Source organism: Scylla paramamosain, chromosome 9 (assembly GCF_035594125.1).
Source record: "Scylla paramamosain isolate STU-SP2022 chromosome 9, ASM3559412v1, whole genome shotgun sequence".
Classification (NCBI taxonomy): Eukaryota; Metazoa; Arthropoda; class Malacostraca; order Decapoda; family Portunidae; genus Scylla; species Scylla paramamosain.
Window position 1 is genome coordinate 24,637,296 of NC_087159.1, and position 72,089 is coordinate 24,709,384.

General features: G+C 37.7%; 2 protein-coding genes across 5 annotated transcripts; both read left to right on the forward strand.

Moving 5' to 3' along the window:
- Positions 1-5,948: 5,948 nt before the first annotated feature.
- Positions 5,949-40,112, forward strand: LOC135103734 (suppressor of fused homolog). 4 transcript variants are annotated; one of them, XM_064010408.1, is made up of 10 exons: positions 5,949-6,267; positions 7,492-7,536; positions 11,652-11,744; positions 14,437-14,615; positions 23,131-23,359; positions 33,668-33,836; positions 34,148-34,305; positions 34,446-34,571; positions 37,309-37,516; positions 38,077-40,112. In XM_064010408.1, the coding sequence occupies exons 1-10, from the start codon at positions 6,104-6,106 to the stop codon at positions 38,146-38,148; spliced, it is 1,443 nt and encodes a 480-aa protein (XP_063866478.1). In that variant the 5' UTR covers positions 5,949-6,103; the 3' UTR covers positions 38,149-40,112. The 4 variants fall into 4 exon arrangements, with proteins under 4 accessions (XP_063866478.1, XP_063866480.1, XP_063866479.1 ...); XM_064010411.1 differs by having other exon boundaries at positions 6,127-6,267; positions 7,388-7,536; XM_064010410.1 differs by lacking the exon at positions 7,492-7,536 and having other exon boundaries at positions 5,955-6,261.
- Positions 40,113-54,472: 14,360 nt separating this feature from the next.
- LOC135103735 (nucleolar protein 56-like) lies at positions 54,473-61,498 on the forward strand. The gene is made up of 8 exons (XM_064010412.1): positions 54,473-54,660; positions 55,780-55,984; positions 56,127-56,278; positions 56,412-56,620; positions 56,846-57,435; positions 57,886-58,071; positions 59,306-59,418; positions 59,671-61,498. Exons 2-8 carry the CDS (start codon positions 55,780-55,782, stop codon positions 59,932-59,934), a joined length of 1,719 nt encoding a protein of 572 aa, XP_063866482.1. The 5' UTR covers positions 54,473-54,660; the 3' UTR covers positions 59,935-61,498.
- The last annotated feature ends 10,591 nt before the right edge of the window (positions 61,499-72,089 follow it).

A 72,089-nucleotide genomic window follows, 5' to 3' on the forward strand; every position in this document is an offset into this window, starting at 1 on the left:
CGAACCCTGAATCATCCAAGATAAAGTTTTTAGCAAAGGTCTGAGCAAAAAGTTCAGTTTTAGAAATAGATGAGATGGCAGTGGCGCCATCAGGTTGAAATGAAGGAGGGAAAGATGAAGAAGAAAAGTTATCGGAGATGTTTTTTGGCTAGGTGCCATAAATCACGAGGGGAATTAGATCTTGAAAGATTTTGACACTTTCTATTACTGAAGGAGTTCTTGACTAGTTGGAGAACAGACTTGGCATGATTCCGTTCATAAATATAAAGTGAATGAGATTCTGGTGATGGAATGCTCAAGTACCCTTTATGTGTCACCTCTCTATCATGTATAGCACGAGAACAAGCTGTGTTAAAGCAAGGTTTGGAAGGTTTAGGTCGAGAGAGAGTGAAGAATGTAGGTTTCCATGCCAGACACTATCACCTCTGTTGTACTCTCAGCACACAGAGACGGGTCTCTGACACAGAAGCAGTAGTCATTCCAAGGAAAATCTGAATAATGCTTCAGGTCCCCCAAATTAGCAGAGGTAAAACGTCAGAGGCGTTTCCACTTTGGGGCATACTAAGGAGGGATTGGAGCGATAGGACAAGATGCAGATATGAAGTTGTGATTGGAGGAGCCCAACAAAGGTAGGGTGATATCATAAGCAGAAGGATTAGAGGTTAAGAAAAGATGAAGAATGTTGGGCGTATCTCCAAGGTCAGGAATACAAGTAAGGTGTTGTTCCAGTTGCTCTAGGTCATGGAGGATAGCAAAGTTAAAGGCTAGTTCGTCAGGATGGTCAGTGAAGGGAGAGGAAAGCCAAAGCTGATGGTGAACATTCGAGTCTCCAAAATGGAGATCTCCGCAAAAGGGAAGAAAGTCAGAATGTGCTCCACTTTGGAAGTTAAATAGTCGGAGAATTTTTTATAGTCAGAAGAGTTAAATGAGAGGTATACAGCACAGATAAATTAAATTTGAGAATGACTCTATAGTTGTAGCCAGAAGGTGAAAAATTCGGAAGATTCAAGAGCGTGAACACGAAAGTAGGTAAAGTCAGCAACATCCAGCTTTGGATTGAAAATGAGGATAAAGAAAGTAGAAGGGAACACAAAAGGGGCTACTGTCAGTTGCCTCAGACACCTGTGTTTCAATGAGGAAAAAAAGATAAGGTTTAGTAGAGGAGAGGTGATGTTCTGCAGATTGGAAATTAGAACTAAGGCTGCGAATGTTGCAGAAGTTAATGAAGAAAAGTTGAGGGGGGGTGTCAAGACACTTAGGGTCAATACCAGAAGAGTAGTCCGCCCAGGGACATTTTTGGTCCCCTCCCCAGATGGGGACCCTGAGGCTGGTGGAGTCGCCATATTTAATTTAGAATTCTGAATGAAGTACGGGAAATTAGGTGCATGCAGTTTTGTGTGAAGGAAGAGAATTGTCTTGAGAGGGCAGGGTGTGACTGCACAAAGGGAAACAAACGTTCAGTGAGGTCACAGTTACATTATTGATAAGTTCACAACACCCCATGATTCTGTGTTTGAGACCTCACTGGGAGTAATTATCGTTTCGGCAGGTGTTTATTGCTTCCTCCTACTTGTATTTTTCCTTCTCAATAACTCCAAAATTGCAAAGGCAGCGAAGTTGGTAAAAAATATAAATAAATAAATAAATAAATAAATAAAATAAAAATAAATAAGATCATAGTCTCTAGAGAAAACAGTTATAAGGCAGATCCAAAACTACCAGAAGTGTCTTATAACCTCCTTCAAAGAATTTCAGCCATAGGCAGAAGGAAATATAGAATCAGGCAGGGAGTTCCAGAGTTTACAAGTAAAAAGGATGAAACATTGAGAATACTAGTTAACTCTTGAATTTGAGAGGTGGATAGAACAGAGGTGAGAGAACGAAAAAATTCTTGTGGAGCTAGAGAAGAGACATACAATTAACAAGGTCAGATCATGGAGAGAGCGATAGAAGGCAGTCAGTTAGAGAAGAAGAGTTGATACGACAGGTTTCATTACAGCGGCAGAAGTGGGTGCTGTGAACTTGTTTCTGAACCAGCTGTAACCTCCCTGACTGTCTCCCTTTGTGTCTCAGAACACAAGAGGGTAGTCACAGCCTGACTTGAAGACAACTCTCTTCCTTCTCACACTACACTACATGTACTACTCTCTCTCTCTCTCTCTCTCTCTCTCTCTCTCTCTCTCTCTCTCTCTCTCTCTCTCTCTCTCTCTCTCTCTCTCTCTCTCTCTCTTTGCATTATATATTATAGAAAACTCAAATTTCTGCTTAATGTTCGGTCTTCATGTTTCAGGGAGAATATCTGGACATAGTTTAGTCTACGTTATTTCATCCTTTTTCTTTTACCAGGAAATAAAGTATGTATTTGTACATCGTTAACTATTCTATATGTATGTTTGTATCTCATTATTGGTGAGTAAACGAAGTGTTCGTAGACCAGCTACACAATTGTTACCGCCAGCAGGCGACGAAGGTTATTTCAGACTCACACGATGACACGAATCATTTATTGTATCCGACTGAATCCGGTTGGATCCGCTTGAATTCGGTCAAAACACAGACAGTTGTTACACTTACGTGTTTGGGTCTTGGGTAATCGTTAAGTAACGCGCAGGTTAGGTGCTCCAGGTAGGTCTATCTACTTCTGTCTCTGCACCGACACACTTCCTCCCTACACGAGTGTCCTCAGCCAAGTGTCCCTATCGTCCTCAGTTACTGCCTGGGTTCCTACCCTGTCCATCGTTATCCATTAGCGACGGCGATAAGGCCGGCCTCATCTTAGCCTCATGTCACAACAAGCATCCTTCATCTCCTTACATCAACACTGCCTCAACACCGACCCTACAAGAAATTCGCTGACTTAGGCCTCGTCTTGGTCTTCGCCCCCTGATCTCCAGGTCCTTTCCTTCCTCATTGACAAACTTGCTTGCACAACAACAACTTCTTTCACCCACTTGGCGGTAACAACAATCAATGCCAATACGTTTGTGCAGCTCATGCGATAATGCAGCAAGAGCTGCTTCAGGAATTTCATTAACTTTTTTTTTTTTTTTTTCCTTTAAAATCTTGATCATGAGACCGCGGAAAGGTTGAAGTCTACGTATATACGTAGATGTACACACGTGCAGTCTTTATACTTCGGGTAAAAGTGTCCAAATCAATCGTGGGCGGGATTTTTTTTTTTTTTTTTTCTTTTTGCCGGACTTTGCTACATTCTCCTAATTATTTATGGGAGCATGTATGCTGCATTAAAAACCAAGCTCACTTCAGCTGATTTATTGTTATTGTACAAGCTGATGTATTTCGTGTGAAGTTTTGATAGTGCGTGACCAAGTGTGGTGACTGTGAATGGTGACTGGCCGCGGCTTGCATGGTGCAGACAAGATGTGTTGAGTTGACTTGTCACCAGCTACTGCCTCCCTGAAAGCTCCTCGAAAAATCCTTAGCTACTGTATATACAGGCTGATGTAAGCAAACACTAATTAGTCGACAGTAATAATTTATAACATAACTAGTAGTTCAATACAGCATAGTCATGTATGTCCTCGGAGTTCCTTGTTCATTATAACACACAACTTTTAAACTTACAGCAGCACACCTCACACCCATGCCCTTACTTTTCATTTCGAGTATTGATAGATATTCGTACATCCATTTTAAGGCACGGTTCATTCCTTAAGAAGAATTTTCCATATTTGTCATCTACTAATCTTCTCTATCATTACAACGTCCACCTCTCAAACTCCCACAGCTACAACCCTATGACAGCACAGATGGTGAAAAGAACTTCTTACTCTCAGTTTATGCAGTCTTTTATTAACTCCATGACTAATTCTCCTTTATTAGACAGAATTTTCCGGCACCTATCTTACATTACGGTTTACCATGTTTATAAATACATAGTATTGACCAATCGTTGAGATCCTTGTCCTGCACGTTGCGTGCATCACGTCTCTGCCAAGTGGGGACACTCAGCTGAGACAGTACCATTATGATTTTTTTTTTTTTTCCTGGAATGACTGTTGCTTTTGTATCAGGAATACTTTTTTTTTCCAGAATGTAACAGAGGTGAGTGTCTTTGACATGGAGATGTATATATGTATATGCAAACATTTTCTCATAATCGTAAAACTCATAAACTTTAGTTAATTTCAGTTTGAACTCCTGTAGTACAAGATAAGAGCTGCGCCTTACAGAGGGGTACCTTAGTTAGCCTTTCAATCTCTTAAAACTCATGACCTTTATATTTCTGCCTGAAATCATGCAGATCTGTCCTTTAACTTATCAAAAATGATTTAATCAATAAGAAATGTATAAATCTTGTCAGTCAATTTTCTCCTCGTGACCCTTAACACCTTGTCAAAAATATTTCCAACAATTCTTCATCTTTCCCTCATCTGTTTCATCTAGATGGATCCATTACCATCTTCTCTATCTTTACGCCTGCACCTTTCCTCCAGACCTTTGCTGACAACCACACACTGGATGATTCTGAGCTTGTTCTCCTTCTTCACCTTTTTCTTCTTCTTTTTTTTTTTTTTTTATGTAGAAAGGACACTGGCCAAGGGCAACAAAAATCCAATAAAGAAATATGCCCACTGAAATGCCAGTCCCATAAAAGGGTCAAAGCAGTGGTAAAAAATTGATGAATAAGTGTCTTGAAACTTCCCTCTTGAAGGAATTCAAGTCATAGGAAGGTGGAAATACAGAAGCAGGCAGGGAGTTCCAGAGTTTACCAGAGAAAGGGATGAATGATTATATTGTGCTTGCTATTGATTTTATTCTTAATGATGTTTTTTTATGACCAGTTTTTAGATACTCCAATGTCATGCCCAACCTTGGAACATCACTGAAAAATTAAAGTGAGATAAACTGTCCATGAGAAGCTTTCGCCGTTTTTCTAACCTTGCAGAACACTCACGGAAATGTAACAGATCATCTCATAAGTCCGAGTGTATTTTGATCAGCGGTACGTGTCCTGACACTTCTCAGACATCTCATGAGAAAAATAATTTTATATTGATGTAGTATTCATGAATTTGTTAGTAGAAACTTTAAAACTGCAATATAATTTACCACTTCGAAAAGTTTTACCAGTATCATATCAGTACCTGAAAGGTAAAGTAAGATGACCGAGATTCATATTAGCATCCTGGTTTGGCGAGTCTATTGATGGATCAAGAGAGAGAGAGAGAGAGAGAGAGAGAGAGAGAGAGAGAGATCTGCATTCGGTAGATATCATGGAAGTTTGAAATAGTTAATCTGGAGTCAGGATGGTCTAGCTGTGTATGTATGTGTCCATATTTTGCATCCGAAATATGAAAAATGGTGTACTCGTAATCAACACCGAAGACAACACTAATCAGATAGCGTACCTCATAATTATAAATCCTTTTAGGAATGTCTCTGAAGGTGAGAACCCGGTATAACTTGACATACTGAAACACCTGTGGAGAAAAAAAAAAAAAAAGGTGTTTGGTTGCTTTGCCTTGGCCAGACTCAAGGCCATCACGCATCACTGCCTGCATTGTTCAAGCGTTTAAATGAGCTGTACTGTACCAAACAATAACAGTAGCTTGCAGTCTACATCATATATTTTCATATTTAACTATGAGACCGATAATGATAAGAAGCACAAAAACACGTTAAATATATAGTCTACTATATACGAGGAACCTTGAGAAGATATATATATAAAAAAAAAAAAAAAAAAAAAGAGAAACCGCTATGTTAATTGACAATATCCTGAGCTGGAGCAGCGTGCGCTGGCAGCGCCGCGTGGGAGATGTCAGGGGCGGTGTGAAGAAAACACCCATTCTGTGGCAACCTGAGACTAGTTCTATATAAAAGGCCACAAAGTTTGTCTGGGAAGCTATATTAAGAATATATAAGCGGTGAAAGATAACATGGCTGTGACACAACAATATATGTAACGCACAAGAATCTGCATCAAAATAGGTTTTAACTGTAAGTTGATAGAATTTCCGATGCTCTTTTGTTAAATGGTGTTAATGCATATTGTTTTTCTCCAGAGAATTGAAGAGTTTGTACTTGCATTTCGCCCGAGGAAGAGAGAATCTGAGCAGAAGGAGGAACACACACCGCGATGGACTGGAGGGAGGGAGAGGGCGCCGCAGGAGGGGGAGCTGAGGGGGCTGAGGAAGGCACTGCTGTGGTCCCCGCGGGTTTGCAGGCGCTACTGGCGAGGTGCAGTGAACTGTACCCCGGCCAGCCCAACCCCCTGCAAGTGACTGCCCTCCTAAAGTACTGGTAATGGAGGTTGGCTTGTCTCACTCCAAATTAACTCTGTAGAAGGTTAATGTTAGGAACTAATCAGTCATATCACAGTTGGTGTCAGCATATCAAGGGAGCCCGATGAGGGGGAGGGATGCAAAGGAAGCTTGGGTAAATTTTTACTGTAGGACCAATGTGCATTTTGAGTACAAAAGTATATTCGTTATCTTTTTTTTTTTTTTATGGACGAGTTTGAGCATAAAACACATCGGAAATCGTTTATTTTGTCTCCTGATGATCTTAAGGACTCTTTGGGAAGCGGACTTTATGGGCGGGGAACACGAAAATGGTCATTTTAGGGTACTTGAGTGGAGAAAATAGCTTGAAAGAAGGTAATCCTAACCGTACATAACCTAACCATACTTAACCTTACCTAACCTAACCCAACTTAACCTAACCTGACCTAATCTAATCTAACCTATGTACATCACCTAACAAAAATTCCTATATCATGGAAACTATTAATTTGCGATGAAAACTTCAATAAACTAAATTTCTCAGTACCCTTGAAGGTAATAAAAAACAGTACACTAAAATGTGGAGAGTTATGGTCCTCTCCTAAAGTAATACTGAAGCTTTTTCAATTATGTCATGATAGTGGTCAATTTAAAGTCATTGTTCTTGTAATAACTATCAAGACACCATTTCCAGCCTATTATGTGTTTTTTTGGAAATAGTCTGGTATTCTAGTGCTCTCTCTCTCTCTCTCTCTCTCTCTCTCTCTCTCTCTCTCTCTCTCTCTCTCTCTCTCTCTCTCTCTCTCTCTCTCTCTCAAACTTTAAATTAATTAGGAGAGTACTACAAAATTTTAGAGAAAAAAAAATCTTGATATATATATATATATATATATATATATATATATATATATATATATATATATATATATATATATATATATATATATATATATATATATATATGTATGTATGTATGTGTGTGTGTGTGTGTGTGTGTGTGTGTGTGTGTGTGTGTGTGTGTGTGTGTGTGTGTGTGTGTATTATCACGACCCTCATACCTGCTTCGCCAACCACTAATCTCTCCAACTAATCATCGGCTTCAAATACCATCTTGACCACACTATGGCGGTATCATAAAGACGAAGCTTTGGAAACACATCTCGACTCATGTCTCAGTCGAGCTAACCAAGCTGACAACTGACTTCCACCTCCACACCTCGTCAGTCTCACTTGCTTCTCGCAGCTGGAACCATCCTCCCTCCTGCTGCCTGGATTCGGGTACATTGACGTGAGTTAGAAGAAGACGTGACGAACATGAACACAAACACTCACTCTTCATTAAGTACACGCCTGAGCTACTTATATTTGTGTTGTATTTTGGGTATATATTTGTTTTCCTTTATTGCTTATTATTTGGTACATGTTACATTCACTTTGTTGCTTATTAACTTGTATATGTTTCGTCACCTTTGGTTTCCTTTATTGCTTGATAGCTTATATATGTTATGTTAACTGTACATACTTACTTGAATCCAAGTGGGATCACTGTGTCCTAGGTAAGTTGCACGCGCTATGCCCACTTCAGGTAGTGGATATTTAGTCTGATAATGATTGTAAGTTTTATTTCATACTCGTTTCACTATCTTATGCTACAAGAAAGGGTACAACACATCCCTAGTCAACCAACTTCTACCCATGCGTGTAACAATGTATATATATATATATATATATATATATATATATATATATATATATATATATATATATATATATATATATATATATATATATATATATATCGAGTAAAGAGTAGATACTATCAAGTGAGCAGTGCATTCACTATGTGGGGCTTCTAGAATATGCTAAGTTTTTTAAAACTTAAACCATTATCTCTTGATGAGCCTAGGTGATGCTGTCATAGGGAAATTAGGTTTGATTATGTTTTGATTAAAAATTATGTTTAAGCTTGAATTTTGTGTGGTATGGTAGCATTTAGCTGGAGGTCTATAAGGCACTGGAAAATCCCATGACAACCAGATTAATTTTATTTGATGTATCTGAATAACAAATAAAGGTTTCATGTTATTTTTTCTTTCAGAATACACAGTGATATTTCTAGTAGTTAGTTCTGTTTACCTTGGAGTTGTAGGACCTGGGAAGGATGACTTAATACCAAATCAGTTCATGATAAAAGTTTTGAATAAGTTACAACTAATTAATTTTAGTGTGCCCGGGGGGATTACCTTAATTCTTGGTAGAAAGCATCGTAATCATCTAGGTGTTACATTCAAAATGTGTGTATCACTTGTGTAATTTCTATTGCATAATAAAAAGAATAAATTCACCCTAAATGTTTACATCTTAAATTTTTGTTCTTCCCTCCTTCAAGTACTAAAAAAAAACTAATTAACTAATTGGCAAGGGAATTTACATCTCTTCTCTCTGTTGCCAATGATGTCAATTAATCTCTCAAGTAATTATTATATAATAGGTACAAAAATGGTTATTTGCATATGAACAAAGTCTTTAAACAACACGGGATCTCAGGACATGATGAACGTACCTGTGGACAGTGATGTCAATCAGTCTCTGATGCCAAGTCTTATGTAGTACATATCACATCAGAAATGGGATCCTTCTGTGAAACTTGAAGACATTATATTGCATTATCTTTAAGAGTTCTGCATCCTCAACTTGCTTTTGAACATTTTCACTAATGGTTCCATGTACTCCCAAAATCTAACATGGTCTGTTAATAAATTTAGAATCCCAATATTAACTCCAAATTTCTCCCTAATTACATAAATTTACCTGTTCTACTTAATCTACAACATCTTGTAATGGAGACTTTTTTTCATATGCCTGGTATAGCAAAACTTGGGAACATATATTTTTCTGTTTTGCCTTGTTTCATCAAGGGATGTATTCATCTGTGCACCCCATCAAAATTCCTCACAAATATATGGATAATTTGTCAACTTCTAGCTTACAATTACCTTTAATATTTGTTTTAAATTCATATTGATTTCAAAAGTATATGCAAAGTTTCATTTATGTATTCAAAAAGAAAGAAAATATTTATATTCAGGATCGTCCCTTTAGTCTATTTTAAATAATTTAACAGGATTGTTATTTGAAGGCTGTTATCTTCTCTATTTTAATTTTTCCTTCCTGTTTAATATTTGTCCCATGACAATGCACTATGATCATAATTGGAGATTATTAAATAGTACTGGATTTAATTCAGAAATGCTCTTTGCCATTCCATTTGGAAGCAGGGTTAAAGGAGTTGTTGACAGTTACCCGCAGCACCTGGAACCTTTGATAATTACCTATCTATGCTTCACTAATATGGATATTTTACATGGATCTAAGCATTCATGTGAAAGTCTGGAAGATAAAAAAAAAATTTAAATAATGTTGGGAAAAATCTAGATGATAATAATATTTAGGAAGTTATCATTCTAGTGTTTGCCACTTGTTTTGTAAGTCAGGAATATAATTTTTGGGTAAAATTGCCATTTCAAGCAATATTTCCATTTTCTTCAGATTTTTACCTGTTCTTAAGAAGCTTTTAGAGATTGGAAAACATGTCCATATCATCTGGGACAACATATCCTCCAAAAAATCATGCTAATTGCCATGTGTCAGTATCTTGGCTACATGGCAGTGAAGGACATTTCTAAACTACATGTAATCAAACATTCAATCATCTAATTGGTGTCCACTGGACATAAAAAGTGTTTTTGATTTATGTTTGTCTTTCCTTGCTGTTCACATCAAATTAACTACCACATAACAATGAAAAGCATTCCAAAACTAAATATAATCAAACCTAACCTAGGTACTCATTCTAAAATCATGCCAACTAAATATAATATAACATGCCTTATTTCATTACATCGTGGCTTTTGTAACACTAAAGATGTGTCAGACACAAGGCCTTGAAAAATATTACATGGCATTGTGAAGAGCCAATATTAGTTGACCATTGCCCTTCTTGGGCCAAAATAATGGTAGAGTTCTTTGTACCATATTTTTGTTTTAATCACTCATTTTGAAAAAAATTTTTGAAAGATTGTAAGTTTTTAAAGATTATATTGCATGCATGAGGTCTGGCCACTGTGTTGATGAGTACATGATGCAAGTGCTTATATGTTTGTTCCATGTGTTGTTTTAATTTAAATTTTGACTGTTAACAGCAGTGGCGCATCCTGCAGGCAGTATATGTCATAAGATATGTTAGGATACTATTGGTCAGTGGTTCCCAACCTTTTTTGTCCTGTTCCATCTTTTCCAGTCACTTTTTCAGCTCTACAATGAAATCAGTTAAGCCAACAAAATTAATAAAGATTTTTTGCAAAAAATAAAATAAAAAATAATAATAATAAAATAATTTAATTAATAAAAATCAATAAATAAATAAGCAGCAATGAATGTAACTTTTCATTGGAAGAAATTGTTACTTTATATTTTTCAATTTGACTTTTGTGGTTGTTTTATTAAGCAGCCCATGAATCCTTGGCTCAGTGGCAGCCTGTGCACACCACAAATCATCTTTTACAGACAGCATTAGGTTGTTTATGATTGCATTTGGACACCAGCAATGTCTGTAGCTATTGTAGAATAATTATGCCATTTAAGAATTCAGTTTTAAAGATTGTGTGTGGTATTATAAGTTTTATTCTGAGCCACATGTCTGAATTCAAGCATAATAAATTTTAAAATTATAAAAATTGCTGTGGACTCCTTGAAATTCTTATGTGGATCCCTGGTTGGGAAACAATGCTATAAGTTCTGGTATGCTAGATTGTCAGCCTAGGTTTCATGATTCTCTGCAAGGCCACAAGATTGATGGTCAGGAAAGAGGCTAGGTTAAATTTATGAAATGCTTCCACGAGAGAAGAATGTCTTAATATGGATTAGAACATCCAAGTCAGACTCTTAGAAGTGTGTTTTCTTTCATTCATTTAGTGTTCAAATATGAAATTTAGGCAACAACTTTATATTTGAGAAACAACAGTAGCCTATCACATGTTTCTTGTGGAGTGGTGGATTTTTCATCAACTATGGTTCATCATCATATAGTAATGGCAGTTTCAAGGCACAACAAAAACTAGAGTATCATAATAATTTATAGTTTTAAGTGCCTCTGGTCTTGGTTGCCACATCCAGTACCATCCCCTTTATCAAAGAAAATGCTTTGAAATGTTTTATTTAGTTCTTTGCATGTAGAAGACACCATAGTTTGTGAGTTTCTTTGTTATATCGTAAGGAAGTGCTTCTCAAGAAGCTATTACTTGTTGACAATGATGTACAGGTATCTCCCATCTGTAATAAAGTAGGTATTCTGATATATCTAAGTGAGTACAACAATAAGAAAATATTTACTCTGCTTTGCAGGTTAGGGGGCCCAGACCCCTTGGACTACATCAGCATGTATGCAAATCCAGGAAATCCTAAACTAAACATCCCTCCTCACTGGCACTATGTCAGGTAAGGAGGCAATTCCTTGTGTATTTTATTATTATTATTATTATTATTATTTTTTTTTTTATCCTCAGTTCCACCTCTTGTAATATAAATGTATGTTCAGTTTTATTTTTCAGAGCACCAGAATCTTAGGGTAATATATATATATATATATATATATATATATATATATATATATATATATATATATATATATATATATATATATATATATATATATATATATATATATACAGGAATTATGTTTTGTTTTTTTTATGTAGGAAGGACACTGGCCAAGGGCAACAAAAATACAATAAAAAAAAAATGCCCACTGAAATGCCAGTCCTATAAAAGGATCACAGCAGTAGTAAAAAATTGATGAATAAGTGTCTTGAAACCTCCCTCTTAAAGGAATTCAAGTCATAGGAAGATCGAAATACAGAAACAGGCAGGGAGTTCCAGAGTTTACCAGAGAAAGGGATGAATGATTGAGAATACTGGTTAACTCTTGCATTAGAGCTGGACAGAATAGGGGTGAGAGAAAGAAGAAAGTCTTGTGCAGCAAGGCCACGGGAGGAGGGGGGGCATGCAGTTAGCAAGATCAGAAGAGTAGTTAGCATGAAAATAGTGGTAGAAGACAGCTAGAGATGCAACATTGCAGCAGTGAGAGAGAGGCTGAAGACAGTCAGTTAGAGAGGAGTTGATGAGACAAAAAGCTCTTGATTCCACCCTGTCTAGAAGAGCAGTATGAGTGGAACCCCCCCAGACATGTGAAGCATACTCCATACATGGATGGATAAGGCCCTTGTACAGAGTTAGCAGCTGAGGGGGTGAGAAAAACTGGCAGAGACATCTCAGAAAGCCTAACTTCATAGAAGCTGTTTTAGCTAGAGATGAGATGTGAAGTTTCCAGTTCAGATTATAAGTAAAGGACAGACCGAGGATGTTCAGTTTAGAAGAGGGGGACAGTTGAGTGTCATTGAAGAAGAGGGGATAGTTGTCTGGAAGGTTGTGTCGAGTTGATAGATGGAGGAATTGAGTTTTTGAGGCATTGAACAATATCAAGTTTGCTCTGCCCCAATCAGAAATTTTAGAAAGATCAGAAGTCAAGCGTTCTGTGGCTTCCCTGCGTGAAATGTTTACCTCCTGAAGGGTTGGACATCTATGAAAAAGACGTGGAAAAGTGCAGGGTGGTATCATCAGCATAGGAGTGGATAGGACAAGAAGTTTGGTTTAGAAGATCATTAATGAATAATAAGAGAGTGGGTGACAGGACAGAACCCTGAGGAACAGCACTGTTAATAGATTTAGGAGAAGAACAGTGACCGTCTACCACAGCAGTAATAGAACGGTCAGAAAGGAAACTTGAGATGAAGTTACAGAGAGAAGGATAGAAGCCATAGGAGGGTAGTTTGGAAATCAAAGCTTTGTGCCAGACTCTATCAAAGGCTTTTTGATATGTCCAAGGCAACAGCAAAAGTTTCACCAAAATCTCTAAAAGAGGATGACCAAGACTTAGTAAGGAAAACCAGATCACCAGTAGAGCGGCCTTGACGGAACCCATACTGGCGATCAGATAGAAGGTTGTGAAGTGATAGATGTTTAAGAATCTTCCTGTTGAGGATAGATTCAAAAACTTTAGATAGGCAGGAAATCAAAGCAGTAGGATGGTAGTTTGAGGGATTAAAACGGTCACCCTTTTTAGGTACAGGTTGAAGGTAGGCAAACTTCCAGCAAGAAGGAAAGGTAGATGTTGGCAGACAGAGCTGAAAGAGTTTGACTAGGCACTTGATCAAGAAAGAGTGATTGTGCATAATGGCATAATGGAAATATATAGGAAGCAATTGTTAAAGTTTATCTGGGATGTGGGTTTGAGGGTTTCTAAAGGAAACTGCTTGCATGTGTTCCATTTAGCTGGTCAGATCAGATACCTACATAACTTCTATAAGTAAAACTTTTGAAAGTTGGAATGTTTACAAAATGTAGCTATATAACTGGTAGTTACAAGTCATCATTATAAGTATTGCAGGGAAGTTTACTGTAGGAATTGAAATAATTAGATTAATTAATGGTGGAAGAATGAGGTGGCTTCTGGAATTAGGTTTTGAATTTTAAGTGTATTAGTTTTATTTGGGGGGATCAAATGGGATTTTTCATTTTATTGTGAAGGAAATATAAGTTAGAATAGTTAGCTTCCCTTCCCCCCTCAGTGGTGATGGGGGGAAGGTCTGGAGAGTGTTTAAGCAAGGACGAGTGAAAACTGCAGGGAAGTAGGGAATGCATTTGGTAATTTGTGTAACATGACCTTTAAAGATAAAGTTATCTTAAAGAGTATTTTTACTTTCATGTTTAAACAAACTTAAGCACAAAGAAACAGAGAATATGAGAACATTAGTAAGTGCAATGAATAATGATAGTGGAATGGATGATAGAGAGAGAGAGAGAGAGAGAGAGAGAGAGAGAGAGAGAGAGAGAGAGAGAGAGAGAGAGAGAGAGAGAGAGAGAGAGATTAAAAAGGAAAAAAGTGTGATAAGAATTTACAGTACTATAATTACAAGAAGGCAAGAGTCCCAAGATAGTACTATATTACTATACTAACTTTAACATATAGGAGTGGGACAATCAGGATTGGAAGTGTAGTTATTTAAAGAGTGCACAAAACTATCAATAAACTTTTGTGATAAACATAACAAATAGTTCCATCATCTTTCAGCTTTGGCTGCTCTGACTTGCATGGTGATGGCAGAGTGCATGAGCAGACAGGGCCTGAGGGTCCCAGTGGGTTTGGATTTGAGCTGACAATGCGGCTCAAGAGAGAGGAAGGAGAGAAGAGTCCCCCAACATGGCCTGCTGCCATCATGCAGGCCCTCGCCAAATATGTCTTTCAATCAGGTTTGGAAACAGTAATTTTTGAGTTTGTTCTGTGCACCTATTTCCTCTCTTTCAATGCTGGTAATCTTTCAAATATTTGGTGGAAATCTATGCCAGTCAGTCTTTCATGTAGTGAAGTTTTTTTTTAAGTGTGAAATTTTTTTTAAGTGTAGAAATTTCTTGATGTAAGGCTTTGGCATTTAAAGAATAGAACTTTTGTCCATCATTATTCTTATGTCACTTATATGATCTTTGCACTGAATATTTGGAAGTTCAAGTATTTATATAAGATATGTATGGTTAAAAAGTTAATGGTTTGTTCTTTAAAATTCTTCATGTAATCAGTAGCAGAATCCTCTTTCCTAATATACATAAGTGTATTTAACACATTAGTGTGGTTTTTGATGACTCAAAACTTCTCAGGGTAGAAAGAGTATATCAAAATTATCCACTTATGTATATTCCTTTGAAGTACAAGTGTTTCACGCTATTGTTTTCTGTTACAACCCATTTTGTCACAAACAGATGAGTGGAACCTCGGTTCTAGAACTTAATTCATTCCTGAATACCGTTCAAAATCCATATGTTCGAAAACCAAAACTATTTTCCCCATAGGAATCAATGTAAAAATGAATTAATCTGTACCCAGACACCAGTCTGCCCTACCTTAGCAGCTTATGACAGACACTCCCACGGCCAAGATGGCTGCTTCACAACATCTCCAGCTCACAAATTATTTATCCAGAAAGGATGTATTGAATGAACTTAGTGACACAGAACTCATCAGAAGATACTGTTTAGACTGTGCAGGTGTGCTCTTTGTCACTGTTCTAGTGAGGGAAGCATTACAGAGGGACACAGAGAGGAGCAACCCACTTACTGCCAAATGAAGGTGATAATAACACCTAGACATCTTGCTGCTGAAAAAAGCTACTGGAAAAATGCAGTTATACATAAGTGATGCCATTCGGGGTCATCAAGAGAGCCACAGGTGGCTCGGCATAACTCCTGAACACTGAAAACTGTTTGCTTGCATCAAGGCTTTTCAAAAGGATCACATTTACTTTATTTCTAAGATAGAATTACTGTTTGTACACTGTGTCTCTCCTCCATATATATATAAAAATGAATTAAATATTTATAGAAACTATAAATTGGTAATAAATGGTAACTTTTGCTGTCTTTTAATATTCAAAATCAAGTAACTTTGTTCTAGAACCAAATTATGGTACTGCAATCAAAGCAATAATGAGTTTGAATATTTTTTTGAAAACTGACTTGTTCGAAAAGAGAGGTGTTTGGTAACTGAGTTCCACTGTATTTAATAGCTAAATAAGTTGTTTACTTTGATATATTGCTACTTTCCATTTATCAGAGCTGCATGCTGATAACTGCCATTACTAGATTTGCTTCTCCTTATTTTTATACTGTATATATTTTGCTTCACATTTTCACTGTTTTCATATAAAAATTTCAGATAAATGTTGATTAATTAGGTATGTTGCTGTTTGATCTTTTTTATTGTATTGCATTTTATGATTTCTGCTTACCACCAAATGAAGGTGATAATAACACCTAGACATCTTGCTGCTGGAAAAAGCTACTGGAAAAATGCAGTTGTGCATCAGTGATGCCATTCAGGGTCATCAAGAGAGCCACAGGTGGCTCCTTTCAACTTCCCTTATTTCCTTATGTTTTTATTTTTTTATGGTGTTGTAGTTAACCCGTATGGTGTCAGGCAACTTCTAGCCTTATGATTTTTTATACCATTGAAGAATTTTTTTTATATAAAACTTTTGTATTAGGCCTAAAAACAATAATATCAATAATGATATTTACAACGGAGTAGAAGATGGGCAGGCCTGGGTCCCCTGTGGCTTGCAGCCCCCTGGAGTTAGCCAATATAGACCTGTTTCCCTCATTACTGTTTTCTGTGTTACCAGGCTGTAGTATCAACATATATCACAACACTCAAGGATTCCTTTCCCTACTGTTACATCACCTAGAAACACCCAACACTCATCCCACCAGCATGCAGCCTGCTTGCCTCCTGCACTACCAGTATTTGTCATCACACAGATATGCTGTGTGCCCATATTAAGCTAGTTATATCATATTCTAATATTAGTATGTACTGCAACACTCATGGAAATCCCTTCCTTATTCCTACACCCATCAACAAACACACAACACTCACTGACCCATGGACATCCAGCCTGTTTACTATCCGCAAAACTGAGGCTCATTATGTTTATGCATAGGCCCATAGTATGCTAGCTTTACTTTGCAGCAGTGTCAACATAGGTATGTTGACACTGCTCATGAACGCCCCTTCTTCCCTATTTCTACACTCACTAGTAAACACCATCAGGCTTATTTACTAACCACAATAACCAAGGCTTGCTATGTTGCCATATAGAGATTCTAGAGTAATTGTTTGGGTGTTTATCATGCTGAGATGTAATAGCTTGCATCCCACCACATGAGCAGCAGCAGAGATTTGTCATCACAAGAAAAAATGAAGAAAAAAAGATACTACATTATTTTGGTTGGAAGTTGTAAAATTTGTGCATATGATGCTGTATGAGTAAAATCATTATTAGGGATAGATGATAGTATTGTAAGAATGGCAGTAAGGAGAAGGTGAGTACAGTGTTGGATAGTGAAAGTTGGATGGGAAGAAATTTTGGTAGGAAAATGAGAGGAAGTTGTGTGAGGGACTAAGAAGCCAGTGTGATAAGGATTTAGTAAAAAGGATTTTTATGTGTTTGTGTAAAAGTATATTGACTACTTCAGAAGCTGAAGTGGAAGGTTATACAAGGTTTGGGGATAGGAGAAAGGCAGGTATGTAGTGGACTGCTGGGATTGAGGAGGCTGTAGATGAGAAGAGGAAAGCATATGAAAGAGTGTTGCAAAAGAATGTACTAAAGAAAATGAAGATGAGATTCTCCATCCAGCCACACTCAAGCACTCTAGGAGGAGGCAGTAGACACCTGCCGAGACAATAATTACTCCCAGTGAGGTCTAAAGCACAGTTCAGGGGGTCCTGTGAACTTATCATTAAATCCAGCTGTGACCTCACTGAACGTTTCCCTTTGTGTCTCACAACACAAGGGGGCAGTCACAGCCTGCCCTCTAAAGACAACTCTCTTCCTCCACACAAAACTACAAGCACCTAATAACACACACACCTTTCACTCAAGAATTTCAAAATTATTATGGCAACCAGCCTCAGAGTCCCCATCTGGGGAGGGGGACCATAAATGTCCCCAGGTCAGACTGCCTTTCTGTCGAAGACCCTAAGTGTCTTGACAGCCCCCTCAACTTTTTCTTCATTAACTTCTGCAACATTCACGGTCTAAGATCTAATTTTCAATCTGTAGAACACCACCTCTCCTCTTCTTTCCCTCACTGAAACTCAGGTGTCTGAGGCAACTGTCAGTAGTCCTTTTTCTGTTCCCTCCTACTTTCTCTATCCTCATTTTCGATCCAAAGCTGGATGTTGCATTTATGTGCGCAATGACTTAACCTGCTGTCGTGCCCATGCTCTTGAATCTTCCGAGTTTTCCACCATCTGGCTACGACTACAGAGTCACTCTCAAACTAAATCTATCTGTGCTGTATAGCTCTCACCAAACTCCTCTGACTATAAGAAATTCTTTGACTACTTAACTTCCAAAGTGGAACACATTCTGACTCTCTTCCCTTTTGCAGAGATCTCCATTCTTGGAGACTTCAATGTTCACCGCCAGCTTTGGCTTTCCTCTCCCTTCACTGACCATCCTGGTGAACTAGCCTTCAACTTTGCTATCCTCCATGACCTAAAGCAGTTGGTGCAACACCCTACTCATATTCCTGACCGTCTTGGAGATACGCCCAACATTCTTGACCTTTTCCTGACCTCTAATCCTTATGCTTATGCTGTCACCCTTTCTTCTCCGTTGGGCTCCTCCGATCACAATCTCATCTCTGTATCTTGTCCTATCACTCCAATCCCTCCTCAGGATCCCCCTAAGCGAAGGTGCCTTTGGCGTTTTGCCTCTGCTAGTTGGGGGGACCTGAGGAGTTATTTTGCTGATTTTCCTTGGAATGACTACTGTTTCCGTGTCAGAGACCCATCTTTGTGTGCTGAGCGCATAACAGAGGTGATAACGTCTGGTATGGAGGTGTACATTCCTCACTCTCTTTCTCGACCTAAACCTTCCAAACATTGGTTTAACACAGCTTGTTCTCGTGCTATACATAATAGAGAGGTGGCCCACAAAAAAGTACCTTCCATCACCAGAATCTCATGCACTTTATATTTCTGCCCAGAACCATGCCAAGTCTGTTTTCCAACTAGCCAAAAACTCCTTCATTAACAGAAAGTGTCAAAACCTTTCAAGATCTAACTCCCCTCATGACTTCTGGCATCTAGCCAAAAATATCTCCAATAACTTTGATTCTTCTTTTTTCCCTCCTTTATTTCAACCAGATGGCACCACTGCTATCACACCTATTTCTAAAGCTGAACTCTTCGCTCAAACCTTTGCTAAAAACTCTACCTTGGACAATTCGGGGCTTGTTCCTCCCTCTCCTCCACCCTCTGACTACTTCATGCTACCTATTAGAATTCTTCACAATGATGTTTTCCATGCCCTCGCTGGCCTAAACCCTCAGAAGGCTTATGGACCTGATGGGGTCCCTCCTATTGTTCTCTAAAACTGTGCCTCCGTGCTTGCACCTTGCCTAGTCAAACTCTTTCAGCTCTTCCTTCTTGCTGGAAGTTTGCCTTCATTCAGCCTGTTCCTAAAAAGGGTGACCGTTCTAATCTCTCAAACTACCGTCCTGTTGCTTTAATTTCCTGCCTATCTAAAGTTTTTGAATCTATCCTCAACAGGAAGATTCTTAAACATCTATCACTTCACAACCTTCTATCTGATCGCCAGTATGGGTTCCGTCAAGGCCGCTCTACTGGTGATCTGGCTTTCCTTACTGAGTCTCTTTTAGAGATTTTGGTGAAACTTTTGCTGTTGTCTTGGACATATCAAAAGCTTTTGATGGAGTCTGGCACAAAGCTTTGATTTCCAAACTAACCTCCTATGGCTTCTATCCTTCTCTATGTAACTTCATCTCAAGTTTCCTTTCTGACCGTTCTATTGCTGCTGTGGTAGACAGTCACTGTTCTTTTTCTATTAACAGTGGTGTTCCTCAGGGTTCTGTCCTGTCACCCACTCTCTTCTTATTATTCATTAATGATCTTCTAAACCAATCTTCTTGTCCTAACCACTCCTACGCTGATTCCACCCTGCACTTTTCCACGTCTTTTCATAGACGTCCAACCCTTCAGGAAGAAAACATTTCATGCAGGAAAGCCACAGAATGCTTGACTTCTGATCTTTCTAAAATTTCTGATTGGGGTAGAGCAAACTTGGTATTGTTCAATGCCTCAAAACCTCAATTCCTCCATCTATCAACTTGACACAACCTTCCAGGGAAATATCCCCTCTTCTTCAATGACACTCAACTGTCCCCCTCTTCTACACTGAACATTCTCGGTCTGTCCTTTACTTATAATCTGAACTGGAAACTTCACATCTCATCTCTAGCTAAAACAGCTTCTATGAAGTTAGGCGTTCTGAGATGTCTCCGCCAGTTTTTCTCACCCCCCAGCTGCTAACTCTGTACAAGGGCCTTATCCGTCCATGTATGGAGTATGCTTCATATGCCTGGGGGGTTTCCACTCATACTGCTCTTCTAGACAGGGTGGAATCAAAAGCTTTTCGTTTCATCAATTCCTCTCCTCTAACTGACTGTCTTCAGCCTCTCTCTCATCGCCGCAATGTTGCAACTCTTGCTGTCTTCTACCACTATTTTCATGCTAGCTGCTCTTCTGATCTTGCTAACTGCATGCCCCCCCTCCTTCCGTGGCCTCGCTGCACGAGACTTTCTTCTTTCTCTCACCCCTATTCTGTCCACCTCTCTAACGCAAGAGTTAACCAGTATTCTCAATCATTCATCCCTTTCTCTGGTAAACTCTGGAACTCCCTGCCTGCTTCTGTATTTCCACCTTCCTATGACTTGAATTCCTTCAAGAGGGAGGTTTCAAGACACTTATCCTTCAATTTTTGACTACTGCTTTGGACCCTTTTTATGGGGCTGGCATTTCAGTGAGCATTTTTTTTTTATCAGATTTTTGTTGCCCTTGGTCATATGAAATTACTTCAACAAAACATATGAAATTACTTCAACAATTGCCCTCATGCACCATAAATTTTAAGAACATTAAGGAGAGTTTCCCTATTAACCTTATCATATGCTTTTCTAGGTCTGTGGAAACTGCATGCAGCTTTTTACCCTTTCATAAATACTTTACTATCATTTCAGGTAGAAAAATCTGATCCATATAGCATTTTCTTCTAAATCCTCCTTATTCCTGCCACAGTCATTTCCATAAACCTTTCAGTGAAGACCCTCTTATAATAAACTTTTACAGGCACAGTAAACGAACTTATCTCCTTATAATTATTATTATTTATTTATTTATTTATTTATTTATATTTTTTTTACGTAGGAGGGACACTGACCAAGAGCAACAAAAATCCAATAAAAAGAAAAAAATCCCACTGAGATGCCAGTCCCAGAAAAGGGTCCAAAGCAGTAGTCAAAAACTGAAGGATAAGTGTCTTGAAACCTCTCTCTTGAAGGAATTCAAGTCATAGGAAGGTGGAAATACAGAAGCAGGCAGGGAGTTCCAAAGTTTACTAGAGAGAGGGATGAATGATCTAGAATACTGGTTAACTCTTGCATTAGAGAGCTGGACAAAATAGGGGTGAGAGAAAGAAGAAAGTTTTGTGCAGTGAGGCCGCAAGAGGAGGGGGAGGCATGCAGTTAGCAAGATCAGAAGAGCAGTTAGCATGAAAATAGCGGTAGAAAACAGCTAGATATTCAACATTGCGGCAATGAGAGAGAGCCTGAAGACAGTCAGTTAGAGGAGAGGAGTTGATGAGATGAGAAGCTTTTGATTCCACCCTGTCTAGAAGAGCAGTATGAGTGGAACCCCCCCCTCTAGACATGTGAAGCATACTCCATACATGGATGGATAAGGCCTTTGTACAAAGTTAGCAGCAGGGAAGGGGGGGGTGAGAAAAACTGGCAGAGATGTCTCAGAATGCCTAACTTCATAGAAGCTGCTTTAGCTAGAGATAGGATGTGAAGTTTCCAGCTCAGATTATATGTAAAGGACAGACCAAGGATGTTCAGTGTAGAAGAGGGGGACAATTGTCATTGAAGAAGAGGAAATAGTTGTCTGGAAGGTTGTGTTGAGTTGATAGATGGAGGAATTGAGTTTTTGAGGCATTGAACTATACCAAGTTTGCTCTGCCCAATCAGAAACTTAAGAAAGATCAGAAGTCAGGTGTTCTGTGGCTTCCCTGCATGAAATGTTTACTTCTTGAAGTGTTGGATGTCTGTAAAAAGACATGGAAAAGTGCAGGGTTGTATCATCAGTGTAGGAGTGGATAGGATGAGAAATTTTGTTTAGAAGGTCATTGATGAATAATAAGAAGAGAGTGGGTGACAGGATAGAACCTTGAGGAACACCACTGTTAATAGATTTAGGAGAACTGTGACTGTCTACCACAGCAGCAATAGAATGGTCAGAAAGAAAACTCGAGATGAAGTTACAGAGAGAAGGATAGAAGCTGTAGGAGGGTAGTTAAGAAATCAAAGCTTTGTGCCAGACTCTATCAAAAGCTTTTGATATATCCAAGGCAACAGCAAAAGTTTCACCAAAATCTCTAAAAGAGTATGACCAAGACTCAGTAAGGAAAGCCAGAAGATCACCAGTAGAGCGGCCTTGACTAAACCCATACTATCGATCAGATAGAAGGTTGTAAAGTGATAGATGTTTAAGAATCTTCCTGTTGAGGATAGATTAAAAAAACTTTAGATAGACAGGAAATTAAAGCAGTAGGATGGTAGTTTGAGGGATTAGAATGGTCACCCTTTTTAGGAACAGGCTGAATATAGGCAAAGTTCCAGCAAGAAGGAAAGATAGATATTAACAGACAGAGCTGAAAGAGTTTACTAGGCAAGGTGCAAGCATGGAGCCACAGTTTTGGAGAACAATAGGAGGGACCCCATCAGGTCCACAAGCTTTCTGAGGGTTTAGGCCAGTGAGGAAATGGAAAACACCATTGATGAAGACTACTTACTTAAATCTCGAGAAACAACATATGATTATTAATTAATTTACAAATTTAAAAACTCCCAGGTGTGATTTAGTCTCCACTAATGTTTGTTACTGAAATCCATTTATATATGTTACTGAATTATCTTTTTTTGCCAATTGAATATATATTGTAGGTGTATCCTCTTGTAGCTATCTTCCTAAATCTGTTTGAGAAGAGTTCACCTTTTCACAATTTTTTTTTTTATTTATCACCAATCTCTGGAAATCAATTAGATTACAAGCTTTGTCTTCACTTTTCACAAATTGCAAACAATGTAATCATTGCCAGAAAATGATTTACTAAAACTATGGTTATCCTTCCAGAATCTATCTTGTGTGTGGGTGATCATGTGTCCTGGCACTGCCCACTTGACAACAGTGAGTCCCGGGTGCAACACATGCTGATGGCTGAGGATCCACAGTTGGGATCTGTCAACACTCCTAATGGCAGTGTGCAGTTTGTTCAGATTGTGGGGGTCACCACAGAGGAGCTGCGAGCTGCTCAACACTGGAATGGTGTGGGTGTGCTGGACATCATGAAGAGGATGCCCAGGTGAGACTCCAGCCATCACATCTTTTTTTATGTGTGTACTACATCTTTATATATACACATATGTTTAGAGCATGTAAGGAAGTGTTCTGACACTATAATTACAGTGTTATTATCATACAAGTCTTTGAGACCATATACAAATCTTTAACATATCATTTGACAAGGTTTTTTAATGTAGAAAAAGAGATGGATAAGGAGAAAGGTACAGTGACATGAATTTTAAACATGCTAACAGGTCTTCTGCAGCTATTAGGTGGTCTGTTTTACTGATCATGTCCCTCATCATAGGGTTGAGGAAAGGCAATTCTCTCCAATATTTATTGATGTAGTATCATGACCGTAAGAACTGCAAACAAGTTCTTACTCTCAGTTTCTTCAAAATAACATATACATTAGTATAAAAGCACTCTCAAAATCTTACTATACTCATAGACAACCTATACAATCAACTTGATACAGTGACATTCAGTTTATACAAAAATAGTATATTTACCTTGGTCACTCTTCCTGTCCATGTTTGTGTTATGGCATCCACTGAGTTAGTGGCAATTATAGGCTGAGTGAGGGAACTTCACCCTGTTAACAAGTGAGCATTGACTTGAGGCTTTATATAGAATTTAAAGCTACATTCTGTATATCACAGATGTTTTCATGCAAATAATAAGCTATTAGACATTTCACTTCTGATTATGAAGGAACAATAATATAAAGGCACATACACAGTAACATGAATAGATGCATTGAATGTGGACATATATCATTTAGTTCCCAGGTTCCCACAGGGAAATGAGAAAGCTAAAAGTTATAGGAACTATCAAAGGTATGTTCACTCTTGACATAGGTTGTTTAGATTTAAACAGTTGCATGTTTTTGTCTTGTGAAAATAATTAACATATTGCACAGCGTAATGATACTCCTAGGTTGCCTTGAAAGCATCAGTTAATTTTCTCATAACAAATCAGAAACATTTATGCTGTTATTTTCTTGGACTATCACAGTTGTTTTGTAGCAGCTGCAATAAAGTGAATTTGTTTTAAATCCATATAGATCAACTAGAGATCCTCTTGTCTCAAAGACAACAGAAACAACAGCTATACTGTAGCTACTGCAATAGTCACTTCTGCAATTATATTGAGTATTACTACAACAAAGACCACCACTACCACCACCACAATAACAGCAACAACAACAGTGACAACAGCAGCAGCAGCTATTACTGCTCTACTCATTTCCAAATCTTGAGAAATAAAAGCCCCACACAGTGGGGGCATCTTTTCTGAAAGATGAGCTCAGTTGGACCTATGATTTTGTGGGGCTGGGTGTGAGTCCTCAGGTAAAGCTCTAGCTTCACTTGTCCTTGCCATTAATACATTACCTGGCTCGTGTCTCCCTTGGGATTAGAAACGGTCAGATTTATTCCTGCAAGAACTAGAATGTCAGGACCTCTCTTTCTCTCTCTCTCTCTCTCTCTCTCTCTCTCTCTCTCTCTCTCTCTCTCTCTCTCTCTCTCTCTCTCTCTCTCTCTCTCTCTCTCTCTCTCTCTCTCTCTCTCTCTCTCTCTCTCTTTAGTACATTACCTGGCTCGTGTCTCCCTTGGGATTAGAAACGGTCAGATTTATTCCTGCAAGAACTAGAATGTCAGGACCTCTCTCTCTCTCTCTCTCTCTCTCTCTCTCTCTCTCTCTCTCTCTCTCTCTCTCTCTCTCTCTCTCTCTCTCTCTCTCTCTCTCTCTCTCTCTCTCTCTCTCTCTCTCTCTCTCTCTCTCTCTCTCTCTCTCTCTCTCTCTTATATATAGCCTTAATGTCATCGAAGGGCCATCTGTTGGAGTCCTGTTTTTCTGCTACACTGAGTGACTGTTTTCATTGGTTTATATTATTCTCACATTTAATTTCTCGACCCATATTGTATTTTGTTTCAGACATATAGTGTTCTCTTATGGTATAACATGGAGGTATAAATCATATTTTTGGGGCACTTAGCATCTCTTGCAAAGTCATCTATCAGTGTACTGTTCATTAGAAGACATCTGCAAAAGAAATAAAAGGAAAGAAGAATCTTCTTCCAGTGTTTGTAGATCTGGAAAGGCACTTGGGAGGATTTTGAGAAGAGCAGTCAGATGAGCATTACAAAGGCAGAAGGTACTGAGAAAGGCTGGTAAAGTTGGTAATAGCGCTGCATAAAGGAGCAGGTTCAAGAGTAGCTAGAAGAATATCACATATTTTTGAGGATGTATCAGGGCCAAGCCCTCTCCTCTCTTGCATATTGTAGTGATGGAGGAAATCACAAAGGAGTGCAGAACAGGGATCCATGGGTGGTGATACATGCAGATGGCTTGTCTTACACAGCTAACACAAAAGAGGAAATTGAGAGAAGATTTATAAATTAGAAACAAGCAATGGAGAGAAGTGGTTCAGAGGTGAATATAGCCAAGACAAAGATGATGGTAACAAGCAAGGAAATAAAGAAAAATATACAAGCAGGAAGGTTTCCTGTGAAGTTTGTGGTAGTGGAGTGTGGTAAATGGTGCCATAAAAAAAAATTAATATGGTGGTAGACTTTTCCAGTGTATGTAAGAAGAATCAACAGAGAGGATCTACCCTATAGAAGAAGAGGCAGAGACTGTAGAAGTAGACAGTGGTGTAATAGAAGAAATTAAGCAGTTTTATTATTTGTTGATATGCTAGACTGCAAGGGTGGATTGGACAGAGTAGTGACAAGTAGCAACAAAATTAAGAAGGGGAAAGAGATAGTGGTAATGCCAGCAGCCAAGAGTTCAGGTTGACATTAAAAAATCTGGCAACCTCCAGAACTGAGGAGTGCCAGATTTTTTAAATTGCCTGTGTTTGTTATGGTTTTATATGCTGTATATATTTAACAGAAAATGAATACCTGTACAGTCCTTTAAGGAGGCACTCAGCAGAAGACATGAAAAATCTCAAAAGTTGGGCTATTTTCAATTTCCATGGATCTCTGTAGCCTAACATCCCTCCTACGTGTCTCTGAAATCTCATTGTTGTACAACAACAATTTTTTTGTGCAAGTAGGTGGAGACATTTAAATCTTGAATGTAAACAAACCAGGAAATTAGGCTAAAAAACATGTTTTTTTCCATTTATGAGATTTCATTTTATGTCTAGCATCTGCATAGTGTTACTATTCTTTCTCCAAGCACTTTCCAGCGCTGTGATTGCTGTGACTAGTAAACACACCTTCACAACGAAAACAGACTTGGATGTCATGTCAGTTCCTTGTACTTATACTTGCTTTGCTGGAGAATGTGGAGATGCCACGTCCTTCAAAGAAACTCCATATGATGAGAGGAAGGCTGGAGAACCTACAGACAACTGGGAAATGCAGGGAAAGGCTACTACAGTAGCAGAGGAGAAAGAAAAAGCAGCCAGGTTGATCTATGAAGGCAGACCAAGCACCATCTCACACACCCCCAACACTTCCACTTTCTTTGCAATCGACAATGCACAATGTTTACGTTTTACACCACCTCTTTTCTTTGTTGAATCCATAATGGGGATGTACAGCAGCAAATAAATTATAAAATAAGAAGAAATAACTGTTAGCAGGTTTAAGCAAGACCCAATGGCTGGAGTGCAGCGCCATTGAAATAAACAGCACCTCCAGAAAACAGTGGCATGCCAACATAATAAATTTGAAAATATGCTCCTAAATCCATGCCGGAAATCTGAAGGAACCAGATTATTGATGCCTGATTTTTTAATGTCAATCTGGACTCCACTGAGAAACAGAGGAAGAGTATTTGAAACAAGTATAAGATTAGAGTTGCTGTATGGTTATGAGGAATGGACTCTAGCAAAGAAATTGAAAGATATATTGGTTAGTTGGCTGGAGAGGCTAATTTATATGACTGGTATCACTTGAAGGGATTCTGATGATGCAAATTAATTCAGAAAGGTAATTTCACATTTTTCATTTTTAAAGGGAAAGAAGATATGTTATGGTGTGGTACTTATTGGGCAGTGAGGTTGGTGGGGCATGGGATGATGTCATAAGGTTCTAAAGCAGAGATTGGGGAGGTTGGTTGCAATTATTGATGTGTCACTCTGGGATTTTTTAAAGGAAAGGCAACTATGGATGGTCAGGACTTGAACCCAAGCCTTCTTGATTGTGAACTAAGCATGGTAAATACTATGTGTGTGTGTGTGTGTGTGTGTGTGTGTGTGTGTGTGTGTGTGTGTGTGTGTGTGTGTGTGTGTGTGTGTGTGAGAGAGAGAGTGATTACTTAGTTGTGTCGTGTGGGAAAGGAGCTATGCTCATACTGTCCCACTTCTGTATCTATTATCATCTAACTTGACCTTGAAATTATGAATAGTTTTGCTTGCACCACATCCTTATTTAGACATTTCCATGTATCAGCTACTCTTTGCAGAAAACTTTTTTTTTTTTTGACATCTCTTCTACAAATTTATTTTTTCAGCTTCTTTCTGTCCTCTAGTGTCTCTTGTATCCCACATCAGAATTTTGTAGCTGTCTAGCTTTTCCTGTTCTTTCATTAGTCTGTATATTGCAATTAAGTCTCCCCTCTCCCTTCTTTATTCCAGAATTGGAAGGTTTAGTTTTTCAAGTCTCTTTTTATTTGTCTCATTATTTAAGGCTGGAATCATCTTTGTTGCTGCTCTTTGTATCCTCCCCAGTTTCTTGATATGTTTCTTTAGACTTGGTGACTATACCACAGCTGCATATTCCAATTTTGGACAGTTCATCATTACAAATAATTTTCACATCATTTCTTCATCCAAGTATGCAAATGCAATTCTTATATTCTGTAGTAGATTCAGCTGTTAATGTGTCTGCTACTATCACCCCAAGATCTTTTCTTTTATTCTTTTTTCAATATAATAATTTCCCAACATGTAAACACCAAATGGTCTTTATTTACTCTTCCCAAATTCCACTAAACTACATTTCTTGGCATTAAAATTAATTTCCCATTTACAACTCCATTTTTCAGTCTGGTTCAAATCTTATTGTAAAGCTTTCTGATCTTCCTCCATTTCTTTTTTTTTCATCAATTTAGCATCATCCACAAATAAACTCGTATATCTGTTAATCCCTTCTGTCATATCACTGATATACACAGTGAACATGACTGGAGTCACTACTGAACCTTGAGGTACTCCACTTACAACTTTTCTCCAGGTTGACTTTTGATCTCAAATAACTGTTCTCATTTCTTTTTAGCTCAGGAAATCTTCCATCCCCTTCAAAAATCCCCCTCCCACTACACCAATGTTCTTTATCTTTCACAGGAATCTTTTATGTGGCACCTTGTTAAAGGCCTTTTTTGAAATCTAGGTAGATACTATGTACCTATCCATCTCGTTCTTGCACTATGTCAGTTATTCTTTAGTAAAACAAATCAAGTTAGTTGTACACGATCTCCCTTTATGAAATCCAAGTGATCTATCAGTTATCATGCTATTGCCTTTCAAGAATTTCGTCCATCTATCTTTCACAATTCTTTCACATATGTTTGCCACAACTGGTGTGAATGATACTGGTCTGTAATTCAGAGGGTCTTTTTACACCCTCCTTTAAATACTGGCGCAGTATCAGCTTTTTTCCAGTATCTTGGTATCTTGCTCTCTTTTAATGAATACTCAACAGTATGATGCATTTTGTCTGTCAACTGACTATTACATTCTTTTAAAGCCCAGTTTGATATACTGTTTGGTCCTTGTGGTCTGGTCTACTTCTAACCTCTCCATAATATTTTGTATTTTATTGATAGTTACATTTATTTCTTCACCTCCATCATATCCTCAATATCTCCATATTCTTTGCCATCCACCTCTAATTTTTTTATTATTTCCTTTCGTTGTACCTTATCATTGACATGTCAGTAGAACAGTTTAGGTTGCTATTTGTATTTATTTATTACATCTTTCTCATATATTCTACGTTCTTCTCTTTGTATCTTAACATATTCATTTCTCTTTGTTGTATAGTCTGCCTACATATTTTGTCTTCTTCCTCTCTTCCATTTTTTTTTCCAAGCAGTATCTCTTTTCGATATTTCACATCTATTAAACCAGTCTTTATGTCCAACTTCTCTTCCTCTTATTTTTGGTACATGTCTTTGCACTCCTTCATTATATATTTCAACAAATACTTCCCATTTCCTTTCCATTCACTTTACTTCTTTAAACTTACTCTAGTCAGTTTCTTCAAAATATTTCTTTAGCTAATAAAATTTTCCTTTTTTATAATTGAGTCTTCCAATCCTATGATTTCTTCTTAGATCTTCTTTAACTTCTTTAAAGGTTAGTTCTATTACTACGTGATCACTTTTACCTATTGGACATTTACGATATATATTCCATGTTATCTACAATTTTTGGTTCTTTTGTAAATATTAAATCTAGTCTTGATGGTTCTTCATTTTCCCTGTACCTTGTAGTCTGTCCAGCCCACTAGGCAAGTGTATTCTCCATTGCCAATGTCAAGAGTTTGTATTGCCATGACATGACCCCTCCTGTGGTTGTCAAATCTTCCCAACAAACTTCTTTGCCATTGAAATCTCCTAACAGCACTACCCTGTCATTCTTACTCATTATTCTGTCTAAACAATCTATGGTGTCTTCCAATAGAGTTTTTTAATCTTCTAATTCCCATGAGCTTGTCTTAGATGGGACATATACCACAAGGTCCTTAGTCTTTTCCTTAGGCAAAGGTCCTTAGTCTTTTCCTGCCTGTTTTATCTTCATTTCAGTCATTTCCACATTTCCTTCTCCAAAAATTACTTTTCACATGTAACTCTTTTCTTATTAGAAGCTTTACTGCACCACCCTGTTTCTTTTTTCTATTTTTCATCCACATGTACTTTCCTTCACCAATGTTAACTGCAGTAATTTCACTGCAGTAATTTCATCACTTAATTTGGATTCAGGCTTATTTTCTCTTAGGAAATTGTTTATCTCTTCTTGTGCTGATAATATCCCATTGATATTGGTATATGCCAGCTCTAGCTCTTCCAACTCCTCTCCCTATTTCCTGTGTACTACTTCTTTAATTTCATGTCTACTACTTTCCAGTTGATTTCTGTTCTCTTCCTCTGTTCATTCCCCATTTTTTTTTCCTTTGCCTTATTCAACATATCATTCATTTTCTTTCTTTCCTCTTCACTTAAGTCTCTTCTTATTCATATCTGTTTATAATCGTCCTTTTTTTGAAAGTTTCCAGGAATCAGACAGTACTGTTTCAGCAGCAATTCGAGACTTAAACCTAAGTTTAATTGGCCTATTATCTCCTTCCACATACTTGCCAATCCTTGTCACTTCTTCAGTCTCTTCCACTGTGCTGTCACTTTCCTCTTCAGCTTGACTATTCACTTTCTTGACTGACTCTTTATCAATCAAATTTCTCTTTCATATTTCATAGGTTTCACTTCATCCTTGACACCAAACACTATTACACACTTTCTTTTCTACCATGTCCCTAACTAACTTCTTCTTTTGCTTGATTACTTTCACCACAGAATTTTCCATTTTTTCCTTCAACTACATTTCCATAATGTCTTTTATATCCATCTCCTCTTCTTCCTGCTTCTTTGTCCAATCTTGTTGCCTCTAATTAATTTTTGTGATGTTTTCTGTGTTTACATCTGCTCTCTTAACACAACCCTTAACTTTCTCTGCATAACTGCCACAGTTTTTTCTTAGTTCACTATTTTCTCTTTCTAGAGAAGTGACCCTAATTGTCAATTCATGAACAGCTTTTTTTCTAGCATGAGAAGCTTCCTAAATATTGTCATCTTTTGTATTTCTGCTTCCTCTGGTTTAAATCCTCTAAAATCCCTCATACTTGGACTTTTACAAATGTCTTCCAGCCAACTTTCCATTTCGTCTTTGTCCTCAGCCATTTCTTTACAATTAACAGCTGATCCACCTTCCTTTCAATCGGGCACCAACACCTCTGCCATTTCCTTTTTTTTTTTTTTCTTTTTTTACTACAAGGTGGGACAGTATTATATAGCTCAGCTCCATGCCCTTGTGTGACTACAACTTAGGCCAGGAGACTGTGTTAGTCAGCTTCTGTCTGGGAATGCTATATTTCTGGAGCCCACCCGCAACACAGGTGCTAAGTGTGTGTTTGTGTGTGTGTACATTGATGTATATTTGGAACATAATGGGTGCTAACACTGACTCCTGTGGTACTCCGCTTGTTACATTACTCCAACTTGAACGTGTGTCCCTGATCACAGTTCTCATTTCTCTATCCTTTAAGTAGCCTCTCATCCATTTTAGCATTGTCCCTCTCAGTCCTCCTATATGCTCCATCTTCCACAATAGTCTTTTATGTGGAACTTTATCAAAAGCTTTTTTTTGATGTCCAAGTACACTGCATTTACCCACCCATCTCTGTTTTGTACTTCATTTATTATTTTTGTATAGAAACTTAGTAAATTTGTCACACATAACCTTTCTTTTCTGAAACCAGATTGACTATTTGTTATAACTTCGTTTTCTTCCAAATATTTCACCCACTTTTCCTTGATCATTATTTCACAAATCTTGCCCTCAACACTAGTTAGCAACACCGGTCTATAATTTAGTGGCTCAGTCCTCTTTCCTCCTTTGTGTATTGGTACTGCATTTGCTCTCCTCCACTCTCTTGGTACTCTTCCCTCTATCAGTGAGCTGTTAATCACATCTCAAATTGGCTTCACCACTTGTTCTCTACATTCCTTAAGTGTCCAACCTATAATTTAGTGGCTCGGTCCTCTTTCCTCCTTTGTGTATTGGCATTGCATTTGCTCTCCTCCACTCTCTTGGTACACTTCCCTCTATCAGTGAGCTGTTAATCACATCTCAAATTGGCTCCACCACTTGTTCTCTACATTCCTTTAGTGTCCAACCTGACACTCCATCAGGCCCCATTGCTTTCCTGATATCCAATTTCTCTAACAATTTGCCAATTTCATGTTTTTTCACCAAGACTTCCCGTAAACACCCCTCCTGCCTCACCTCCTCGTTTCGTTCTGTAAAATCCTCTTCCACATTGAACACAGACCTGAAACTAATTCATAATTTCACTCATCTCTTCTGCTGTTTGATATATCCTTCCTTCCTTTACTATCTTGCTAATGGTCTCTCTGCTTGTCATCTTTCCATTGATATATCTAAAAAAAAGCTTGGGCTCTTCTTCACATTTCTTTACCACGTCCTTTTCAAATTGTTTCTCCTCCTCTCTTCTTATTCTAACATACTCATTCCTTGCCTCCTTATACTGCTCTCTATTATTTTCATTTCTTTGTTTCTTCAGTTTCTTTCAAGCTACATCTTTTCTCTTCTTAGCTTCTGCACATCTGGCATTATACCAAATACGTTTGCTCCTCCTTACTTTATATACAGGTACATACTTCTGCACACCCTCATTGTGCCTTTTCAGGAATGTTTTGTATTTCTCTTGCACTGTCTTGCCTTCTCTAAGTGCCTTCCAATCAATACTCCCAAAGAATTTTCTTAACTCTGTAAAATTTGTCTTTGCGTGATTAAGTCTCCCATTTTTATAATCCTCCTTACATGGTAGAACCTCCCAATCTTGCAGTACCACCTCTACCACCACATGGTCACTTTTTCCCATTGGGCTTAAGTATTTAATGGTTAGACTGGGCTCCAGCTTTTTTTGTGAATACCATGTTTAACATAGATGGTTCCTTCTCCCCTCTGTATCTTGTAAATTCTTCCACCCATTGGTCCATTGTATTCACCATAGCTGTGTGTGTGTGTGTGTGTGTGTGTGTGTGTGTGTGTGTGTGTGTGTGTGTCCAAATTCACAAAAAGGGCAGTGGCATAATGTGTATTGTGTGTGTGTGTGTGTGTGTGTGTGTGTGTGTGTGTGTGTGTGTGTGTGTGTGTGTGTGTGTGTGTGTGTGTGTGTCCAAATTCACAAAAAGGGCAGTGGCATAATGTGTATTTCTGTTTTTTTAATATATGCATTTAGATCCAGGCAGCAGAGTTAAGACTGGTAATGGATAATATTGGTATTTGAAATGCATTGCTGTTATGCACTAATTTATTGTGTTACCTAGTGGATATACTTAGTGAATGGGGTGGAGGAAAAATTTATACAATTCCAAGAGTTTAGAGTAGATGAAAAGTTCAGGAAGTTATTTGGGAAGATACTTTTACTAGATGGAAGTTGAACTGTATTGTACATGGAGATAATATTGCTAAGAGGAATCTCAATAAAAGTTAGTTGAAGGAAATGTTTGATGCATCTGTGTATTACATTATCAGTCAAGTGAAGTTTTTTGGCATTTCATGTTACAGTGCAGGTGGTTTATGGCTGGTGACAGACATGCGTCGAGGGGAAAGCATCTATGAACTGGAGCCATCCGTTGCTGAGGAAGTTGAAAACGGAATTGAGAGTGAAGGATCAAATCTCTCAGGAGTGTCTTCAAGGATAGTCTGGGCAGAGACAGAGATGGGTGGCACTCTGGTGAGAAACAGTATGATGAAAAGAATCCGCAGTTCTTGACTGAAGTGGTGCAAAAGTGTAATTTTAAACATGTTACAAGTGTAATTTTAGACACGTTACAGAAACAAAAGGTTCTCATTTTAATGACTATAGATGTGTTATTGAATTCAGTAAAGTATTCATTGTGCTATTACTCACTTTTTTTTCTGATTGCAAAATTGATTCCTGTGTAGCATTTTAGCTTCTGTTTTCTTCACATCAAAATTTATTTTCCATCCTGTGCAACTCTTCTTCCATATTTAAAAAAGTTTAAGTGTAGATATCCTTTTCAGGCACCTTTGTCTGCACATTCTCCTAAGACTCAGACAGAGCTGGAGAGTGAGTCTATGCCACGCATTACTCATGTGGAGAGTGAGCAGATTAAGACAACACTACAGAAAGGCCTCTTGCAGGGAGGCAAGAGTTGCAGCACACAGGGCAAGGAAGCCAGGTGAAAATGATGCTTTAGCTCTTTTCTAATGTCTTTTATTGTTCATATTGTCATATGTTTGTTTCTTGGATATTCGTGTATTTGTGGTTGGGTTGTCCCAATCACCTACCTTGTTTTTTTTAAATACATTTTTCTATCAGTGAAGCAAATGTGGAGGGTAATGTGGCAACCTCCGATTCTGCTGAACTCTTTGTGACAAGGCGGCTAGAATCCTTGCACCTCACCATCAATCTGGAGTCAGGTGCCCTGCTCCCTCTTGCACTCAGGTAAGAGACAAGAGAAGTTGTGGTCAGTAGATCTGGCATCATATGATCAGCAATTAGTTTTCATCTCCTCTTTCTTCTTGATATCTTAGCCTTGTTATGCCCAGTAACAGGAAAGTTATCCATCAGACATTTATCTAGCTAATGCACAAAACTCATCTTCAGCCTTTCTTTCATTGCCACATTGTTGCATCTCATGCTATCTTCTACCACTATTTTCATGCTAACTGCTCTTATGGTTTTGCAAACTACATGTCTCCCCTCTGCCCATGGCCTCACTGCAGAAAACCATGTTCTCAATTTTTTCAGCCCTTTTCTGGTAAACTCTTGAACACCATGTTTATTTCTGTATTTCCTTCCTCTTATGACTTAAATTTTTCAATAGGGAGGTTTCAAGACACTCATCCTCCAATTTTGGATGATTCTTTTGACCTCTCTTTAGGGACTACTACTCTTAGTGGAATTTTTTTTCTCACATTTTGTTGCCTTTGGCCAGTGCCACCTCTTATATATAAAAAATAGAAGAAAACATAACATGTGTGCTGCATTTGAAAACACTGCCACCAGTTCAACATTTTTTTCTGCCTTTAGTTGTATTTTGTAACTTTCTTACATTAGTGAGAAGTTGCAATACAATTTTTATGATTTTCATAATTTAGTTAAAATGAGAATGCCCAATAAACCAGTGAGTGTACATTGACAAGACTCTCAGCTTTGTCCTTTGCCTCAACAGCTGCCCTGCAACTCTCTTGTTCTGAATGGATGAACTAAAAATATGCCATTCATTGTTAAGATCTGCACCGTATTCTTTCATTATTAGTATTATAATGACAAAGTATAACAAAGGGGTGGTACTTTTAAATTAACCTGTACAGTGTTGTGTTTTCTAAGAGATAGGGGTCTTGTCAGGTTGCATTTTTTTTTTTTTTACCCCATAAAATAAAAAAAAGTAACTATTCATTTATATATTTTTCTCATGCCATGAATGAAAGTGTGGCTACCATATGATTTTGATTTTTTTTTCCTTCTCAGAGCTCACAATATCAGACTAAGGATGCAGAATTTAATTTTTATATATTTTAAAGCTTTTATTCTCACCTTTACGTACACTTTCCACAACCCTATAGTGTGTGTAATAAATTAGTACTTTTTACATTACAAATTTCTATAAAAACATGAATTGTACATTCAACAAAATGGTTGGATGTGTACCTGGCAACACCCACACGTCTCAAGGCTAAGGTTACTACACCCACAGTTCTTAAAGAAAAGAGAATACCATGAATTTTACAACTTTCAGTTTTCCTTTCCAATTACTCTGATGTCTCATTTCCTATTCCTTTTGAGAAGTAACTTCCTAGGTACCTTTTTATTTGATGATTCTTGGCAAAGCACAGCAGGCTACTGTGTACCCAACTTGGCAACAATGTCAGCACACCAAAACACTGATAACCAAAATCTTTATCCCTCTCCAATACATTAGCTTTCAATTTAATTTTATTGCTTTGATATATTTTATGCATGTTGACATGGGGTATCAAAAAAATAAATAATCCTCAAATATGTCTGTTCCTACAAAAGTATTCAATCTATAATAACTCTGAGCCCAAAATATAGGTATGTATATGAAAACATTCACTCCTGACTCGTCAAAAATATTCTTTGCTACTGTTAGTGACAAGTCTTATACAGTGAAACCTCAGTTAACGAACACCTCCCTTTCTGAACAAAATTTTGAACTAATTATTGCTTCAGTTATGGTACCATAATTTGGTTCTAGAACAAAGTTACTTGATTTCAAATATTAAAGATATAGCAAAAGCTGCTGTTTGTTACTAATTTATTGTTTCTATAAATATTTACTTTGTTTTTTATATCTGCAGGAGGGACACAGACTTCAAGACAGTAATTCAGTCATTGAAATAAAATAAATGTGATCCCATTGAGAAGCTTTGATGTAAACAGTTTTTGGCCCTCTAGAGTTATCCTGACCCACCTGTGGCTCTCTTGATGACCCCTAACAGCATCATTATTGCACAGCTCTATTTTTCCAGTAGCTTTTCCCAGCAGCAAGATGTCTTAAGTTTTATGATCACATTCATTTTGGCAGTAAGTGGGTTGTTCCTGTCTGTGCCCCTCTCTAAGGCTTCCCTCACTAGATCAGTGACAAAGAGAATACCTGGACAGTCTAAACAGTATCTTCTGGACAGTCTAAACAGTATCTTCTGATGAGTTCTGTGTCCCTAAGTTCATTCAATACATCCTTTCTGGATAAATAATTTGTGAGTTGGAGATGTGAAGCAGCCATCTTGGCTGTGGGAGTGTCTGTCATAAGCCACTAAGATAGGGTAGACTGGTGTCTGAGAACAGATTAATCCATTTTACATTGATTCCTATGGAGAAAATAGTTTTGGTTTTCAAATATTTCAGATTTTGAATAGTATTCAGAAACTAATTAAGTTCTAAAACTGAGGTTCTACTGTATGTAAAACAAAACTGACAGTATTGTTAAAAAACTAAATTGTATATATATATATGCATGCTAAACATTTCCCCAAGAGGTATATATAATATATATATATATATATATATATATATATATATATATATATATATATATATATATATATATATATATATATATATATATATATATATATATATATACTAAACAATGTATGGGTTAATTATAATATAAAAAGAATAGAAAATCATGTGCAAAAAAATTTTTATTCCAAAGAGGACGTCTGAAACATGGCCGCCATTTCACCTTCAAGTCTGTGGTGGATGTTAGTGCTGTAACACTGGTATCCCCTGCTGTGGCTGGTGCCTTTGTGGATGCAACTTGTCCCTATGCTGTCCGAGGGCCATGGTTGCAAGTCTTTATACCTGATGACTTCTTACCCACATTGGTTGAAGACCTGGCAGACCTGGCAGACCCTGATGAGGTGAGTTTTTTGGCCATTCATTTTTTCCTTACCAGTGTGCCATAAACTGCCATTTCCTGGTGTTGTCTTTAACTGTAGTAGTAGTAGTAGTAGTAGTAGAAAAGATGAGCTGAGCTGAGCTATTGAACTTATCTATTGCAAACTTGTTATTCAAGTACCAAAATATGCATATAAGTAAATACAACTCCCATCTGTTGTCATAAATTATCCATTTAAAGTATTTTCAAGATGAAAACATGCAAATTGCAGTGAACATTAAAATTTAAGAACTACTTCCTGTAGGATGACTCCCACTTAGATGCATTTTCAATCCACTTTGATGCAGGAGGTGGGCCTCATACTGTATACCATCTTTTTCTGCTGTCAGATATTTCTTCTGTTAAAATAGTTGAGATCATCTGGTGTGTTGTTTATGAGGATGCTGCATATTTAGTCTTTTATTGTTCTTTACACATAGTAGAAACTATGAATTTATAGACCCGTCATTCTGAAATTCATTTTAGTTAAGACAAGTCAGATACTAAAGATGATTGATTGACTGATGCATTATTTCTCTGCAGGTTTCTCTGCCAACCACCTTCAGGTGGCCCAACAGGAAGCTTACCATCACAATTGTTGCAGAAGAAACATAGACATTTTTTCTTTACTGAAAATACCTGCAAATACTATGAGTTACTACTGCCTGTGTTTTTATCAGTAGTGCACTTATAATGGTTCATTGTACATTAATTTGTGTTGTTATGTGATTATTTATTTTAATGAATCTCACATTGAGGTTATATATAGCATCTGTTCACTAAGAATCGGTATTCTATTTCTCTTTTCAAGGTTTTTTACTAATTTAATTAGTACTGAGAAACTGCAGAAATTTTATTAGTGTAACTATTTTGTACAATTTTGAATTGCTGTTAGTTCATATGTTTCCATGATTTTTATCAGTACCTTCCAGTCTTAAAATAATTTCTTTCCCACAGCAGGAATGATGTGCCAATAATATAGTTTAAATCATAGAAAGATTTTATAAAAAATAACCAGTCTTTTTCTGTTTTTATTAGATGTGTGTAGTTCAGATGACAGCAGCTAAATTCATTTTTAGAAATTATTCCCTCACAACTAAGTGCCTTTTACGAATGCCTTCAATAAACAAACCAGTTTAAACAAAGCTATAGTTTTAGTAAAGGGTATAGTTTTCATATACATTCATATTGGTGATTTGTACTGTGTAGATTATAGGTAGTTTTCAGCACAGGGTATGAAAAGGGGATCATGCTACTGTTTTCAAATTGCAGCACAAAATCATTAAAGCAGTAAAAACCTGCTTGTAGAAAACATCCTGATCTTATATACACAGACTGTTAGATGTGCCATGTAATCATCACAGACAGGACCAGGTGTGCTTTGACTAGGATTGCACATGCATTATGAAATTGACAAGTAAAACTATTTAGTACTATTACAATAATAATAATATTGTATTTTGTTATTCCGTTTTTTTAAATTTTTTTATTTATTTATTTATTTATTTATTTATTTATTTATTTTATTCATTTTTTATTTATTTATTTATTTATTTATTTATTTTTTTTTTGTCAATAATATATTACTGCTGAAGAAAGCCTTGACAGTGGTACACTATAACAAAACTATTATGTACTGAGCATTTAGGTGTGGGCCCCTTGGAGGTCTGACTCTCTGTTTCCCTGCCAAATATACCTGTGCCACCTGTAAGACGATCTGAAAATACCTTCAACTTCAGTTTGAGGTTCTCCATCAGCTTCTTTTCAGATTTAATTATTTATATATTTATTATATATATATATATATATATATATATATATATATATATATATATATATATATATATATATATATATATATATATATATATATATATATATATATATATATTTTTTTATAAATAAGTTCTTTCTCACTACTGTGAAGCACACGGGCATGTGCAGGTGTGGAAGGGATGTTTTCACCTGACCTGTGCTGCATGGCTTTGGCTGGTCACTGTCATTTTAGCAATGTTAGAAAGCAGCATTGTCAAGTGTCATGGTGCATACAACAAAATTATTGCTATTATCCTCAGAGAAATTAAACATTCATGATATTTTCATCCTTATTAAAGAAATGGATGTATTCAGATTCATCTTGAAGCAAGAAATAGTTAGCATATCAGACAGAAGGATGAGTGTTGTGGCTGATATGGCAGAGTGATGGCCAGGAGAATCCCCACGGGGGCCACAACTAAATGCTCAGCAAGAAATTGTTTTACTATAGATGGTGTTCATTTATGTTAAATTCTATAGTACATGTAAAGATAGTTTCACTTGTTAATGTGATAATCATTATAAAATCTAAACCATGTAATGGTGCCTAAAGCAGTTTTCATTTTCATCTACAAAAGTTTACATTTTCTTTATTTATATGTATAGAAACAGGTGTTCCTAAGTATTTCTTTGGAATATTCAAAGAAAAGTGAAGATAAGGTAGGTAGGTACTCAAGATTCACATTTATATCCTTTTGAGACACTAGCCCAGAAATACTGGATTGTGGATTTTCTTTGTAAAGGAGGCTGGGTAAGGGTTACAATACAAAGAAAACCATATAGAAAAGCCTGTTTGATTATTGTTTTTAAAAAGTTAAGTAGCAGATGGTTCCAATGAGATCTGCCAGTTTAGTTCTGTTGGTGTCTTGAGAATCATTTTGTGAAGTAGATCATATACTGGGAAGATAGAAAAAATTAAGTTAGGCAAAGGGGTCAAGAATTTTTTAGTATAAGGATTGAAAAATGATGGTATTAGTTAATTCTTGCATTAGTAAGATTGCTAAAATAAGGAGAGAATGTGCAGAAAGGCTTGTAGAAAAAGGCCACTAGAGGGCAGTTTTCAGAGGAACAGTTATCCTGAAAATAATGATAAGACAGCAAGAAATGCAACATTGTAGTGGAATATAAGAGATTGACAATAGTCATTTGAGTCGATAACTTGACAAGATGGAAAGCTTTTGATGGTATCCATTTTGATAAAGCTGTGTGAATGAAAGACCATTGTGATGGAGAAGGACTTCATACAAGGGTACAAGGGTGAAGAAGAGGAAATTGTTGTATAGAAGGTTTTTTTGTCATATTGGGAAAATTTTGAGGCATTGAATAACTCGAGGTTTGTTTGCTGTATTTATGAATAATAGAATGAGCTAGGCATTTTGTGGCTTTCTCCATGAATTGTTTAGTTGGTCAACTGGCAAATACTTTGATTGGATCATTTATGAACAGTAAAAGCAATGAAAACACTACCTTTGATGAGTGTAGAACAGCAGCTTTCTACCTCTACAGGAATAAAATAGCCAGAAAGGAAACAATATAAAAATGCAGATAAATAGATAGGAGATGTAAGAGAAAAATTTGGAAATTATAGGTGTATGCCAGACTATTAAAAGCTTTTGATATGTGTAAGCTAACAACAAAAGTTTTGTCATGTCCTGTTTTAAAGTCTCATTAAAATAATCAAAAGCTTAACAGAAGCAGGGATGCAGTGAAAATAGGAGTTGTGTATTTGAATACAACTATAAATACTTCATATGCCAATGAATATAATTAACTCAAGTAGTATAGAACTGTTAACTTCAATAAAAATACAAATGCTTCATGAAAGTATTCATGATACACTGACGAGTGCCTCCTATTGAAAGTAACTTGTTAATATGACTTGTTGCAACATTGTACTAGTTATGAAATGATAAAATGGATTTATAAATCATGACTTACAGTTGGTGCTAGTGTTCAGTACTGTGATATACAAGTACAGTAAGGTACATAACAACGAACATGATTCATTCCAATGTAGCAGTCATTGTGGTGACTGAAGAACCCATAGGGAAAAAATCATTTGGTTCCAAGGAACCAGAAAATAACAAAAAAACTACAATTAAAAAAGAAAAATAAATAAATGAGCACATTTTTACTACTACATTTGAGATGACAATATATATATATATATATATATATATATATATATATATATATATATATATATATATATATATATATATATATAGCAACCTTCGAAGTTTCGTGCCTAGTCCTAAATTCTTACCATCCCAAGTTTCGCACTTCTTTGACAAGTATCAGTCACATTTACCTACTGTCAGCATCTTTCTCTCTCTGAAAGTAAGAACAATCCTAAGGACTGCTCAACAGAATATGAGTGACAATGAAAATAGAATTACTTATATGAGTGAGAAAGGATGAAGAAAAAATAACATAAAATGAATGAAGGGGAGAGAAAGAGGGATCTGTATCACTCCATTTTCCCTTATATCTGACAGATAAAGGAAAGGAGAGGTGACAGGGAGGGAGTATTGAGACGAGAGGAAAGAAGGGAGAGGAAAGGAAAAGGGAGGAAGGGATAGGCGGCAGATTGGTGGCCAGCAGCTCACACAGCTCATGAGTTAGTCTTGCGAGTTTAAGTTTGTTATTCTGATCAATTTTTTATTGAAATTTCAGTACTCGCATGAATGGCAAGTTCATCTTGCTAGTTTTGCTTCGTTATTCCAATTGAATTTTTATTAAAATTCCAGTACTCACATGAGTGACGAGTTCATTATGCCAGTTTTGGTTCGTTATTCCAATTAAATATCTATTAAAATTTCAGTGTGTTATTGCAGTTGTACATTATAACAACCATGCATTGTCGCATACCCTACTGTACTTTGTACAACAGAAACATACTAGCTTATGTTTTCCCAAAATTTCCTGTTCTCATTATGAATAATTAGTGATAATAATCAGCTTTTACCACTTCACATCCTTAACAATTATAGTTTGTAGTATGTCACTCTTACCCACAGCAGTGTTGTCAGGTACACAACCACACACACAAAATAGGTTTGTCACAGTCATGGGAACTGTAATGGTTATCAACATGGGGATTTACATTGTTAACATTATCTGACAACACTGTTTACATGAAGAGTGAATACACTATAACCTCTGGGAGACACTACAGTACTGTGTCAAGGAGACAACAAAACAGTAGGGAATAAATACTAATGCAGTGAGCCTCCCTCAACTTAGCTGTTGCACTGGCAAGTGGCAACTGCATCACACTCCAGATGCTGCCCTGGCAGCCTGCAAACCTGTACCACACAAGTCCTCCACAAGGCTGGAGTTGTAAGAAACAATGACTGTTATTTCTGTTAATAAGTCTAGGATTACTCATCAGGTTATTTAAAGAATATGAATACTTAAATATTTGAACATGAATGAGAATATTTTGATTTAACAATTATTTGAGTAAATGTGGTTCTGATGTTATCAATAAGGCTAAAGTGGTTGCCAAGATAAGTTAATTTTGGTTGGCCATGACAGTTCTGTCACTACAGTCTCATCAGAACCTCAAAGACAGGATAACCTATGTAGATTCAGTAAGGAAATTTAGAAGATTGCTAGTGGATGGTCCTGTATAGAATCCATACTGAAGATGAGATAGAACTGGCACAGTTACCTGTCTTAAGAATGGGTTGAATGTAAGCAAACTTAAAGCAAAATGGAAAGGTGAATGTTGATAGATGGAAAGGATTAACACAAACATAGTATGAACATAGAAACTTGGCTGCAGAAAACAAAGTGGACTGTCAGGACCATAAACACTCCAGGGATCGAGGCCAGAGAAGGGCATAAAAAATATCATTACAAAGAATGTTGATAATGGATGTGATAAATCAGGAGGTAGAGGAGAGGTAAAAATTACTTCTGAATCATTTCTTGTTGAACATTCAGTAAAGATCTGAGGAAAGAGTTTAGCTGTACAGATAAAGGAGAAATAACAGTGGTAGTATCTGAATGAAATTTCAAGGGAGAAGAAAAGTGTGAGAGATTAGTATGCCTAGGTGCTGGAAATCACAGAAGGAAATAATTAAGATAGAAATTTGACATTTCCCACTGATGAATGAGTTTTGGATGTTATATAACATATTTCACATTATTCAGAGCATGAATACGTGGTGTGTTTCAGCAGATACATATAGGTACAGTATAGGAGATGACTGAGGTACCAGCTATGAGTTGTCTCTGTCTTGAAGAGCAGGAGAGTAGGTTGAATTGCACTAAGCCTTAGGATTAGAGAAAATGTGAGAAATGTATGCATCCATGCCAGAGGGAACCACCTCCATTGTGAACTTTGCACAAAGACATGAATCCTGAAAATAACAGACATTGGAAGTAAAGTCAAAGTAGGGCCTCCTCATTTCTTCACACCAGAAATATGTACATACTATACTGTCAATGCATTGAGATGTGGCAATCTTGTAATAATCTTGTGTAGTTCGAAGGATTGATGAAACATTCCAGGAAAGTGCATTAGCTGGACTTTTGTAATATCCACTTGTTAAACATCTCCAGTGAATTCCATATTGTGTTACAAGTGCTTGACAGCATAGCATATGTAGTGTGACCAGATGTACTTTTTTTCAGACACATAATCAAGAGATGTTAGTCCAGATCTGAAATATTCAACTACTGAGAAAATTTTTTGGTGCTGAACCACCAAATACACAGCAAAAAATTTGCTGTTGAGCATATTGTATCAAAGTTTTGAGATGTCAAAAAGAAGCTATAAGCTTGAGGTTCTACTGACCAGCTGCAGTCAGACTTCAATCAGATTTTATCAGTAAAAGAAATGAAAGATTGAGTTTGCTGGTAAACTCTTGCATTAGAAAGGTGAACAGAATAAGGGGGAGATGACATCTTGTGCAGCAAGGGTGTTAGAGAACAGGAGGCATGCAATATCAGAAGAGCAGTTAGCATGAAAGTAGTGAGAGAAGATTGCAAAGATGCAATATTGTAGTGGAGAGAAAGACTGAAGGCAGTCAGTCAGATGAGAGGAACTGAAGAGACAAAAATGCTTTTTGATTCACCATGTGAAGCATACCCAATACATGAGTGGATAAGGTCACTGAAAGAGAAAAAAAACTGGTGGAGATGACTCAGAACAACTAACTTCATAGAAGCTGTTTTAACTGGAAAGATGTTAAGTTTAGATTATTAGTAGAAGCCTATAAAGGACACACCAAAGATGTTCAGCGTAAAAGAGGGGAACAGTTTAGTATCACTGAAGAAGAGAGGATAGCTATCTGGTAGGCTGTGTTGAGTTGATAGATGGAGGAAATGGGATTTTTGAGGCACTGAACATTACTTAGTTTGTTCTGCCCTGATCACAAATCTTAAAAAGATAAGAAATCAGGTGTTCTGTGGCTTTCCTGCATGAGCTGTTTAATTCCTGAAGGGTTGGACATCGAAAAGATAAGAAAAGTGCATGGAGGTATCATCAGCATGGGAGTGGATAGGACAATGAGATTGGCTTACATCATTGATGAATGAAAGATGAAAGAAAGAGAGTGGGTGACAATAAAACCCTGAAGAACACCAATAATTATAGATGTAGAAGAACATTAATTATCCATTATAGCAGCAATAGAAAGAAGATCACCAGTAGTGTGGCCACAATGGAACTCATACTGGGATCAAACATAAGGTTGTGAAGTGATAGATATTTAAGAATCTATCTATTGAGGATAGATTAGAAAGAAAAAAAACTTACAAAGGCAGGAAATCAAAGCAATATAGGGCAGTAGTTTGAGGGATTAGAGCAGTCACCCTTTTAAGGAACAGGCTGAACATAGGCAAACTTTCAGCAGGAAGGAAAGGTGGAATTGGAATAATTTGACTAGGCAAGGTGCAAGCACGAAAGCACAATTTCAGAGAATAATGGGAGAGACCTCATCAGGTCCATAAACATTCTGAAGGTTAAGGCCAGCAAGGGCATGGAAAACATGATTGCGAAGGATATTAATGGAAAGCATGAAATAGTTGGAGGGTGGAGGAGAGGGAGGAAGAGGCCCTGAGTCATCATTCAAAATAGAGTTTTCAGCAAAGGTCTAAACAAAGAGTTCAACTTTAGATGAGATGGCAGTGATGCTATCAGGTTGAAATAAAGAAGACAAAAATGAAGAAGAAAAATTGTTGCAGATATTTTTGGCTTGGTGCCATTAGCCACAAGGGATTTGAAACTTGAAAGATTTTGACATTTGCTATTGATGAAAGAGTTTTTGGATAATGAAATAACTGTCTTGACATATTTTGGGCATTTTTTGACAATGGAAAGTTTGTAGACTGCCTCTCTATTATGTATAGCACAAGAACAAGATGGGTTAAATAAAAGTTTAGAAGATTTAGTGAGAGAAAGGGAAGAATGTACACCTCCATGCCAGACATAATCACCTCCGTTATGTGCTCAGCACACAGAGACAGATCTGTGACTTGGAAGCAGTAGTCATTTCATGGAAAAGTAGAATAAACCTTCCTCAGGTCCACCCAATTAGCAAAATGCCAGAGACAACTCCACCATGAAAGAATTCTGAGGAGAAATCCAAGTGATTGGACAAGGTACAGATAAGAGATTGTAACTGGATGAGCTCAATTCTTGCACTGCAATTTTCCACATCTTTTCATAGATGTCCAACCCTTCAGGAATTAAACAGCTCACACAGGGAAGCCACAGAATGCCTAACTTCTGATCTCTAAAATTTTTGATTGGGGCAGAGTATTGTTCAATGCCTCAAAAACTCAATTCCTTCATCTATCACCTCCTCTCAGTGACACTCAACTATCCCCAACTTCTACATTGAACATCCTTGGTCTGTGCTTTACTGAACTGGAAACTTTACATCTCAGCTTCTGTGAGGTTAGACATTCAGAGTCGTTTCTGTCAGTTTTTCTCACTCTCCCTGCTACTGACTGTAAAGGGGCCTTACTTGTCCATGTATGGAGTAGCCTATGCTTTACATATACAGGATATCCCATGAGTTAAGATACATACCTCAGGCTTTGATAGTTCAAGTAATTCTAAGTTGAAATTACTCTATACACATACGCTGTGTTTTGCTTTATTTTGTGAGAAATTAATGTGCAAGTTGTGTGTTGTGGGAACTGCTTGCATGAAAGGTCCTCCACCTCCTTCCTTCCCTCCTTGGTTCACTACCTATTTGAGTGTGCTGCACAGCATTAAGTGATAATTTTTTGTGTACAACCTGTGAAGTCAAATCCTTACAGAAAACAGCAAATGACAGAATAAACTTTTTTATGTGTCAGTGAAAATGTACAGGTAACATAGCAACACCGTGGTTGTTAAGTGCTACTTTTTAAACATACATGGCAACTCACTGCAACTGTCACCCACTCAACACTCAACAGTTGACATCTTGACACTTTAAGTGACAGGCCTTGTCAGTCATCTGACTGCCAAAGTACATCTTTTTGCTATAGTGAAGATGTCTTTTACATTCAGTAACATTGAGTATTTGAACATGATATTCATTTGATGATAACAGAGTGTTCAACAGAGTGTGTCTGCATCTCTGTGAGAGAGGATGTTTCCCCAGTACTTCTGCAGCAGCTAAACATATTGGAGCAGCTCAAGACAGTGTCGTCTGGATGACAAAACAAAGCCCCACCATCAATACAAGAATAAAAACACAAATACACAACAGGTTAAAATTTATAGAACACAGCACAATTTGACATCACTTAACAGAAGGCAGTCATCGTGAAGCTGGTGAGTTGTCATGTATGTCTGAAAAATAGCACTTAACAACCACGATACTGCTGTGTTACCTGTACATTTTCTTTACTGACACATACAAAAATTTAATTCATCATTTACTACCTGTTTCCTGTAACACTTTGACAGCGTAGAATGCACACAAAAAATTATGACAATGCCGCAGATAGTAGTGAGCCAAGGAGGGGAGGAAGGAGGCGGAGGCCCATCCAGACGAGTGGTTCCCACAACACACAACTCACATGTTAATTTTTTGCAAAATAAAGCAAGACATGGTATATATGTAAAGAGTATTTTTGACTTAGAATTACTTGAACTATCAAATCCCAAAGTATGTACCTTAACTCGTGGGGCACCCTGTATGTGGGAGTTCCACTCATACCACCATAGGTGAGCATTATTACAGTAAATTATTATGATAATTTATCACAATAATGATATCAGATTATTGATTATCCAATAATTATTTTTCAAGCATTATTGATTCATTGGTATTGCCAAAACTTTTGGTTTCAAACTATTAATAATTGACAATTTTAGTTTTTTGGAATATGAGCATGTTGAAGTTTTTAACTCAAAACAGTAATTTTCATTTGTGAAGAGATCAGATAAACATTGAACTTGAATTTTTCTAAAATTTTTCTAAGTTTTCTAAGATAGATCAAAATAAAGATTTGAATATAATATATATATATATATATATATATATATATATATATATATATATATATATATATATATATATATATATATATATATATATATATATATATATATATATATATCTTTTTTTTTTTACTTAAAAATGTTAAAATCATTATTGGAATCTTGGATTTATTAATTCATTGCTTATCAGTTATCAGGTGATAAATTTATTGCCAGTTATCAATCATTGCTTATTGCTGATAAGGTTATCATTATCAATTTATTGGTTATTGAGATAAATTTTTTTGTTATTGCACACAGCTATGCACACCACTCTTCTAGACAGGGTGGAATCAAAAGCATTTTCTCTTAACTCCTTTCCTATAACAGATCGTCTTCAGCCTCTCTCTCAATACCACAGTGTCACATCTCTTGTTATCTTCTACAACTATTTTCATGCTAACTGCTCTTCTGATCTTCCTAAATGAATGCCTTTGCTCCTCCTGCAGCCTTACTGCACAAGACTTTCTACTTTCTCTCACCCCTATTTTCTCTACCTTTTTAATGCAAGAGTCAGTCATTCATTCCTTTTCTGGTAAATTCTAAAACTCCCTGCCTGCTTCTGTATTTCTTCCTTTCTATGACTTGAACTCTTTCAAGAGGGAGGTTTCAAGACACTTATCCTCCAATCCTGGATGATCTTTTTTGACCTCTCCTTAGGGACTCGCATTCTCAGTGGGTGGTCAAAGTTTTTTTTTTAGTCAGAGGTACCTCTGAGAGTGACTCAGAAGTCAAAGGCAGATAGTAAAAAAATTGGAAGACTCAAGAGTGGCAAGAAAACAGCTCAGGTTATTTTCCACATAAATACAATATTTGGATTGAAAGTGAGGATAGAAGAGTAGGAGTGAAGAAAGAAAAGCTTATTGTCAGAAACCTTAGACACCCGTGTTTCAGAAAAGAAAAGATAATGAGCGGTGATGTTCCACTGGATCTAAGGCTACAAATGTTGCAGCTGACATAAAAAAAGTTGAGAGTGGTGTCAAGACACTTTGGGTTGGTACTAGTACCAGTCCTAAAGTGTCTTGAGCAGTCCAACCTGGGCACATTTCTGGTCCCATCCTCAGACAATGACTCTGAGGCTGCTATTGTTGGAGTCAGTCTTAATTTAAAATTTTGAAGTTTGGGTGAAATGTGTATACTACTACTGTTATTACTACTATTACTACTACTATTGCTCCAGTTTGACTTAATTAAGCTTTCCATAAGTCAAGGGTATCCTGATATTTTTTCCCAGCTATGTGTGTCAGACATTGCTGCCTTTCCTTTCGTGGGTGGCTCATATCTGTATTCCTTACTGCCGTCCTATTGCTTTAATTTCCTGCCTTTCTAAGGTTTTTGAATCTATCTTCAGCAGGAAGACTCTTAAACATCTATCACTTCATGACCTTCTGTCTGATCACTGGTATAGGTTCCATTGAGGCCACTCTACTGGTGATCTTCTGGCTTTCCTTACTGAATCTTGGTCATCCTCTTTTAGGGATTTTGGTGAAGCTTTTGCTGTTGCCTTTGACATATCAAAAGCTTTTGATAGAAACTGGCACAAAGTTTTGATTTCCAAACTACCTTCCTATGGCTTCAGTCCTTCTCTCTGTAATTTCATCTCAAATTTCCTTTCACACTGTTCTGTTTCTGCTGTGGTAGTCAGTCACTGTTCTTCTCCTAAGTCTACTAACAGGGGTGTTCCTCAGGGTTCTGTCCTGTCACCCACTCTCTTCCTATTATTCATCAATGATCTTCTAAATTAAACTTCTTGTCATACCTGCTCTTAATGCTGATGATACCATCCTGCACTTTTCCTGTCTTTTCGTAGACATCCAACCCCACAGGAATTATACAGTTCATGCAGGGAAGGCACAGAACGCCTGACTTATGATCTCTCTAAAATTTCTGATTGGAGCAGAGCAAACTTAGTATTGTTCAATGCCTTAAAAACTCAATCCCTCTATCTATGAACTTGACATAACCTTTCAGATAACTATTCCCTCATCTTCAATCTCTTCTACACTGAAACATCATCAGTCTGTCCTTTACTTATAATCTAAACTGGAAACTTCACATCTCATCTTTAGTTAAAACAGGTTCTATGAAATTAGGCGTTCTGAGTTGTCTCTGCCAGTTTTTCTCGCCCCTCCCCCCACCCTCCAATTGCTAACTCTCTACAGGGGTCTTATCCACCCATGTATGGAGTAAGCATCACATGTCAGAGGAGGGGGGGGGGTTCACTCATATTGCTATTTTAGACAGGGTGAAATCAAAAGTTTTTTGTTTCATCATTTCCTCTCCTCTAACTGTCATCCTCTTTCTCATCATTGCAAATTTACATTTCTTACTGTTTTCTGCCGCTATTTTTTTTTTTTTCGCTAACAGCTCTTATGATTTTGCTAACCGCATGCCTTCCCTCCTTCCTCAACCTTGTTGCACAAGAGTTTCTTCTTTTGCTCACCCCTATTCTGTCCACCTCTCTAATGCAAGAGCTAACCAGTATTCTTAATCATTCATCCCTTTCTCTGGTAACCTCTGGAACTTCCTGCCTGCTTCTTTCCACTTTCCTATGACAAACTCTTTCAAGTGGGAGGTTTCAAAACACTTATCCATTTTTTTTTTTTTTTTTTTTACCATTCTATCTGACAACTATATGGGAACTGGCAATAAGTAGGCCTTTTTTTATTTATTTTTTGTTTGTCTTGGCCAGTGGCTCTTTTACATAAAAAAAAAAAAAAAATCCTAGTGCCGCCTTCGCCTGTCAGCGCCGGAAAAGCCGAAATATTTATCACCTTGCCACAACCGCCTCTGTAGTAAATATCAAGCTGGACTATAATTATAGTCGCCGAAAGCCTGCAAATTCGATCCCAGCACCCGCGTTTTGGACAGTGGAGTAGTGTCCTGTTAGCTCTAGCTGATCATGGTTATCGTGTGAAATGCTTGGTAATTATCTATTCCTTTCCCGGTCTTATTACTGATCAATTATCTTCCATTATTTCGCATATACCTTTAGCTACACCTAAAACGTAAATATAAAGTGGGGGCATGTTACCCCCCTTTCCCTCCAACCCAACAAGCTTGGGGAACATGTGGGAATGAGGGGTGTTTTGGGCGGGGAGAAAGCAGCAAATAATTCACTGATTTATAATTTAAAAAAAAACTCAGTATTAGACAATTACCGGGTACTTAAAAAGTTCTGTTCACCAACCCGTGGTTGCTGAGAAACTCCCACAGCCTTGTTCTTGCAGAATAACAGCGAGACACACCACACCCATCATCACACGTAGCACCTACAACTGAACTTACTGAAGTGGACGGCTTTCATACATCATAATTCATAATAGTGCATATATTATTCGAACTCATGTGGTGCTTCGTTCCAAGGCAGACATCAAACCATCTCGAATCAATTACTTTGAACTCTGGAATTCCTTTTTTTTTTTTTTTTTTTTTTTAATAATGATACCTAATCTTTACATTGGATCCCAGATTTGGATCACCTGAAGATCCGCCACCCCACAGGGATCACCTGAAGATCCGCCACCCCAGATTGTCTCACCTGAAGATCCGCCACCCCAGACTCTCTCACTTGGTTAGGTTAGGTTAGCCTAACCTAACCTAACAACATGAACGCATTAAAAAAACTGAGTGGATATAAAAAATGCGGAAAAAAGTTTATTTCATTATAAGTATGGGATCACCTGAAGATCCGCCACCCCAGATTGTCTCACCTGAAGATCTGCCACCCCGAGTGCGGCTGGGGTGGCGGATCTTCAGGTGATCCCCAGATTTACTGGGAATTCAATGCACTTATAACGTGCGTGGTTTGATGTTATAGTCCAATCTGTCCGATTTACTCCTTTGCCAATAAAAGAGCATCATTAGATTGGTATTCAGTATTATTTGTAAATATAGAGGTGAATGCATCCTGTCTGCCTGTGAATTCTTCCATTTCCTGCCTTTTTTTTTTTTTTATCCTCAACAGGAAGATTATTAAACATCTATCACTTCATAACCTTCTATCTGATCGCCAGTATCGGTTCCGTCAAGGCCACTGTACTGGTGATCTTTTGACTTCCCTCACTGAGTCTTGGTCATCCTCTTGTAGATATTTTGCTGAAACTTTTGCTGTTGCCTTAGACATATCAAAAGCTTTTGATAGAGTCTGGCACAAAGCTTTGATTTCCGAACTACCCTCCAACAACTTCTATCCTTCTCTCTGTAACTTCATCTCAAGTTTCTTTTCTGACCGTTCTATTGCTGCTGTAGTAGACGGTTACCGTTCTTCTAAATCTATTAACAGTGGTGTTCCTCAGGGTTCTTCCCTATCACCCACTCTCTTCCTATTATTTATCAATGATCTAAACCAAACTTCTTGCCCTATCCATTCCTACTCTGATGATACCACCCAGCACTTTTCCACGTCTTTTCGTAGACGTTCAACCCTTCAGGAAGTAAACAGTTCACGTAGGAAAGCCACAGAACGCCTGACTTCTGATCTTTCTGAAATTTCTGATTGGGGCAGAGCAAACTTAGTATTGTTCAGTGCCTTATAAACTAAATTCCTCCATCTATCAAATCGACACAGCCTTCCAAACAACTATTCCTTCTTCTTCATTAATACTCAACTGTCCCCTTCTTCTACACTGAACATCCTCGGTCTCTCCATTATTATAATTTAGACTTCCCATTTCATCTCTAGCTAAAATAGCTTCTATGAAGCTAGGCATTCTCAGTCGTCTCAGCCAAGTTCCCCCCCCCCCGCACCAGCTGCTAACTCTATAGAGGATCCTTATCCATAAGCCCATGTATGGAGTATGCTTCAAATGTATTGGATTCCAATCATACCGCTGTTTTAGACAGGGTAGAATCAAAAGCTTTTCGTCGTATCAATTCCTCTCCTCTAACTGAATGTCTTCAGCCTCTTTCTCATCGCCGCAATGTTGCATCTCTTGTTATCTTCTACTGCTATTTTCATGCCAACTGCTTTTCTGATCTTGCTAACTGCATGCCTCCCCTCCTCTCGCGGCCTCGCTGCTTAAGACTTTCTTCTTTCTCTCACCTCTACTCTGTCTACCTCTCTAATGTAAGAGTTAAATAGTATCCTCAAACATCCATCCCTTTCTCTGGTAAACTCTGGGACTCCCTTCCTGCTTGTGTATTTCTACCTTCCTATGGTTTGAACTCTTTCAAGAGGGAGATTTCAAAATACTTTTGACTCTTCAGGGACCGGCATCTCGGTGGGCTTTTTTTTTTCTATCATTATAATTTTATTGAACTTGGCCGGTGCCCTTCTTACATGAAATAATAGTAATAATAATAATAACAATAATAATGATAATAATAATAATAATAATAATAATAATAATAATAATAATAAATAAGGGTGCACCGAATAGTAATTGTTATCCGGTATTCGGTAACTGGCCGGATGTTTCACGTACCTGACCTGATAGATCGCATAATTCTAAGAACAATATAACAGTCAGCAATTAGCTTGAAGTCCCAGAATACCAAGAGAAACAGATAAAATCTAATCACTATTTGAGTTAAAGGAAAGAAATGTATTTGACAGACCAAACCTCTACTTTTTATTTAATGACAACGGGAAAACTATGATCCACAAAATCAATTAACACTTGACATACATCGTGGGAATTTTCTACTGTTTTGGTGAAGAAACAGAAGCATCTCTCCTTTTTTTGGCAATCAGACAGTAGCCTACTACCCACAATACACCCCGATTTTGGTGAGTCCTACGCTCATTTTATTGTTCACGAACTCATATTTTTGTCATAGCGTTAAGAGCATAATTGTATTCTTGTCCTAAACATACCCAGAATCTCATAACCAGGTCCAGTACACGTGCATGGGATCAACTGTTCATTATAGCATTGACACTAAATTAGGAGCTTCTAACTTATGGAGCATTAGTAATATAATAACCGTTATACCAAACAATACCGTTATATTGATGACCTTATAAAAACTATAGTATAAAGAAGATAATAAACAAAGATCACACTTAAAATACTGCCGCAGCTGTTGTTCTCGTAGCAGACTTGTGATTAGATTAGATATAATTATACTTCCATGGATCTCTCACATTATTACCTTCCGGCAAAGTACTGTACAAGTAACAAACGTTCGGACTATAGTTTCGACTTCAGATTATAATTAAACAACCATGCTGTGTACGTTAATCTTATATTAAGGTATAATCTGTTACCTTACCCACATTTTTTGCATGATCATAATATTATAGACCCATTAATTTCTTTAATAACATTTCTTTTTCATTACTATGTTACCAATTTGTCTCTAGTTATTGAAAGAGAAGGTATTGTCCTGAAATATGGTGGGGGGGGGGGAGCATCCATTGAGACATAACCCAAAAATGTGAGGGGCACGTCCTCCCCGTGCTTCCCCGCAGTTCCACCAATGCTGAAAATAGTCCTAATGAGAGTCCTACACGCTTCACAACACACAAGACTTTATAGGTAAAACAGCATTGCGCTTGTCACCGACAAGCCGACAAGCCAAGATGAGACAGTCGACAAGTTGTCGGCTGTCTCATCTTGGCAGGCGTGGTGGCGTGTTTCCCGCGCCACGATTGGCTGCCGGGCAGGGACACTAGGGCCGCCAGCCAATCAGAAGGGGAGTCTGCCGGCGGAGTGTTTACTATAGGAAGCCACATGGTCGTGATCGGAGGCAGTGGTGTCACTGGTGTGTGCCTTAACATGTGTGGCTAATAAGGTGTTAGAGTTGAAGTCGTGAATTGCTACACTCGGGTTGTGTCAGAGAGCAGAGCGGCAGGGCGAGGGCGTCGCAGTAAGGTGAGTTGTGGCGCGGTGTGGTGGTAGTGATGAGGCAGGTGTTGGGCGGCGGTTAAACCACCGTGAATATTACCAATACCCTGTGTATCAGTATACTCAACTTATTTCACTTCACATAGTTGAGGCAGAGTTGGTGTGGTGGTGATGGTGAGGCTGTAATATTTAAGGATTTTAGTTCTAGAAATCTAGTTTTCCGTAGTCGAATCTTTCAATAATCTTAATGTATTTTTTAAATTTCTTGTTTCTTTTCAGTTGTAGCCCAGCCCTAGTTTGTTTTTTTCTGGTAATTCTTAAGAAATACACCTCCACACATATCTTATTAATCTTTTCCCCTCTCCCCCAACAAGCTTGGGGGCACGTGGGGAATCGGGTTTTTTTTTGGGGGGGGACATAAAAGACCGATAAATGGACTTTGAAAATCTAGGGAAATTTCCCTAGAATAAAAAAAATTTGGGGGGTAATTCTTAAGAAATACCTCCACACATATCTTATTAATCTTTCCCCTCTCCCCCAACAACCTTGGGGGCACGTGGGGAATCGTTTTTTTTTTAGGGGGGGCACATAAAAGACCAATGAATGGACTTTGAAAATCTAGGGAAATTTCCCTAGAATAAAAAAATTTGGGGTAAAATTTAAGTTTCAACCAATATGCCAGAATAATTATATACCTAACCTAACCAGCAGGCCGGATCTCGGGAACACTGGAGAAACTTTAACATTGTATTGTAACCTTAATATCAACGAGCGATCAGTAAAACCTTTACAGACATGTAGCTATACTACTTACACTTCTTGAAAGCACACCTTATTGAAAATAATCTTGGGTGCGTTGTTCTTAAGATTTTCCTTTTTTCTTATAAAGTGTATAAAAGCTGGTTTGGATTTTGTCGTTTGGCTGTATTTTTTTATTTTTTATTTTTATTTATTTATTTATCTATTATTTTGTAACTGCATTACCTACCAGCCATTATTCATTGTATGTATGAATATACATGTGTTAATGTTTGAGTCCCCTCCTCAGGAATGAGTCAATGAGTGCTTTTTAAGAAATTTTCTCAATTTGTAAGTCTTTCATGTCTATCTATTAACAATGACTATTTCTGTACTATTTACCAACAGATGCAGCTTTTTATTGTGTTTGAACATGCCTCTGGCTATGGGCTGTTCAGCGTACGGGAGTTTGAGGAAGTGGGAGCTTTCCTGCCACAAGTAGAGGAAGCAGTGACACAAGCTGCAAAATTCCAGCAGGTTGTGAAACTGGTGGGCTACCGTGCCTTCACCTCAGCAGCCCAGGCACTGGAGAACATTAATGCTGTGTCTGAAGGCAAGTTGTTTGTTGTCATTGGTGCCAACACTTGTCATGATTGATTATAAAATGGATATTCTTCCTCTCCCTCTCCATCTGTTTTAGTAGTTTGTAATAAAATATGAAAATAAATCAAGACAGAACATGCCTCTGTTCCCAGGACTGCTGACGGAGGAGCTGAAGGCTTTCCTGGAGACCAACCTCCCCAAGAAGAAGAGCAAAGTGCAGCTGGGTGTGTGCGACTCCAAACTGGGAGCTGCCATCAATGAAGCACTAGCTGTGGGTGTCACTCATGTTGGTGTGGTGCCTGAGGTGAGGTCTTCTGGATGTTTTGTGTTTGCCTGCTTGTTTTTTTTCTTTGCCCATTGGAGTTTGATAATAGATGAGGAATTCGTACAGTCGTCGCAAGGAAGAGTAATTTTTCCTTCCCTGCATTTTCCCCCAGATTATTCGAGGCATTCGCACACACCTCTCCCATTTTGTGAAGGGGCTCAGCCTTGCCTCCATGAAGCAGACAGAGCTTGGCCTAGGTCACTCCTACTCCCGTGGCAAGGTCAAGTTTAACATCAACCGTGCTGACAACATGATCATCCAGAGCATTTCTCTCATTGACCAGCTGGACAAAGACATCAACACCTTTGCTATGAGGATTAAGTATGTTGTGCTTGGTTTGATGAGTATTAAGTTCTTGTAGTTTTCAGTGTCTGCAAAGGCAGAAGTGTGGAGTATGTTGTAAAGTAGATTGTATTTTCATGGTCAACATTCATTTCATTTGTATTTTCATGGTTAACATTCATGTCATTAGTTGAGTGTGGAAAGAAGGGATAATTAATAGATATTTTACTGACTGAAGGAACTAATATTTCTTACTAATTTCAGGGAATGGTACTCTTACCACTTTCCAGAGCTAGCCAAGGTGGTGACAGACAACTACCAGTATAGCAAGTGTGCACAATTCATCAAGGATCGCAAAACTTTGAGTGAGGAGTCTTTGCCCAAGCTTGAGGAGATCACCATGGACTCGGCCATGGCACAGGCCATCCTGGATGCAGCAAGGATGTCCATGGGAATGGACATATCTACCATTGATCTCATGAACATAGAGAGGTTTGCCAAGCGCGTCTCCAGTCTCTCTGAGTACCGCAAACAGCTGGCACAGTATCTAAAGAAAAAGATGGACTTTGTGGCCCCCAACCTGGCTGTCCTGATCGGGGAGGTGGTTGGGGCTCGTCTCATCTCTCATGCCGGTTCTCTTACTAACTTGGCCAAGTACCCAGCTTCCACTGTGCAGATCCTTGGGGCAGAAAAGGCCCTTTTCCGTGCCATTAAGACACGCTCCAACACCCCAAAATATGGCCTTATCTACCATTCCACATTTATTGGGCGAGCTGATGTGTCCAATAAAGGCCGTATCTCCAGGTACCTGGCCAACAAATGTTCCATGGCTTCCCGCATTGATTGTTTCTCAGGTTTGTTGCTTGATGACCTCATATGCTTTTATATATATATATATGTATATATATATATATATATATATATATATATATATATATATATATATATATGTATATATGTATATATATACATACATACGGTCAAGGTGGGTGGGGGTTGTCATCTGGCAACTTATAGCGCTTGCGCTCGTCCCACTCTGCCTTCTCCGTTATGTTTAATAATAATAATAAATAATACATACATACATACATACATACATACATACATACATGCACACACGTGAAAATCTCGGTGACCCTTGTGACTTCTCAAAGTGCTCAGGCAACATTGCCATCATCATTTCCAATATCATTACTAAATGTATAAGTAGTTTATCTTATGAGCAGTGTATATTATCTCATTTCTTCAGCACTGTGTACTGTTAATGTGAGTAATAGTACATAACATCCACCTTTCACCCCTAGAGAGTCTGTCTTCGGTGTTTGGGGAGCGCCTTCGGGAGCAGGTAGAGGAGAGACTCAAGTTCTACGAGACTGGGGATGTTCCCCGCAAGAACGCCGAGGTCATGAAAGCAGCCCTGGAGGAACACAATGCAAAGATGAAGGAAGAAACGAAAACCAAGAAGAGGAAACTGGATGAATTAATCAATGGTATGCCTTGAGAATAATTTCAGCAACCTTGAGATTGCTTATGTAGGTGGTAACACTTAAAAGAGAACTCCTACTTGATTTCAGAATTTAATGCATTAATTAATCTCAAACAATGTCTTAAAAATGAGCACTGTACAGATGGCTCCAGACTCAATGAAAGTGACATCTGTCATCTTTTTATCATGATAGCTGTCATTGGCTAGAGGCTGCCTTTGAGAATCTTTGGCCTGTCTTCCTCTGCCCTTCCACATTCCACTTCATGCCCCTTTTCCACACTCCCATGCTTCTCATACCTTCTTCACAGACTCATGCTTCTCGTACATTCTTCATCCCCCATTCTTTCTCCCTCTTTGACATTGAAACTGATACCATGGAAATTAAAATAAAATTTTCTTTCTCTCTCTTTCTCTCAGGCAGTATAAATAAAAAACAATTTAAACCATAACACCTATGTGGTACTTCCTAATGATTGCCCAGTTACTAAAACAAATGTTTAGGGTATAATGTAATCCAAAGTTGATGGTCAAACTCAAGATACAAGAGGTAGGACAGTGGACAATCACTCAAGTTGACATAATTCATACACAAGATAGACCAATGGACCAACAGACAGGTAGGCAGAATAGGGAAGATACAGGGAAGCTGTTGTCACACTTGGTCCCATATAAATGATTTTTGTCTTTAACTCATCACTTTCACTGAGTGTGTCTGAATGTAATATATTTCTTATTTCTCTACTCACTCCATCTCTCTCTCTCTCTCTCTCTCTGTCTCTCTCTCTCTCTCTCTCTCTCTCTCTCTCTCTCTCTCTCTCTCTCTCTCTCTCTCTCTCTCTCTCTCTCTCTCTCTCTCTCTCTCTCTCTCTCTCTCTCTCTCTCTCTAATATGATATAATGTGTATATATATATATATATATATATATATATATATATATATATATATATATATATATATATATATATATATATATGATAGAATGGGGAGGGGAATACAAAGTTGGGTTAACAAAAGAGGCATGGCCTAATTGACACATCAGAGACTTTTGGCCAGTGATATTTACCTCTTGAAAACTTTGAGTTGACGTATTACTTTCGCAAGAAATAAAAATAGGAAAGCTGCTTTATCAAGTGTGGAGACGTCTATACATGTGGAACAGAAATGTTCATGTTTATCTATCTGTCTTGATGTGAATGATGAGCCATTGTCTTAATGAAAAACTATTATATTTCCATAGATGGTGAAGAAATGACTGAGGTACCCAAGAAGAAGAAGAAGAAAAAGAAAGCTGCTGCTGAGATGGCAACAACAGTAGTAGCTGAGACAGAGGTTAATGAAGAACCTACTCAGGCAAGTAGTTTTCATCAAAATGCTAATGTGTGGTAATAATTGGAGAATATCAGCACTTATTTTTTTCTAATGAAGCTGAGAGGGTGAATGATGGGTATATGAATGTGTGGTACATCATCTAGGCCACCTCATACATGTTTGCTGGTGTGGTATGTAGAAAGATTTTTTTCCAGTTTTGTTGACTGCTGCCATTGTTTAATAAGTAGTAATCTTATAATTATGGCACTGTTAACATAATGTTCTTATATACAGAATCTGGAGGATTCAGTAAAGAAGAAGAAGAAGAAGAAGAAGCTCCAGCAACAGCTGGATTCAGAGAACTTGATTGGAGGGAAAATGGAGGTGGCAGCAGAAGTGACAGCAGAGGTGGCTGCAGAGTCTCCCCAAAAAAAGAAGAAAAAGAAGCAACAACAACAGGAGGGGGATGCAGAGGAAGTTATCAATGGTGGAGTGGCAGAGGTTGTTGTACTTGAGGAGATCCCAAAAATAAAGAAAAAGAAGAAGAAGCATGCATAGGAAGCATTTAGGAAGAAATTAATCCAGAAGCAGAAGTATTGGTTGTAATGTGATCAAGAAATACACCAGTGTTGGATTCACCATCTAATTCAACCTAGGAGAACATATGAGGCATCTTGTAGACAAAGGATGGATGTGCCAACCCCATCAGAAGCACTGAGAAGCTCAGTATGAAGAGTGTTTTGTGATTCTGACCCATGTGTGGGTCTAGGTTCAATCTCCCCAGTCTTTCACACATGGAGCGGTGGAGGACTTTTGGGATTTCAGAGCATGAGGGGCAAATGTCATTGTATAGCCCTACCAATGGTTGTGCAGCTACCACTGTCTGAGTTAAAGGGCTGCTTCTCAGCCAATCAGATGCATGCTAGCACTCCCACTAGTTATCCTGCCAAACACATGAGTGAAGCCTGGCTTTGTTTAGTGTTTACATTCCACATATTTTGTGGATTACGAGTTAAAATTACTCTGTACCATGGCGAGTAATACCAACCAGGATAATGCCAATACACTGCCACTCGTGCCTTCATGCAAGAGGAGGCCGGAGACTTGGCTAAGGTACCACAAGAAGGCCAAAAGAGACAGTAAGAATGGCTATGTCAACAGGTATGGGGCTGTTGTAGAGAAGGTAGGCCCAGCTTGTACCTGTAAGAACAAGTGTTATGAAAAAGTGGGGTGGAGAATATTAACAATTTATTCAAGGCATATTGGGCATTGAAAAGCTGTGACTTAGTCACAGTATATTACTGCCACAAAGGAAATTGCAAGGCCTAGAGTGAAGGGGGGAGGGAAATTATTTAAATTTTTGGATGAAATTTTCACAGTATTTTGGATTCATTGACATCTAATACAGAAATAAATTTCAAGTAGATTGAACAAGAATTACTGCATGCTGAAAAAAAAACATTGCATTTTTTTTCTCTCCCTCCTGATGTATAAATCTGTCTTCCAGATATATATATATATATATATATATATATATATATATATATATATATATATATATATATATATATATATATATATAACATGCTATTTTGTAATATTCCATGTCTGCCATCTTTACAGACTTAAACATTCATAACTCAAAAATTAAAAATTTATGCATTTGCCCAGTGTTGATAAGATGCCTCATGTGTCAGCTGCAGGGTTGGCATTAAAAAAAAAAAAAAAAACTATTTGCCCAGTGTCGACAAGATGCCTCATGTGTCAGCTGTAGGGTTGGCATTAAAAAAAAAAAGTGTTTTTTTTGGGAGGGAGATTTAAAAAATATTATACTTATCAAAATTTAGTTTTATGTATTGATAAATAAGGTCTATATATGTACATATACATATACATAAAAAAAAAAAATGTAAAAATAGTCAAGCCTGACCCATTCATTTTCTGTATAATATAAGTTAACAAAGGCTTTGTCCAGCTGGACCAGCCCATATCAACATGACCTAAACAAGTGTTTGTCCTCTAAGTAACACTTGAAATGTTTTGCTTCATACTAGATTACTTTTTGATTACTTATGTAAGCTGATTTTTATAAAAGGATAAATAAAAAAACAAAAATCAATAATATATTTTTTTTTCCCAACCCTTGTCAGCCAGTGCCAGCAAGATTGTTTCTCCCTCTGCTTCACCTTCTGACTACTTAATGGTGCCTACTGAAATCCTTAATGATGTTTTTCATGCCCTCATTGGCCTAAGCCTTCAGAAGGCTTATGGACCTCATTGGGTCCCTCCTATTGTTTTACAAAACTGCACCTCTGTGCTTGCACCTTGCCTAGTCAAGCTCTTTCAACTCTGTTTATCAACATCTACCTTTCCTTCCTACTGGAAGTTTGCCTAGATTCAGCTTATTCCTAAAAAGTGTGACCATTCTAATTCCTCAAGCAACTGTCCTATTGCTTTAATTTCCTGCCTATCTAAAGTTTTTTTAATCTATCCTCAACAGGAAAATTTTTAAATATCTATCACTTCACACCCTATCTGATTGCCATTATGGGTTCTGTCAAGGTAGCTCTATTGGTCTGGTTTTCCTTACTGAGTCTTGGTCATTCTCTTATAAATTTTGTTGAAACTTTTGCTGTTGCCTTAGACATAACAAAAGCTTTTGATAGAGTCTGGCACAAAGCTTTGATTTCCAAACTACCCTCCTACGGCTACTACCCTTCTCTCTGTAGCTTCATCTCAAGTTTCCTTTCTGACCATTCTATTGCTGCTGAGGTAGATGGTCACTTTTCTAAATCTATTAACATTGGTGTTCCTCAGAGTTCTGTCTTATCACCCACTCTTTCTATTATTCATCAATGATCTAAACCAAACTTTTTGTCTTATCCACTCCTACGCTGATGATATCACCTTACACTTTTCCATGTCTTTTCATAGACGTCCAACCCTTCAGGAAATAAACAGTTCACACAGGGAAGCCATGGAACGCCTGACTTCTGATTGGGGCTGAGCAAACTTAGTATTGTTCAATGCCTCAAAAACTCAATTCCTTCATTTATCAGCTCAACACAACCTTCCAGACAACTAACCACTCTTCCTCCTCAGTGACACTAAACTGTCCCCCTCTTCTACACTGAACATCCTTGGTCTGTCCTTTACTTATAATCTAAACTGGAAACTCCCTGCCTGCTTCTGTATTTCCACCTTCCTATGACTTGAACTGCTTCAAGAGGGATGTTTCAAGGCACTTATCCTTCAATTTTTGAATACCGCTTTAGACCCTATTCGGGGACCAGCATCTCAGTTTTTTTTTTTTTTATGGATTTTGTTGCCCTTGGCTGGTGTATCTCCTACTTATATATATATATATATATATATATATATATATATATATATATATATATATATATATATATATATATATATATATATATATATATATATATATATATATATATATATATATATATATATATATATATATATATATATATATATATATATATATATATATTCCCATTTATTCTGGCAAAGGAAAGTAATCTGACTACTATTGCTACTAATATATGACGTCTTGAAGGCACTGTGGACCAGTCAGTAGCTAAGCAGGGTTTGGTCCTAGGTTATTACTGATAGTAATATCAGAGGTAGTGAAATGTGAGCCTCTTTGTTTACATCATGGAAGCCATGTTCTGCTGGTTCTTCACTGAACCAGTATTTTTGCACTGTTATTGTAAGTCTCTTGTAAGCTTTCTTGGGCTCTAAAGGTTAGTGTAAAGATGGCTGGTCCTACCATCTGCCAGCACTGGCAAGGGGGCAGTTTTCCTCAGGCTGGGTGGGGTGTGATCTGTGTCCCAGCTGGTACCACAAGGTGTGTGTGTACCTGCAGTATGTGCAGGATAAGGATCTGGTAAAAGTGGATTGTTTGTGCTGCCCATGCAGGAAGAAAGTGCTCTGTGTCTACCAGGAGCATGACAAGCTAGATGATGAGCTGGGTAAGCAGGTAAAGAAGCTAAACAGGGAAAATGAAATGTTAAATCAAAGAAATAAAGCCTTGAAGGGTAAACTAGAGCAGGGTTGTACCTGCATTAACCTAGAGGATTACGTGTCTAAAATAGTTGCTAGCACAGAAAACCTAAACCAGAAGCTGCATGAGGTAAAAGATGAGATTATCAACACTGTTGTTAATGTGCATGCTAGTGTGTGGGGAGATGTCTCGGCAGCAAATGATATGGCTGCTACATCTGTATCAGTACTTGGAAATAAGAGAAATATACTAGCTGACATGAAAAATTTGATAATAGGTACCATGGTTACCTTGCATGCTAATCCAGTTGGAAGGGAGAATGTAAGCAATGCTAAGTCCTATCCATCTGTTACAAAGGAAAAAAATCTTTTGGTTGTAAAATCTACTGATAAGGATAATAATGTAGCCAGCAGGAAAGCAGAACTTGCGAAGGTGCTGAAGGATGTGCCAGTAGTGGATGCTAAGTTCACAAGTGGTGGCAATGCTGTCATGAATTTTGCTAGTGAGTCTGATCGCCAGATGGCGGCTCACAGGATCAGTAATGGATTAAAAAAATTTGGAAATTAATTTCACTAAGAAGCTTCATCCTAAGATAATGATCTGTTATGTTTCTAAAGAGGAGAGTAGAGAAGATATTGTTGAATATTTGGTTGCTAAAAATGTTTATCTTCAAAGTGTAGACAATGTGCATGATAAAGTTAAGCTTGTATTTGATAAGCCTGCCAATGGTAACAGTGTACACTACATATTGAGATGTACACCTGATGTTAGGGGGCTGATACATAAGCATGGAGATGTTGTGTGTCTTAAGTGAGTTAGATATACTGTGCATGACAGGTATCATGTATTTAACTGCTACTATTTCTGTGTATGGAGACTCAGAGCGTAATTGTAAGTTTAAGAGTAATGGAGATGTTGCCAGTTGTGCTAAATCTGCTTGTAATCACCTTACCAAAGACCAAAGATCCTCTAGGGATGATGTGAATCACATAGCTAACAGTAGGCAATGTAAGTCACTTGATGCTGAAATGGCGAGGGTAAGAGATATAACTGATCATGGATACTAGGAATCAAAACAGTCTCAAATGTGGGTTTGTGAATATTCAGTCAGTGGGTAATAAGACTATTGAAATTAGAGAGTTAATTGTGAAGAAATCTTTTGATATTCTTGCCCTTGCTGAAACATGTTTAAGTGTTAATGACAGCCAAAATATATGAAATAACACCAAACACTCACACCTTTCTACAAGTTCCCAGAGCAAACAGGAAGGGTGGGGGTGGGGGTTGGTATACTGATAAATAATGAATTTACACAGATAAAATTACTTGTTCCCCAAACATATAATACATTTGAGTCATTGGTAGCAAGTTTTCTGGTTAACAGCAATCATAAACAAATTTTTATTGTTGTATACAGACTAGCTGTGTTACTTTCATTGAAGAATTCACCACCTTCTTGGAACATTTTCACAGTGCAAATGATATCTTTATTTGTGGAGATTTCAATCTTAGAATTGATGATGTAAATGATCAGTACTGTAAAAAATTCATGGACATGATGTCAACTCTGCAATTCTTAAATAAAGTTAATGAACCCACTTCTCCTTCAGGACATATACTTGACTTAGTGTTTTGTGACAGTGTGCTGGTAAGAATTCATCACCTTGAAGTTGAGCCAGACTTTGCCACATCTCCTTGTCATAAACTTATTACATTTATGATTGATGTCCCGAGTCATATCAGGACCTAGAAAACTATCACTTACAGAAATAAAACTAATCTTGACTCTTCAACTTTGCTTGACACAGAAATAGACAAAATTTCTACTGAAATTAATAATAATTGCTTTCATACAACTGGCACTGTAGTGAAAGTTGAGGATTGCTTGAGTTGCCTGGTTCCTTTATATAACAACACCCATATGAAGGAGTATGAAAATATGTGTCCAGTTATTACAAAAACCATTGTAGAGAAAGATAGTGCTCCATGATTTAATGCTGAGATTTCAAATGCCATAAAAGTGAGATGATATAAAGAGAAAATATGGCATGTTCACACGGAACAATCCTGCAGAGAGTATGTTCATGCTAAGAATTTGGTAAATAAACTAATAAGAAAATGTAAATATATGTACTACAGGCAAAAGATTACTGAGAGAAGTACTGATGCTAGGAGACTGTACTCTATTCTTGACAACCTAACTGGTAAGAAGAGTGCCAAGAAGCTTCCTGATGGGCTTTCGGATGTGGACCTGGCAAATAATTTAATGAGGCATTTTGATGAAAAAATTAGGAATATTGTCAGTAGCCTTGAAGAGGCAGAACAAGCTCACCATGTCACATATATGCCTGACATACCCTATGTTGGTCTCCTTTAGTGAGGTGAGTATAAATATACTACAAGCCTTGTTGAAAAATATTAAAAAGATATATTGTGTTCAAGATATATTTCCTATGTCAGATGTAACCAATAGGGGAGATTTTTTGAAGCTCACAAGTGTACTCTTAAAAACTGTCAATTTAAGCATAAGTGAATGCGTTTTTCCAGAAGGTGAAAAAATTGCTATTGTTAAACTGACTCTAAAGAGTAAACTTGATTGCCAGTCACTTTCCTCATACCGACCAGTTTCTAACCTATCATTCCTATCGAAAGTTATAGAAAGTGTAATTCATATTCAACTAATGGATTATTTATCTACTATTCATGTGTTGCCTGACAATCAGTCTGCATATAGGAAACTACACTCAACTGAAACAACCTTGTGTAGCATCACTAATGATCTGTGTATGATGGATGAGGAAAAATGTGGAGTTTTAATATTATTAGATTTAAGTGCTGCCTTTGATACTGTAGTGCATGATTTACTGTTAGAAGATCTGCAAATTATAGGAGTTAGAAGACATGCACTACAGTATCTGAGGAGCTACCTTGTAAATAGGAGCTTTTGTGTCTAAGTGGGGAACTCCTTTCCTGAGCATTGTCAGCTCAACAAAGGTGTTCCACAGGGGAATGTGTTGGGGCCAGTATTATTTAGTATTTATACTACAGAACCATCTTTTATTTTAAGGGAATACGATGTAACTTTTGCTCTCTATGCTGATACTCAGTTTTATTTGACTGTTAACAATACAGATACAGAAAATGTATTGACAAGAGTTATGAGTCTTATTAAAGGTTGGATGAATAAAAAAAACAATTAAAATTAAATGAAGAGAAGACTGAATGTTTGATTGTTGGAAAAAAAGAGTGGTCTTAGAAGGTTTAATGAAGTGCAAAGTTTAAATGTAAATGCTATGAATATTTATTTATCTGATAGGGTTAAGGATTTGGGAGTCATAGTTGATAAGTATTTGAGCTTAAATGACCAAATAAATGAGGCTGTGAGAGTGGCAAGGTATAATCTGAGGAATATTGCCTTCATAAGGAGATATTTGGATGAACTTTCTGTCAAGATTCTGATTCAGAATCATGTAATAACAAAGTTGGACTACTGCAACTCATTATATCATTATATTATAACTTACCAAATTATCAACTAAAGAAATTACAACTAGCAATGAATAGGGCTGCCAGGATGATAAAACATGTGTCACCTCACTCATTGATTTACATTAGTTGCTGATAAAAGCTCGGATCACTTATAAAATTTGTTTACTAACATACCAAGTCATGACTACTGCAAAGCCTGCTTATTTAAGAAAGTTGTTGCATCCCTCTGAAGTTAATACAAGTGATGTGGTGAGACATGCAGCAGATGAGTATCGGCTGAATGAGCCAAGATGTAACTCGGATATGGGTTTCAGAGTCTTTCAAGTGTGTGCTCCAAGGTTGTACAATAGGCTTCCATTACATGTTAAGACCAGCAAGAGGATTGAACTTTTTAAGAAAAGACTTAAAACATTTCTATTCAGGGATTCCTATGATATGTCAGATATGACTCTAACTGAACACTATGTTGTATAAAACTTTTTATGTGCAATTTGTTTGTATGATACTAGCATGTTTCTGAATAGTTTTTAGTGTGCGTGTGTGTGTGTGTGTGTGTGTGTGTGTGTGTGTTTTCTAATATTTTACATAGTACTCTGCTAAGCATTAGTCATATTTGTATACTTAAATTCAATTACTTAAGAATAGAGGCTCTGTAGAGTACCACTGGTTGGCGGAATAGGGTCTGAATGTTGTGATAAAGAATATATATATATATATATATATATATATATATATATATATATATATATATATATATATATATATATATATATATATATATATATATATATATATATATATATATATATATATATATATATATATATATATATATATATATATATATATATATATGCATGTGTGTGTGTGTGTGTGTGTGTGTGTCCGGCCTTGCCTCGGGCTGGATGCTAGTGGGCTGGAGTTCTCTGTATCACCAGTTATTATTAATATAAAGCAGTCCAATACCTCTGTCTTTCTCTGAGACACCTTAGCAGCACTCCAGATCCTCACAGCATACAAACAATCCAGAATACAACTAAAATATAATGGTGGCAGCACTGGGATGGAGACACGTCTGCTTCTTCTGGCATATACCCAAGCCCACTCAAATGCTCCAGCAGCCAGCTATCTCATAGCTCCAGCCTCTGTTGCCACCTTGACCATTCTCCTGAGCCACCTGCTACTGCTATGTATGCTGCCATGTCTACAGTGCTTTCTTCAGCTACTTCAGGGTCTCTGTCAAGCTTTCTACAGCCTGGTTGCCCATCAGCCTGTGTTCCCGTATGACTATGGGCCTTCATCGATACATCGCACCATCTGTAGCTGCTGTTCCTGTCGTTTCAAGATTGGACTCTTCAAGCTGTTACCACTGCATCTCAACTGCTTTAATGCTGTTGTTCCTGTCGTTTCACGACTGGACTCTCAAGCCATCACCAACACACCTCGAATGCTTTAGTGCTGCTGTTCCCATTGCTCCAAGACTTTGGACTTCTCAGCCTTCAGTCTTTGCTTCAATATTGCATCATTGATAGCTTTAGTGCTCCTGTTCCTGTCGCTTCAAGACTTTGGACTTCTCAGCCGTCAGTCTTCGCTTCAATATTGCATCATCAACTGCTTTAGTGCTGCAGTTCCCATCAGTTTAAGATTTTTGATTCTCAGCTGTCAGTCTTTGCATTGTTGCTGTGTGCGCTGTTAGTGTAATGTCAGTGCAGTATTATTTTTGGAATTTATTTGGCATAGAAATGACATATTTTCCGTTTGAGATACTCTGTGATGGCAGTATGTTACTTCTCTTGTGACTTACACAGATAAACACAATTTACACATTCATACACATTTCATGTTCTTTTTTTTTTTTTTTTTTTTTTTGTACACACAAACACATACGTTTATTTATTTTATGTGACCTGCATATCACTCATGTGTTGTGAGGCATGAGGGCATGCCTCGGATGTGTGGCCGAGCATTGTCCTGTTTGTTTGTTTATTTATTTATTTTTTTTTTGTAGAAGGGACACCAACCAAGGCAACAAAAATCTAATAAAAAAAAGCCCACTGAGATGCTGGTCGCCGAACAGGGTCCAAGGTGGTAGTAAAAAAATTGAAGGATAAGTGTCTTGAAACCTCCCTCTTGAAGGAGTTCAAGTCATAGGAAGGTGGAAATATAGAAGGAGGCAGGGAGTTCCAGAGTTTACCAGAGAAAGGGATGAGTGATTGAGAATACTAGTTAACTTTTGCATTAGAGAGGTGAACACAATAGGGGTGAGAGAAAGAAGGTCTTGTGTAGTGAGGCTGCATGAAGAGGGTAGGCATGCAGTTAGCAAGATCAGAAGAGCAGTTAGCATGAAAATAGTGGAAGAAGATAGCTAGAGATGCCACACTGAGATGATGAGAAAGAGGCTGAAGACAGTCAGTTAGAGGAGAGGAACTGATGAGATGAAAAGCTTTTGATTCCATCCCTGTCTAAAAGAGCAGTATGAGTGGAACCCACCCTGACATGTGAAGCATACTCTTTACATGGACAGATGAGGCCCTTGTACAGAGTTAGTAGTTGGGGAGGTGAGAAAAACTGGCGGAGAAGTCTCAGAATGCCAAACTTCACAGAAGCTGTTTTAGCTAGAGATGAGATGTGAAGTTTCCATATTAGATTATAAGAAAAGGACAAACTAAGGATATTCATTGTAAAAGTGGGGGACAGTTGAGTGTCATTGAAGAAGAGGAGATAGTTGTATGGAAGGTGTGTCAAGTTGATAGATGGAGGCATTGATTTTTTAAGACATTGAACAATACCAAGTTTGCTCTGCCCTAATCAGAAATTTTGGAGAGATCAGAAGTCAGGCGTTCTGTGGCTTCCCTGCTTGAACTATTTACTTCCTGAAGGGTTGGACGTCTATGAAAAGACATGGAAAAATGCAGGATGGTATCATCAGCGTAGGAGTGGATAGGACAAGAAGTTAGATTTAGAAGATTATCAATGAATAATAGGAAGAGAGTGGGTGACAGGACAGAACCCTGAGGAACACTACTGTTAACAGATTTAGGAGAAGAACAGTGACCGTCTACCACAGCAGCAATAGAACGGTCAGAAAGGAAACTTGAGATGAAGTTACATAGAGAGAAGGATAAAAGCCATAGGAGGGTCATTTGGAAATCAAAGCTTTGTGCCAGACTCTATCAAAAGCTTTTGATATGTCTAAGGCGACAGCAAAAGTTTCACCAGAATCTCTCAAAGAGGATAACCAAGACTCAGTAAGGAAAGCCAGAAGATCACCAGTAGAGCGGCCTTGATGGAGCCCATACTGGCAGTCAGATAGAAAGTTGTGAAGTGATAAATGTTGAAGAATCTTCCTGTTGAGGATAAATTAAAAAACTTTAGATAGGCAAGAAATTAAAGCATTAGGAAAGTAGTATGAGGGATTAGAACGATCACCCTTTTTAGGAACAGGCTGAATGTAGGCAAAAATGTAGGAAAGGTAGATGTTGACAGACAGAGTTGAAAAGAGTTTGACTAGGCAGGGTGCAAGCATGGAGGCACAGTTTCGGAAAATAATGGGAGGGATTCCATCAGGTCCATTAGCCTTCTGAGGGTTAGGCGAGCGAGGACAAGGAAAACATCATTTTAACAGGTAGCATGAAGAAGTAAGAGGGTGGGGAGGGAGGAACAAGCCCTGAATCATCCAAGGTAGTGTTTTTAGCAAAGGTTTGAGTGAAGAGTTCAGTTTTAGAGATAGATGTGATAGGAGTGGTGCCATCTGGTTGAAATAAAGGAGGGAAAGAAGAAGCAAAATTATTGGAGATATTTTTGGCTAGATGCCAGAAGTCACAAGGGGAGTTAGATCTTGAAAGATTTTGACACTCTATTAATGAAGGAGTTTTTGGCTAGTTGGAGAACAGACTTGACATGGTTCCGGGTAGAAATATAAAGTGAATGAGATTCTGGTGATGGAAGGCTTAAGTGCCTTTTGTGGGCCACCTCTCTATCATGTATAGCACGAAAACAGGCTGTGTTAAACCAAGGTTTGGAAGGTTTAGGTCGAGAAAAAGAGTGAGGAATGTAAGCCTCCATGCCAGACACTATCACTTCTGTTATGCGCTCGGCACACTGAGACGGGTCTCTGTCACGGAAGCAGGAGTCATTCCAAGGAAAATCAGCAAAATACTTCCTCAGGTCCTCCCAACCAGCAGAGTCAAAACGCCAAAGGCACCTCTGCTTTGGGGATCCCGAGGAGGGAGTGGAGCGATAGGACAAGAGATAGATATGAGATTGTGATCGGAGGAGCCCAACGGAGACGAGAGAGTAACAGGTTATGAGGATAAGAGGTTAGGAAAAGGTCAAGAATGTTGGGTGTATCTAAAAGACGGCATAAATAAGAAATAGGAGTAGGGTGTTGGACCAATTGCTCTAGGTCGTGGAGGATAGCATAGTTGAAGGCTAGTTCACCAGGATGATCAGTGAAGGGAGAGGAAAGCCAAAGTTGGTGGTGAACATTGAAGTCTCTAAGACTTACTCAGAATTCATAAATTCGAACTCTAAATACGACCGCAGGCTGCCGCCACGCCTCACAAGCCTCTCCTCTGCTCTGTCTACTGCAACCCTGAAAAATTCCTTTTCCTAAGAAAATGGACCGAGAATCTTAATGGACGAGTCTATTAAAAGTTCTTTCTGTATTTTACGAATTTACTACCTAGGGTGATGTACACAACAGTTTTTCCCAAGGAAGATGGAATATGTCATCTAGCAGCAGAGCTGTGATTTGTTATCACTTTCAACACAGACACACCTACAGTTCAAACAGTGTATGCTGTGCCGGACCACTATTGAAAACGCCTTTTGTTATGATAGTTTTTAAAAGCTTGCAACAGAGGTTTAATTGTGTGGCAGCATTCACGGGATGTTGCCATCTGAGAGGCAAGTGTGAGCACATCCCGCTGCTTAACAGAACGTTCATAGCCTCTCATCAGCCTGACCAAAGAGTTGCTGCTATTCTGTCTGAAATGTTTTACTCTTGAATAGTTTGGTACATTTCTCGATATTTCTAAACTCGCTTCGGAGACTTCGTGAACCAATTTAGACTCTACGAAAAAAAAAAAAAAAAAATGACAACGCTGTTGGCAATATGTCTGCTAAAATACACACAGGGAATGGCAGGTGCACTGAAATACTGTTGGTGTTGTCCTTTTCCTGCAACATTTCAAGGGAA

Coding starts and splice junctions, on each gene's coding strand:
- LOC135103735 (XM_064010412.1), top strand. CDS start 55,780: ATGCAGCTTTTTATTGTGTTTGAACATGCCTCTGGCTATGGGCTGTTC. Junction 57,436..57,885: donor CCGCATTGATTGTTTCTCAG/GTTTGTTGCTTG, acceptor TTTCACCCCTAG/AGAGTCTGTCTTCGGTGTTT. Junction 58,072..59,305: donor ACTGGATGAATTAATCAATG/GTATGCCTTGAG, acceptor ATATTTCCATAG/ATGGTGAAGAAATGACTGAG.
- LOC135103734 (XM_064010408.1), top strand. CDS start 6,104: ATGGACTGGAGGGAGGGAGAGGGCGCCGCAGGAGGGGGAGCTGAGGGG. Junction 11,745..14,436: donor CCTCACTGGCACTATGTCAG/GTAAGGAGGCAA, acceptor ATCATCTTTCAG/CTTTGGCTGCTCTGACTTGC. Junction 34,572..37,308: donor CTGCTCCCTCTTGCACTCAG/GTAAGAGACAAG, acceptor TTTATTCCAAAG/AGGACGTCTGAAACATGGCC.